This window comes from Culex pipiens, chromosome 3, assembly GCF_016801865.2.
Source record: "Culex pipiens pallens isolate TS chromosome 3, TS_CPP_V2, whole genome shotgun sequence".
In the NCBI taxonomy this organism is placed as follows: Eukaryota; Metazoa; Arthropoda; class Insecta; order Diptera; family Culicidae; genus Culex; species Culex pipiens.
In genome coordinates, this window is record NC_068939.1 from 98724512 (window position 1) to 98795320 (window position 70809).

At 39.2% G+C, this 70809-nt stretch overlaps 1 protein-coding gene across 2 annotated transcripts; it reads left to right on the forward strand.

The window, feature by feature from the left end:
* Positions 1-2520: 2520 nt before the first annotated feature.
* Positions 2521-50558, forward strand: LOC120421410 (heparan sulfate glucosamine 3-O-sulfotransferase 5). 2 transcript variants are annotated; one of them, XR_005605977.2, is made up of 9 exons: positions 2521-3210; positions 20675-21312; positions 29511-29688; positions 29823-29954; positions 30108-30323; positions 37338-37501; positions 40008-40201; positions 43969-44426; positions 44514-50558. XR_005605977.2 is itself a non-coding variant. In XM_039584617.2 (8 exons), exons 2-8 carry the CDS (start codon positions 20999-21001, stop codon positions 44190-44192), a joined length of 1422 nt encoding a protein of 473 aa, XP_039440551.1. In that variant the 5' UTR covers positions 2521-3210; positions 20675-20998; the 3' UTR covers positions 44193-50557. The 2 variants fall into 2 exon arrangements, 1 of the variants encoding a protein (XP_039440551.1); XM_039584617.2 differs by having other exon boundaries at positions 43969-50557.
* The last annotated feature ends 20251 nt before the right edge of the window (positions 50559-70809 follow it).

Below are 70809 nucleotides of genomic sequence, written 5' to 3' on the forward strand. Positions count from 1 at the left end.
ATACGATGCGATGGGGACACGCAACTGTGTTTCTTTTTTTGCGTGTAATAGAGTGCTTGGGGGAAATGACGATACAGCGTGGGTTACCCTACGCGCTGAAGGTTCAGAGCAGTTCGGATCCCTTTGGGCAACACAATCTGATGAATCTGGGTTCGAGTTTTATTGTCATTGCGAGATCTAGGGATCTTGGGTAAATATTTCCCCCTATTTGTTTTTCGCCTTCCTCACTTAAAATGCAATAAAAACAAATCTCAAGGGTATGGATTGGCCTATAATAAGATTACTTTGGCGCCAGCGAGAAATAAACTAACTTCGTTGAAAGAGCATTTTATATTGTTTAAGACTTGTTCTCCGAACAACTGCTCAGTTCCCAGGAATCGTGCTGCTTCAAGGTGCACGAAACCGTGCCTCCGGTCCTGTTGCTTCCGACATTTCGATGGGCTGTATTGTATAGTTACTTGTACTGCTTTTGGGGCATATCGGAGTCCACTGTTGATTGTAGTACTATAAGCGTCCACTGTTGATTGTAGTACTATAAGGGTATCTACAGGACACGGAAAAGTTGGGGAGTGCAGATTGGCTGAGAGTGAGAGAAATGCTGTAGAATTATGGGAAAAATGGGAGAAACCTCTTTGCAGGGTTCAGTTCGATGAGGTCATGTTTTGGTTTATGCAGCGTGTAGGCTGGTTCGTAATCATGTGCCAACTCGTTTGTAAATTTACGGTCAAGCATTGTGCCTTGCTTCTTGCATAGATGCAGGCGTCCGGAGAGAGAGGACGAGAATTCAAACATTTATGTTTTTGTATGATGTTCTTCAAAGAAAATGCGCAGACGCATTGGAAAGTTCATTTCGTGTAGTATTCAGTAATTTCACTTCACAACATGATCATACCGAATGATATGCTCATAGAGAGCATTGTCAACTGGAACTGGGTAGATGTTTTTGCGATCGTAAATGTTTTGAAGTATTATACCAGGGAAGGGATCACACAGATTCTTGAGTTAACAAGAAACACATCTTCAAAAAAACAATTAGACCGAATGGTTTTGTTGTATGGAGAAATAGTGCGGTTCACTTCTCCTATAAATTTCACACAATTTTGGAATTGTATGCAATTGTGTTCCTGAGGACCACAAAGTTCATGCTTCCCTTCGAATTTAGCATGAGCCCCCCCCCATGAGTCCCAAAAAAGGCGATGTGGCGAAAATCTTCGGGCTTATCCGGATTTTGAAATATTTTTGCCTCAGGAACAATGCGATAAATTCCCCAAAATCGTTTAGAACTCGTGATTTGCAATTTACTGAAAAATTGTCTGTTTTCATAGAAAATATCATAATTTGCACCGTCAATCTCAGAAGAATAGGTATACGGAAAAAATAACCGAGTTTTTAATTAACTTTTTTTTTTCACAAAAATCTATTTCCCAAAAACTCGTATTTTTTATTTTTGAGAATTTTTGATACGTTTTAGGGGACAAAAAACCGCAACTTTTGAGCCATAAAATATATGGAGAAAAATGTTGCAGCCTGGTTAATAATTGTTTGAAGAAAAAAAAAGTTTTTTGGAAAAATAAATTTTTTAGTTGATTCGAATAGTACTTTACAGATTTTTAGATAAATTGCACCGTATTCTAGATATAGACGCTTGAAGTGTAATTTTAACTGAAAAATTCCCGTTTATTCGATTTTAAAAAAAAATCCTGATTTTTTTTCGAAAAATTCTGAAAATTTCCAAGAGAATTATAGATATTGAAGATTGGACCTCTGGTTGCTAAAATACAGCGAATAAAAGAAAACGAAACAAGAACATTTTTGTTTTTAATAGGCGTTACATACATGTAGACAATCTCAAAATATCATATTACAGGAAATTTAATAAATGATTTAACAGATGAAAATGTATATTTACATAATAATCAAAATTTTTCATTGTGTTTTTGTGGCCAGCTCAACTCCCCAAGTTGGGAAACAAGGACGTCATTTACGTCAACCCACGCCAGAATCAGTTTGGCTCATCAAACTATAAAGAACACGAACACAGCAGAGAAGAAGGAACATCGAGTGCCCCGCCAGTCAGTAGTAAAAACATTTTCATTATCAAACGCGGCAAGAGTGTGTGCGTTGTCCGTGTAGTACCTACGTATACAACTCGCCTCGCTGTGTTGTGTGACATTCGTAAAAAAAAAGTCCCGCCAAAGGAAAAGCACCCCCCAGTTGTTGTTTGTGTGTGTGCGCTCTCGGAGGGTTGAATGCGCGCCTGTGTTAGTGTGTGTGTAAAGAAAGAGAGCTTTGAAAAGCGCGTCATGGCATTGCGATGGAAACTGGAAAACGCGGGATGAACTTGAATGAACGCGTGCTTATCGAGGGTGATGTGTGTGCTGTGGAACAATGAAAAGCTGTTTGAGAGAGAGAGAGAGTGGGAGCTTCGCTCACGGAAACTTTCGACGAGAGCGCGAACGCTCCTGGAAAGTCGTATATTAGACACTTTCCTCCGTAAGCTGCCATCAGAGTCGAGTGATTATTAGTAACGCTAGCATTGAGCCAGGAAATGTATTCGCTGGTTACATAAAAAACGGGAAAAGAGAAATTTTGTCCTTCTAAAAGTTCTTTTTTTGGTGGTGGCGACGCGCTCTGAGTGTAGTTCCGAGGATACAAATCAGTAATTTCAACAAGGAGAAAAGTTCAATTTTCGGAAGGAAAATTCTTCAATACAACCCCTCAATTGGTGGGGTCGGTTCAGCTTTGTGTTTGACCCCCGCGGTGGGAAATAATAAAATGAATTTAGAAGTTTTCCTAGAAGCAGCGAGGAAAATGTATCACGCAGTTGGTGGGTTCTTTTTCCACACAACTGGAGAGAAATGGTGGTGATGTGAAAGATTTCGCCTTTCCTTGATTCGATAAAGTGGAATCCGGATGCCCTTGGATCAGGGTTGAAAAATATGAAAATCCGACGCAGCTTACAAATTGAAGTGTTGTGAAGCAAGGAAAAATCACAAAAGAATACGAAGAAAAGTGTACGCGGATGCTCGTGATCAATATACACACAAGGAAGAGAAAATAGTCCGTGTCGTATAGCTGTGTGTGGGGTGGAAAAATCTCATCCTTGGCGGGTCCTGAGTCCTTGCCAGAATCAGGAGTAGGAGCGGGAGCAGATATCAGCCTGGAGCGATGGTGGCGGGAGCGAAAAGCCCTCTTTTAGTCAAGATTTAGGTAAATAAATCAGTAAATCCTTCAACGAGCGAGCGGGATTCAACCCCGAAAATCACGCCTAGATAACAAATGACTGGCCACCACTACAGGATTCGCGACGGCCCCACTCCTGACCGCACTTCGACGACCACATCCTGCCAAACCAGTTGGTAGTCGTTGAACGGACGGAGCTCGGCATTATCCTTGATTTTGCTTCACTCTCGATTGCGTGTCAAAATTCCTTTAGCCAAGTTCCTTTGCCTCCCGTCGTCGTCGTCGTCGTTGTTGCCGCCACCGCATCTGCTGCTGCTTCTGGTGGCCATGTGTGTGTGTACGACATCGGGTCAGGTCAGGTCTCTCGGTGCAGTTGAAGCACAATGGTGTTTATGTTATTTTTCATAAATAATGTCATAGAAATCGAAATTTATAGTTGAAAGTCTTCAACATTATTTTATAATGTTTATTTTACACCTCAACCGTGCACAGAAATGGAAATTGACTTTTTCTGTGCAAGTTCAAAGTTTATTGGGCTATTGTTATTATCAAAACATGAAAGAATTCAAATTTTCATCAAAATTACCCTATTTATGTCACCAACATTCATGAATTTTGATAAAACTTTTATTTTCAAACTTCAAAATTGCTTTTTACATTTCACATACAGCATTGTTTGGAATTTTGAAGTTTGAAAATTTGGTAGGTTGCATATTACTTATTTTTGAGTAATTTTACAAAAAAAATGTGAACCTGATGAAAATTTATCAGAAACTGTTGAAAACTCACCAGTGCTTCATATAATATTACACATTTTTTGACACAAAATATGTCACCAATCCCTGATGAATATTACCATCATTTTTTTTTCTGTGCTAATAATGAATGAACTGCATGTGTCGATCAGAACGTACAGAATCTGAGTATTCTTCTATCTGTTTTTTTTAATTCGCTCGCAGCCTTGAAACGGTTTTACACAGAACTCGGTCGATTAACGATGGTGTGAGGAGTTCAGTACCAGTTTGTTGTGATAACCAGAATTCCTGCTATGTTATTGCATCATAACAACAATTAATCATTAATCTCAACATGTTTGTGCGGAGCAGTAATCTCAAACGGTTGGAACTGAATAAAATCTTCAAATTGACATCAATTCCAAGCAACTGATTTAGAATTTAAGCAAAGGTAATAAAAAATGTAAAACTTCGTGTTAAAAATAAATGAACCCACTCTTAACCATTGGATTGTTTAAGCATAATGTCTAAGCAGTAACCACTGTAAGCTGCGATATGGGGTAACTTTCAGCAGATGTTGAATTTAAAAAAAGTAGGGTGTTGAGAGTTGGTTCGTACTAAAGAGAACGAACAGTTCAGAAATGGGGAAAAAAGTTTATTTCTTAAAACACCCTAATTTTGCTAGGGGCTACAACTGCTAAACCATCTAAATTTAACAACATAATATGCAATAGAACAACGTTTGATGCGTTGACAAACCCAAAACATTAACATGGATTTCCATCATGATAATTATTTTAAAACTTACTAGCAAGTTGGAAATCCAAAAAGAGCAAGGGATCAATGTTTTTAAAAACTGATATTTCATGATAGTAATTTAATGTGTTTACGATATCTTGTAAAATGCTCATAGTTAATCTATACTGTGAGCCAAAATAAAAATAAGTTTATCTTTCAATGAAACATTAATGATAAGTTTGATAACAATGTTTTACCCTCTAATTGAATATTTAATATTGAGTAATTTGTTGCTTAATTTTGACCACTTTTCTCCACATAAAGGTTGAACCACTTTGCCTTCTTCTTAGTGATTTTTTGCAAAATGTACTAGCAGCAGCAGCAAACATCACAGGAAAAGACCTAACCAATTCAGTCAGCTAGTTGAGTGGCACCCACAATCCGAAAGCTGCATTATGTGTTCGTGTTTGCATGTATGTGGGTTGTAGAGAAGAAAGTAAAAACCGGAACCTTCAGTGCTGTCGCTTTGAAACACACACACACACATACACTCACAAACTCACACCCAGACCGCATAGCTTATGAACGGCATCAGCAAAAGTTTTCATTCATTTGTGGCCAACACCGGAATGTGCTACCGTTGTTGCTGCTGGAGGTCTTGAAGGCACTTAAGCAGTGCCAGCGAACTTTATAAATTGCACCGAGCTTGGAAATGTCCCGTGGAGAACACATACTAATGTCTGTGTTTTCATGACTTCAAAGGATTGTTTGTGAGCGCAGCGATTTTGATGAATACATTAGGAGTTTGTCTGACATGTTACTGCTCAACAGGATATTTAAGCTGATGCTTTTGGAGTTGTCTAACTTTGAACAAATTATAGTTTGTGGTGTTTGTTACACTCACTGTTTGACAAAACAAACTCCGAAGTTGTTGGGATGACTGATGGTCACCAATTGGTATCTTAAAAGCTCAACATTGTTTTTGGAATACTAAAACAACCATGCGTATCCATAAAATATTTATGCAAATTGTATTTTAGTTTTTGTCCCCTTCCCCCTTCACAAATTTCATATTTATCAGCGCTGAAAATTTAAATTTGAAAAACCTTTACAATTGATTGAAAACTATTTAAAATACATTTTTTACGTTTAATTAAATAGAGCAGCGGTTCTCAACCTGGGGTACTACGAGTGTTCTAAGGGGATACCGGAAGACCCCTCTAATGGTTGACTTTAAATGATCATTAAATATCCACAACACACCACATTTTTTTAAATTTTCATCCAAGTATTTTATTCTTGCGGTTTGGAAACTGACTTAAAATACACAAGTGCTATGAACGTTTTCGAAAATCTGTCCGTATCTTGAGATGGGATTTTCTAATCACAGATCTTTTGCAAAGTTATTGGTTATGATCAGGTTTGCTTAGAGAACAATTATTTTTTCAATTTTGTTCTACGAAAAAGTTTACTTCTCTTGTTTGATATTTTTCTTGTTTCATTTTTAGTGTTTTAATTTGCATTTATCTTGTTTAGTTTATGTTTGGTTCCGATAGTATTTGGTTTACTCTACCACTTTCTATCATTACCTTTTGTCTATCTAGTTTTTTTTAATGTATTTACAGTCAATTTTCAATTTTTCGCTTGTTTTTCACATTTTCTACTATAGAACGATGCCATTAAATTGTAAAAAAATGCTTAGAGGCATAGTCTGGTACTCTACACAAATGCATGCATGCTTATTTTCACATAATATAGAGTAAATGTTAGTAAGAAACACAGCCAAAGTTGACCCCAGAAAAAATGGTATTTTAAAAACATTGACAAAGTTACATAAAACAAGTTACACTTCCAACCTAAGATGTTTCTTAAATTTTAAGAGTTTTTCTTTCCATTGCTTTTTAAAGATCAAAAATGGAATGCTCACGAATTTTTAGATCTAAGCCCGCATAGGGGCGGGGTTGGGTTGTAGAGGGTTAATCCACAGAGTAACCGTTAATCTGTAAGTAAGTAAGAACTACATTGTCATGACAACTGCAGCTTGATTTTTTCAATAAGAGATTTTAACGCAGCTTATTATAGATAAAGTCATTACATGTTTTCAAACATTTTTATTTAAATTCTATCAATGTCACCCCGGATTACGGTAACAGAATATTGAAAAAAATTGTGCCGAAATTGTTCAGATTTCTTACAATAAGTATTTAGACATTTAAAAATACTTACTATTTATGAATACTAAGGGGTAAAAATAGCTTGAGTAAAACTAAATGGGGTACTTTGCCAAGGAAAAGTTGAGAAACGCTAAAATAGAGAAATTTGAGCTTAAGATTTTAAAATAGGTTTTCTTATTTTTTTCATAATCACTTTCACTTTCGTGGTTTATGGATGACCCTTAACCTAAATTGGAAATTCAAATTCAAAATTCAAATTATTCGCTCTACAGCATTGCCTTGGCGTTCTCGATTGCGAGATTCCTACTCGAAACTAGGTGTCCGAAGGCTTGATTGTTGAGGCAATTGCAAACCTCTTTTTACACCTAAGCATCCATCCACCCCGGGATTCGAACTGACGACCTTTGGATTGTTAGTCCAACTGCCTACCAGCGACTCCACCGAGGCAGGACCCAAGGAGACGACTCCTACACCTGGACTGAGCTAACGACCGAACCTTTTTAGGTTAGTCCGGGGCCAACATTTACTTCCCGTCCGACGGAAGGCGTGATCAGACAAATCTCGTCTCGAAAAATGCCACCGGGACCGTCTGGGATCGAACCCAGGCCGACTGGGTGAGAGGCAATCACGCTTACCCCTACACCACGGTCCCGGTAAATTGGAAATAAGCCTTTCAAATCTGTTTTTTTGTTCATTGTTCATATTAGTTGGGATTAAAAAAAAACAATATTTATTCAAAGAAATGTTTACTTTGACGTGCTCCACAAATGCTCTATAACAACCAATGTCGTTAATTAAACCTAATGGCGTGATAAGTAATAAAGGGAGTTCTCGTATGTTGGACAGGTTAAGGTACAGTCATCCCACATATTCGGAACACCTTTTTCCGTTTTAACAAAAAACTGCATTTCAAGACTATTTTATCAAGAGCAGCAAAACACTGCCTCCAAATTGCCTGTTTCATAATTGTGGGATGTTATTGTGACTCCCACAATCGTGGAACACCTGATTTTAACCAATATTTTCACAAAAAATACCAGACCATTCATAAAAAATAACTGAGCTTGAGTTTCAACAACCGTTATGTTCAATTATCGTTTTTCTATGATTTTGTGAACATTGGCCGATCTATAAACTGTTCCGAATATGTGGGATGACTGTATTTCATTCAAAGTGCTGATATGCCAATATTATATGGTCTCTAGGACGGAACGGAATCGACGTAACATCTCATAATGTGGCCCTCTTAAACCTTGCGGTTTCGTCAACGGATCCACAGGCGTGTATCGTTCTTTTTGCGACAAGACTCCGCCTCCCGGGTCTCCTAAGTGTGAAGGTATGGGCACGGGGAGAGGGCACCGAATACCTATATTCACACTTAGAAGGTCTCTAGGAACCTAATAGAAATATATGCTTTTGTCCTACTATATGTCTCTTTTCCATTGTTTTTGCATTTCTCGCCTTACTGAGGAAAGGCTTTAATATCACTCGAAAAATGAACTTCTTAATACAAGCTCCTAGACCCACCTTCACGTATACATATCGACTCAGAATCAGGTTCTGAGCAAATGTCTGTGTGGATGTGGGTGGACAAAAAAATGTCACTCGATTATCTCCGGATTGACTTTACCGTTTTGGTCTCATTCGATCCGTCTTGGGGTCCGATAAGTCTCTGTTTAAAATCAGCAATTTTAGTTTAGTACTTCAAAAGTTATGCTAAAAACGTTGCTTAATCCACTCTTAGGTGGTTGGAGCCTTCCTCACATTTAGAGGTTAAGAGGCAGTATTTGTAGATTCTGCTCGGTTTGTTCTAGAGGTCGTATCGAGGTGCACCGATTTGGATGAAACTTTCAGGGTTTGTTTTTCTATACATGAGATGAACTCATGCCAAATATGAGCCCTCTACAACAAAGGGAAGTGGGTTAAAACGGGCATTGAAGTTTGAAGTCCAAAACACATGAAAAATCTTAAAATTGCTCGCATTTCCGTAAAACTTCATCAATTCCAACTCTCTTAGATGCATTCGAATGGTCTTTTGAAGCCCTTCAAAATGTGCAATAGACATCCAGGATTGGTTTGACTTTTTCTCATAGGTTTTGCAAATTACTGTTAAAAATTGATTTTTTTAAAACCTTAATAACTTTTTGCAACAGCCTTCAACACCCACACTTCCATAGGTCAAAAGATAGGTAATTTCATGTACTATAAGCCTACCGTATTAACTTTTTTTGCCAATCGCAGTTTTTCTCATAGTTTTACTATTTTTCTAGAACAAACATTTTACAAGTATTGGAGTTGTAACTTTGATTTAAAAAATAATTAAATAAAACATTTTTGAAAAAAGAAATAGATCTTATTTACCCTATGATCAATACGTCAAATGCTGTATCAAGTAGGCGAAAACTAGTTTTACCCCTAATCCGACAAAATGCTAAATAATATTTCAATTAATTCTGAATGGCATTTTTTCCAATCAAATTCAAAAATCCAACACCTCAATCTAATGTAAAATTTTCTGAGGATTCCGAATATGTCAAAATTGAGACCAAAAAGTGCCGCTATGGAGGCCTACAGGGCAAAAACTGACGTTGTAAAATTTTTGTTCTAGAAAAATCGTAAAACTATGAGAAAAACTGCGATTGGCCAAAAAGTCAATACCGTAGGCTTATAGTTCATGAAATTCCCTAACTTTTGACCTATGGAAGTGTGGGTGTTGAAGGCTGTTGCAAAAAGTTATTAAGGTTTTAAAAAAATCAATTTTTAACAGTAATTTGCAAAAGCTATGAGAAAAAGTCAAACCAATCCTGGATGTCTATTGCACATTTTGAAGGGCTTCAAAAGACCATTCGAATGCATCTAGGAGAGTTGGAATTGATAAAGTTTTACGAAAATGCGAGCAATTTTAATTTTTTTCGTGTTTTTGGACCTCAAACTTCAATGCCCGTTTTACCCCACTTCCTGTTGTCGTAGAGGGCTCATATTTGGCATGAGTTCATCTCATGTATAGACAAACAAACCCTGAAAGTTTCATCCAAATCGGAGCACCTCGATACGACCTGTTTCACATCGGTGAAAAACTCGCTCTTAATGCGATCTAAAATAGACACAAAAGGGCGGATTTTCTATGTTCTATCAATTTGACTCATTATGCATGCCATCAGATTGGATAGTCAGATCTTCATAATCCAGTGCACTTATGTGCTTACAACTCATGATAGGGTTGTCAGATTTCCAATCTTTTGAACTCGTTGGAAAGGTCTTTTGATTACCTATCCAACGACAGGTCGCATGATAGACCCGGACAACATTTTCATCAAAATATTCGAGATCCGGCCTAAAAAAGAGCATAAATAACACTTATGTGCTTATAACTTTTGATACGGTGGTCAGATCTTAGATCTTTTGAGCTTGTTAAAAAGGTCTTTTGAATACCTTTCTAAAAATGTATAGCAAGATTGTAAAAAGGGTGGTTTTTGTAAGAAAACCCGTCATGTTATACATTTTCAGAAAGGTATTTAAAAGAAATTTCCAACGCGTACAAAACATTGAAGATCTGACAACCCTGTCAAATGTTTTTAGTACTTAAGTGTTATTTATACACTTTTTGAAGGCCGGATCTCAGATATTTCAATGAAAATGATGTCCATCATGCGACCCGTCGTTAGTTAGATAATTTAAAGCCCTTTCAAATGAACCTAAAACATTTAGAATCTGAAAACCCTATCAAAAGTTATTAGCACTTAAGAGCGAGTTTTTCACCGATGTGAAACAGGTCGTATCGAGGTGCTCCGATTTGGATGAAACTTTCAAAATTCCAACACTTCAATCTAATGTAAAATTTTCTGAGGATTCCAAATATGTCAAAATTGAGACCAAAAAGTGCCGCTATGGCGGCCTACAGGGCAAAAACTAACGTTGTAAAATGTTTGTTATAGAAAAATCGTAAAACTATGAGAAAAACTGCGATTGGCCAAAAAGTTAATACCGTTGGCTTATAGTCCATGTAATTCCCTAACTTTTGACCTATGGGAGTATGGGTGTTGGAGGCTGTTGCAAAAAGTTATTAAGGTTTTAAAAAAATCAATTTTTAACAGTAATTTGCAAAAGCTATGAGAAAAAGTCAAACCAATCCTGGATGTCTATGGCGCATTTTGGAGTGCATCAAAAGACCTTTCGAATGCATCTAAGAGAGTTGGAATTGATGAAGTTTTACGCAAATGGGAGCAATTTTAAGATTTATTATGTTTTTTCGACCTCAAACTTCAAAGCCCGTTTTACCCCACTTCCCTTAGTCGTAGAGGGCTCATATTTGGCATGAGTTCATCTCATGTATAGACAAACAAACCCTGAAAGTTTCATCCAAATCGGAGCACCTCAATACTACCTCTAGAACAAACCGAGCAGAATCTACAAATACTGCCTCTTAAGTTTTATTTATACACTTTTTGGAGGCTGGATCTCAGATATTGTGATAGAGATATTGTCCGAATCTTCCATGTGAACTATCGTTGGATAGGTTTTTTATCAGACCTTGCCGATGAGCCAGAAAGATTGAAGGTCTGAAAACCCTATAAAAAAATGAGTAATAAAGTTGGGGAATGTTGCTATTTTGGCTGAATGTACTGACTTTATGAATGTGAGGAAGGCACCAACCACCTAAAGGTGGATTAATTAACGTTTTTTTTTTTCATTTGAATGAGACTGCATCCTTCCTTACCTTATGTCCAAAAAGGCTTTTTTGCATCACTCGATCGTCCATATAAGTCTCCATGAAAATTTTGAGGCTATCAATACAAAAGTGCTATGAATTTGTAATTGCTATTTGATGTCTTCAGTTCTATTTAAGAATTATTCTGCACACTAAACAAAATCACCAATTTTTTTTTGCAAGCAAAATCAATCTTGATAGATTTTTTTTTTAAGTTTTAGATGCAATGCGGATGATTTGTTTTGAAGTTAAAGTTTTTTTTTTTAACCTTATTCAGATCTCCATCTACTAGTACTAAAGTTGTTTAAAGGACAAATGAGATATAGGGAAAGGAAAATATCTGAACAATCTTCGAACGGAGATCCAGCTCTTTTGTCCTTTTAAGATTTTTTTGGTTGTTTGACCACTCGACCCTTTTGTCACTAGACTTTTATCGGTTGTCCAGTTTTTCTTGCCCCTCTCTAGCCTTTCGTCATACAAGCAATCGTGCAATTGCGCCCACTCGAATTCACCGCACGCCTGGGTGGTTGTTTGTAGTATTCTGATGCTACGATTATCCCGACAAAGCTTTGAACTAAAAGGATCACACTTGTGTGTCATCCTTCTCCCCTTTCCCCTCCCTTTTGCTGATAGTGGGCGTTGGGTGGGTATCATCATCGTACTATACACATGATGCCGATGGATCTGCCAGTGCGATGGATCTGCCAGTGCGATGGATCTGCTAGCGCGATGGATCTGCCCTTGGCCGGGTGCAATGTGGTTTTGCGCCCGCATATCGCCTTTTGCGGTGGCGTCGCGACGTCGGATAAGGACACGGCATTCGGCAGAGGTCGTCGCCGTGTTCGCGTGTGGTGGTGTGACGTGAAAGTCACACGTTTTGGTTGAATGTGTGGTGGTGGGCGGAAGTGTGTGTTTGTGTGAATCGAAACGTCACTGCTGGTGGTTTGGTCTGACTTTATCGTGCTTCGCTTTGGAAGCTTTCTCCGTTCCGTTGTGCTCTCTTTTCACGTGCTCTCTCTCTCTCTCTCTCTCTCGTTTCTACGGAAGTCGACAACACACGGCGGTCGTTGGTGGCTTGGCCAAACCGGATGTACACAAGTGTGTGAATCATGTTGGAAAACACACTCAACGGTCTTGGTGGTGGTGGCGTCGGCGTTGTTGTGGACGATTCGTGGAAAGGAAATTTGTAGACTGCGACTATACAAAAACCAGTGGCACTCGACGAGGACGCTTTGTCGTCACCGGATGGGGGTCGGCAGGAAGAAGGAAGGAGGAAGCCAATTTTATGCGCTTTTAAAGTTTCATTTGTTGATCTTGACACTTTGGGTAGTGTGTTGGAGTTGGGAGGAGTAGGAGCAGCAGTAGAATGACAGTCGGTTTTTGATGATCCACTTTCAATGTTGATTGTGAGCTTATCAACGTAATGGATGTTCGAGAGGACACCTGCGTGCGAGTGGTATGGTATGGAAATGGGTTATCGATCAACCGGGACACAAATGTGTGTTTAATAGCGAACGTCAGTTTGTTGACAAGACAATAATGTATCATCGTTGATAGAACTGACCCGAGAATTTAACGATGATTTACATGGTATGAGAGCTTGATGTATATTAGGGTGCCCAGAAAAAATGAGCTCCTGCTCCACAAGCGGAAAATGGTTTATAAGGTTATTTTAAGCATCTGTGCAAATTTTGAGCTAAATTGGTTGAGATTAACCCATTGATACCCGAGTCTAAAGTAGGGGAAACAATGTTTTTCATACAAAAATGAATTTTTTAAATCGATAATAACTTTTCAGGATTAAGTTTTACAGCTTTGGTATGTTTTACAAAGTTGTTAGCATTGAATTTTCAATGAAAATCTCACTTTTGAGAATATTTAGATGGAAGTAGCGCACCGTGTAGACCAAACCGTAAGAAAATTGGGTTTTCCATACATTTTTTCGATTTTTTCCATACAAACTTCACCTTTGAGTATTAATGGGTAAATGTTGACCAATTTTGCTCATATTTGGCCCAGAGTCCTAAAATAGCTCAAGGAACAATATTCAGCTTGTGGAGCGAGGTTTTTCGAAAAAGTTTACGTTTGGCATTTTTCTTGTCGTTTATAAACATGAACATGTGGTTAGGTGTTACCCATTTCGAGTAGCTATTCAAAGCAGCATACTAAAAAGTGTTGCTAGCCGGGCTCCATGGGTTGGACATCACGTTTTTTTACGATTGACCAGAACAATATATTTCGGAGTAACAGCACCACATTCGCTCGTTTTGTAAAACTAACTTTAAGTTGGAAAAGTTTATTTTTTACCAAAACATCTCCCCGTGGTCTAACTCGATATCATGCGACCATACTTCATTGATCGTTGACGGTAGTTTGCAACGACCAATCCATTAAAGAACTGTCTGTGTCAACTGAATTATTTGAAATAAAAAAAAAACAATTCTGATCAATTTTTCCGCAATTCAATTGTTGTATAACTTTTTTATTTTTATTTTTAACAAAGTTTTAAAATAATGCTTAACATTAAAAAATATTTGTCCACCCCTCTCTTTCCTGATCAAAACTTTATTAATCGAAGACATTACAAATATTTTTTTGTTATAATCGTGAAATCGATTGTATATCTTTGAGAAACGTTTACCAGCATTTTTATTTATTAAATTTAAGTTCTTATAATTTTCTACATTACAATATGAATGAAATATTTAACATTATTTTATTTACATTGCTAAAGAAATTTATATATCATCACCATTTTTTTTACTAACATTTCGGAAAAATACTAATCCAAAAACTATTTTAACGAGTACGATTTTCAACACATTATAAGTTACTACTCCAGGAGCTGAGCGGACTGAAAAAGAGATATCAATTCAGGTTAATTTCTGTAACCTTGAAGAAAGTACTATCACAGAGTAACACAGAGCGAGCAGTCCGAAGAAATGTTATTTTATTTTTTGGCTCCATAAGGTTTGCTGGTAGCAGGCGTGCGATGCACCTCCGATGTACCACAAAGTGGAACCAAAAATCAAATGGCTGTAGTGACTCTATCTTACTCTGTGGTACTATCATAAAATTATCAAAACAGAGATATTTCCCTGTCAGAAGGTTCTTCAGCAACATTGGCTCAACATTGTTAATACAATGTTGTTAAATATTTCAAATATATGGTTATTAAGAAAATTATAAGAACATTGATTAAATATAAAAAAATCTGGTAAACCTTTCTCAAAGATATACAATCGATTTCACAACTATTATAAATAAAAATAATTTGTAATGTCTTCGATTTATAAAGTTTTGATCAGCTAAAAAATAAAAAAGAATATAAAAAAAGTTTATTATTTTTTCTTACATAACCGATGGTGAAAATGTGACATCTGCTTTAAAAAATTATCGCATTTTATATTGATATTTTGTAAATCAATTCAAACTAAACATTCAAAATATGTAGAAAAAAGAAATTAAAAACTATTACGACTTTTTTCTTTCTCGAAGCAAAAATCGACAATCTCTTTCGTGGAAGGACTTTCGATTTAATTAGAATTTGATTTTATTGATTCTACTCGGTACATTACTACCGTCCGAGGTTTTTACATCACGCTATCCATTCCTTCTGATGATGTTGCTCGGTTGGTAAAAAGGCAGAGTACAGTAATTCGTGCTATCCACATATACCACCACTAGGCATTGACAGGAATCATCAGAATGCTGTCCGTTTGCTTGAAGGCATAATCGAAATTGAAGGCAAATGCCGAACCATTTTTTGATTCCTGCACACAGATAGCTTAAAGCCGTTCGAATGGAATGGTTTTTTTTCAGCTGACTTTGTCGAAGGTACTTTACTTCGAGCATTGCATGTCTGAGCAGAAAACAAAAATTGACAGCTCTGAAATCAATAATTTCACGATTCGAGTAGCTTTTGTAGAAAAAAAAATCAAACTGCTTGTTGCATTCAGCAGGCAAATGCGATTAAGAACTTAGTAAATTGACTTATAAATAAAAAAAGCTGAAAAAAGGTGTAGGAAATTTACTTCAGTACAATAATTTTACAAAATGTTGTCACATCTGCTGAGACAAAAAACAGTTATCTCGGGATGGCACACGAATGACGATTTGCGAAACTGTTATGACAGGTGCTTAGCTTGAAATTTTAAATCGTGTTTGGGTTGAGCATCATGAACACATTTGTTGCTCCCGGGCATTTTCAAACGATTTCGTGAGAATATCTGTGAAGATATAAAATTGAAACCCATCGCACCCTGAAGGTATGTTAAAGTTCATTGATTTTTTTTATGATGTTTTGGGCAATTACTATGTTTTATCAGATAGTTATGGTGATACGAGCGGATGGCTTCAAAACATTCTGTTAATATTACAGCAAACATAAAATTGATGAAACATGCAAGAGAACCACATCTGTGTATCGGTAACAGCCTCGGAAATAAGTATAGTAAAATTGCATATAACTTTGTATAATATTCGTACACTGCGGATAGCTTTGAATTAAAAAATCGTTTTGTTTCATTCCAGCCCACCGTGTGTATTGATTTACATTTTATGCACGTACGTGGTCAAAGTTTCAAAATTGTTGCGAATAGCAATCGAGCGTAACGCCGAATGGCCAAAAATGCTTGGGCACAAGCGAAAAAGTTTTGATTGCTTCGGGGAAATAATTTATCGCCCGAGATCAGTTGCACTGATGGGGGATAAATTATTGACCCAATTAAAGCGTTCACGGCCTGTATTGTTTGGGTAGTTCTGCAAAGCTTCAGTCGGAAGTGCAATATTTTCGAGAACCGGGTTGCAGTTTGTTTCTTCGAAAAATATTATTTAATTCCAATACAATTTATTGCGATATGAGGGCTGACCACATTATCAGAAGTTTGACATACATAATCTTCAAAAAGAATCAATAACATTTTATGAGCCTTAAGGGTGCACAGCAACGAAGGAAGTTGTTGTCTTCTTATTCCAAAATTGTCAAACTTACGGACCCAATCCTGCAACATCGAGATTGTAAAATTGGCCAAACTTTGTTGTAAATTACTTTGTGGACAGTACTTTAGGGGATGAATAAAAAAATATGTCGATAGTGACCGTAGTTTTGAAGATACTAAAATGTCTGTAAGAAAAATCTGGGTGCAAAAACTCTGGTTGATGTGCACCGTTAAGGAGTTCAATCTATCTGATTTAAATGGCACTTTTTCCATGACATTAGGCCGGATCTTCAAGATTTTACAGTACCTTTCAAAAGTATATCTATATGGTTTTGGAGAATTTCTAAAACCTCACTCAAATTTAAACTAGCTAGCATGCGCTCAGGATTCAATATAATCTCAGAACATTGTCAGCTGTCAGATGCTTAGTAAAAATGAAGGTGTATTTGAAAACTACAGCCCTTCACACACGGCAAAAAAATGAAAATACACTCAACCCCTGGTGGTTGGTTACTTTTGCGTTTGACACTTTTCAGTTTGTACCCCGTTGGTTTAACAAAGTCAAACTAAAAAGTGACAAACTGTTACTTTTTACACGGCGCTTAAACTTTTTACACGGCGTGTCAAACTAAAAAGTGAACCCGTTTGTTCGACAACAGTTGGTGTCAAACCATTAAGAAGCCTAAGTTTTTGAATAAACAAGCGAAATAATCTTTTTTGCAGTATTGTATTTTATTAATTAAATTTTAATCGGACTTTTTCGGTGAAAACTGACACAAATTTTAGAAGAAAAATGATTGAATTTCAGGTGGATAGGTCGACTAAGAGTCATAGAAGAAGATAGAAAGGACGGAAAACTAAGTCAGCGAATCGCCATTTGAGGAAGTATGTGTGTTTGATCAAGTCTTTTAGCCTTCTAATTTGCCTCTGTACAAGTACTGAGCGGAACACACAGTAAATGTACAGAGACAACTTATTCCTGCAGCGTCATCCATATGACTCTCAGAAATTAAATTAACATCATTTCTCGGTGACCAAAACAATATGGGAATAGTATTGCATACGTATTCAAAAACTGATTGCTTTTCTCTCTATACATTATGTTTTTTTTTTCTCACAATAAATTTGAGATTCACAAGGAAGGTCTATGATTTCAAGAAGTAGCCTAGCCCAAGCCAAAAATGCTGAACAACCTTTTTGCGTATTCGAGGAGCACGAGACTCAGGTTAATGTGCACAGTTAGAAGCGGGATCAGATGTAGAGGGTAAGAAATATGATTAATTCTGTAAAACATCTGTTTGTTTTGCTGGTGATCCTAAACAAGATTGTAAAGGTCCTGAACAAAATTACTTATCGCATACGGTGCTACAAGTTTGTGTGAAGAATATTGAATAAGGGGTTCGGTTCGGCTTCATGGATACATATTTTACAACTTGAAACAAAGACTAATTAATTAAATTGAGCACACATTTCCGGATGAATGGAGTCCCCTGGTATTCAATGGAAGACTTTTTCAAATTAAGCCAATTTCTGAGAAGGGTTCCAATTTTGTTGAACAGTGCCCGCTCAAGGTATTCATGCTGAAGATATTGTGCGTCCGGTAAATGGAAAGACCTTTCGTTCACATTTCACGAACCCACATCAATAGCCTCCCGTCATCCAGATCACTGATGTCTTTCAAGCATTCGTCCGCTCGGGGAAGATAATCACGATTGGGGCAGATACATCGAGTGATACCAGGAGGAAGAGTTTACTATTTACGAACAAGGTTGATATGAGGGGTTTTACATAATCCAATAATCCGGTTACACGTTGTTTTCTCCCCCCTAAAAGGACGCCGGTCATGCATTGTAGTGATTAGGGAAAATTACTGGCAATTATGAATTCCATTTTGCCATTACAACCATCACCGTCATCCTCCTCGAACGAACCTTGGGGGTGTCAGAAATTGCTACTCCGGGCCGAGAACCCCAGTGCCAAGTGCTACAATCCAAAACATTCCCCGAAAACACACCACCGCTGACTTTGCTGTCAAGGTACATCACATCACAGAAGATGAAGTGTTGTCGATAAAACGTGAGTGTGTGAATGTGGAACCATTCAACAATACGGTCGAAATGTTTCGTGAACCATGAAAAGGAAAGGGTTTTGCTGGAAATATCCATCAGATAAATTAAAATTGGCCCTTTCGGATTGGTCTTTTTGATGTTCAGTATGTCGGATTCTATAATTACATTAGGTTGGGTCTCAACTTGGTGTTGCAAAATACGTATCATTTTCATTAATGATGATGATTACATCTTAACTAGGTTCATCTTACGTAAAATATGGGCTGGCTTTTACTCACGGTCCACACCCAGAAGTTTTCTTTTTGTGTATAGACGTATGTCATCAAGGGGGGAGGAGGAGTTTTGCATTTCCAAACAGTGTCCACGTGGTTTGTGAATGGCCCTTGGATTTCAATAACTAATTATAATGGTTTAGATTGCATGGATCGGAAGCATGCATATTTTTTTCTGACACTCAGATATAATTATACTTTTCTTTTGTAGGGGTCCATTCATTACCGTCGAAACTTAAGCTGATAAAAGTTGGTTGACGGCAGAGAGTATACTTGTGACAGCACTACCAATAATCCAAGACCCCGGTCCACCCGCCACTTAATTGCAATCAAATTAGGCTAGACCAGTTATTTGTATTAGCATAATTGTACTGGGTAAAAGTTTCACCATGCACTACTGTGGCAGTAACGTAACGAAGGAAATCCTGCCATTTACTATGGCTTGCTACCCAACCTAGTTGCTTTGCTCTACCACATTCTACCGCATATCAGTCCCATTTGCAGGATCCTGGAACAGGAGGAACAGCTCGCGTTAAAAAAAATGAAAATTTCACAAATGTGTAATCTCTGTTGAATGTGAAAATAATGAGAAAATAACCTGCATTATAATTAACTAAGAAAAAAAAAATCAAATGAGACAGATAAGCGGTCAAGGGTGGTGTAGTGGCACTAGTAAAAGTTGTGGAAGCCATAAAGGAAGGGGGAAAGTAATTTCGAAAGGCAGGGAGGTAATGTTGGTTCAGTCAAAAGCAAGAAAAAGGTGTGACCATCCGACCAAGCAGCAGTGCCACTGCTGCAGTGTTGGAAGTTCATTCATTTTTCCCGACCACACACAACCGAATTGTCCTTGGAGTTTTACCACACGGACTGTGGTGAGCTGGTGATGTTGAAGGGAACGAAAAAAGTACCAAATTTGGTGGCTGCCCTCTTGATATATAATGCAAATAATTGTTTTCTAGCACGGAAAGCTTGAAGTTGGGTTTGGTAACAATTTTTTTTTTCAGTCGGAATTTTGTACGTATTATTTGAACGCAAAATTCAAATTTCATGAAGTACCGTCATCAGGGGTGACATTGGGTCTGGGGGGTGAGATTGGGTCATACAAACTTCCTCATTTTTGTATGACCCAATCTCACCCTTCGAACCCAATGTCACCCCTGATGACGGTATTTGGAATGTTGCGAATCGCTTTCGCTCACGATAGATGTGAGCTGACGATTAAAGCGATTTGGTCAGCACTGAGCAATAAATTTTGGTTCTTTCAACCGAGCATCATGAACCTTGTTTTTCAATTCAATTCAATGCAATGCGGTCTTGTTGGTGAATAATCATGTTACAATAAGTTCACAGGACAATACAATACATAACAGAGTTTTAAAGTTCTTTCAGTTGTGTATTACACTATAATCCATTTTGGAACAATTATTGCTGTTTATGAAGAGTAGAAAAAATGTGAAAAATCATACTAAAATTGCAAGGATAGGCGACAAAATGAAAAAAAAGTGTTTTTTAAAGTATAATCACAATTAATGTGCTTTCTAAATATTTATTTCTAATATTTATTCAGTTACTTAATATTTCCCAATTTATACCAATCTCGAGTGCTGAAACATTTTAGATGATTATATTAATGACTCATATAAATTGACTAAATTATTGAATTCATTTTCAATTGCAATATCAAAACAAAGTTAAAATTACAAAAACAACTTCCTATTGCTTTGGCTTGGTTTTCGGACGGAGCTTCAAAAGTAATTAAAAAGCGCTTGATGATTTCTTTCGATCGTAAATAGTACTCAATCAACGATCAATCAATCTCAAAACTAATCCATTTTCGCACTTCTATCTCTTTCCAGGTTAACGGAGGAAACTCTGCCTCGGCAGTGTACGAATACATATCATATCGAATGCCTCGTCGTTTCTATACAAACGTAGTGTAAGAATTTAGCGTAAGTGTGGGAGAGAGATATATAGTAGGAGGGCAAGTAATTTTAAAATCGATGAACTAGTATCAACACAGTTCATCTATCCAATACATATCAGATAAAGTGGCTTTGGAATCGAGAGCGTGCGAGTAAGTAGTGTACAGTAAAAGTCTGCCGAAGGAAGAGGAGAATCGTGTTCCAACAGCAAGAAGCGAGTGTGCTGGGCAGGAAAAGTGGAAAGTGTTCTGTAAATTGATGTATATGTGTGAATGTGAGCTGGAAGTTGGAAGTGGGTTTGCAGTGAAGAAAACAGAAGAATCAGAAGAAGTGAAAAAATCAATCGTCAAATTGCATCCCGCCACCTGCTGCTCCACCTTCGCCAACGCTCCCGGCTCCTCCGCCGCCGGGGCTGCAGTTCAGTGCTGCCATCTGCAACCCAATGCCCGATGCAGCCTCGTGGTGCCAGCAGATGGACCTAGGAGATCGTTTCTGCTGCTCACACCGATGCCCACAAAACGACGCGGTGATCAATTGAGGGATTGTTCCGTTTCGTTGCCACTGGACATTCTGTAAGTTTGATGATGTTGGCTGTAGAGCTGGAATGAGATAAGATGGGAACAGACAATCAATTTTAATTGAATTATTTTTGCTTAGCTATTCGGACGAAATTTGGAATTTGAGATACACAAGTGTCATTTTCACTCCTTTTAGGCATTTTTGCCTTCCTCACCTCAATGAGGAAAGGCTATAAAATCACTCGAAAAATGAACTTCTTAATTCGTCCTCCTAGACCCACCTTTACGTATACCTATCGACTCAGAATCAAATTCTGAACAAATGTCTGTGCGTGTGTGTGTGTGTGTGTGTGTCCGTGCACCGAAAAATATGTACACGATTATCTCCGGACTGGCTGAACCAATTTGGACCGTTTTAGCCTCATTCGATCCGTCTTGGGGTCCCACAAGACCCTAGTTAATATTATGAAGTTTAGAAAAGTACTTCAAATGTTATGCTAAAAAAACGATTTGGCTAGAGTTTGAAATATTGTAAAAAAGGGTGGTTTTTGTAAGAAAACCCATCATGCTATATATTGTTAGAAAGGTATTTGACCTTTCCAACGCGTTCAAAAGATTGAAGATCTGACAACCCCACTTTACGTCGAGCCTTCCAAGCTACGATGCTATGGGAAGCTATTTTTCAACACAATAATACTCCCCCCTTAAAGTGACCATGTGTATTATGGATAGCCTCAATAAAAAAATTTAGAAAAATCTCGCGGCCCTGTCTAATCATCTGAAAAAATATGCACGTAAAATATTCTTGGATAAGTAATCATAAGATTTTGTTTAACATTTTACTAAACGGGTGCGACCAAGTTTTCCCTTCAAACGCGACGACAATTTTCACTTCTACTGATAGCGTGCAACATATGGGCTGACGATTTTTTATTGCACTTTTTTGTTCCTGCTTGCCACGTGGTTAGTCAGCGGCTATTTGTGGTGCCACCACCAGCAACCGACAGCGGTCGACAGCTTGTTAATGCTCCAGGGAAACTGCCTTCCTTTCTCATTCCAAAAACGAAGTTAGCACCACGTGGAAAGCTTCCAAAATACAATGTCGATATAGAGGAGAGACCGTTTTCAATTCATTTTCCGGAAGCCCATTCGATTGGGTTTTTCCTCCCGATGCACATTTATCAACCACCTCGGTTTGGCACTGCGGAAAGGCGGGCTCTGGTGATGGCTTCCTTGCCGGTGCCAGTCGGTGCCAGTGGTGTGGGCATGCAGTCCGGCAGTCCGGTTCGAAGAAGTCAGGTGAAAATATATCAAGTTTCAGAGGCATATCGACATGCTGGGGGGTCGTGCCATGGCTTGAAATCGATATCGGTGCTCGATGATTGCATAGTGCATGAACATTTTGAGGCTCAAGATCTCGACGCAGGAAATTAAAATCACGAATTGATAATGAAGTTAGGAAGTCGAGTGATTATACCAGATTGCAATCGTACCGTAGATCAATTCTGTGGAAAGTATTGGGAAAATTTATACTCACAAAAGGGCTCGTTCACAATTCTGATTAAATGCCAAGTTTTTTTTTTGGTTTCCGTACTGATTGGGTACGTTGTGTTCCTTGCACCAGCGCGACTCACAATACATGGCGGAAATTGAGTGTCAACATGTTGGTTTCGTTGACATCAACTTAATTTGTATGGGAAAATGGGAAGGAAAAGCAATGCTGCCTTTACAATTTCACGTCAAATCAGCAGGATCAAAATAAAAAGTGCTCCTAGTTGGTATAAGGGGTATTTGGCCCAATTAGCACCAGGCCTAGGCAAAAGTTGGGTGAGATTATTTCATTACCGTTTTGACTTAACTAATTTCACTCATTGCTCGAAACCACTGCAGAGTTGGCATAAAATTAAGTGAAATCACCTTTTTTTTTGGAAAAATCTCGTGTTCGAGTACATCTAATGAACGTGAAGCACCATGCGTTTCCATAAAACAAAGTACCTTCTAATCATTTTGCTGGAGATGCGTGGTGCCATTGGTACGTTTTGCCATCCTCACTGAGGTAAGGCTATAATCCTGCTCTAAAACTGAACTTAGATGAACTCAGAGACCCACCAGCATGTATACTAATCGACTGTGGATCTAAAACTGGACAAATATCTGTGTATGTGTGTGTATGCAACGAATGTTTTAGTCGGATCTCACATATCGGTATGAGAACTATGCCTGGATCCATCATCCGACTCATAGTTAGTTACACCCAAAGACCGAGCGGGTAGTCCTCCTGAAAAGTAACGTGAGGAAAGTACTATTTTGCGAGAGAGGTCTATAGAGTTATCTACGTGCGCATGTATTGCGTGTACGTACACAAAAAAGTGAGGTTAAAATTTGTACCAGCCAGCAAAACAAATGGTGTGCTAGTGTGTGTGAGATCGGGCTTAGATAGCTCTATACTCTCGCGTGTTCATAGGGGGATGGCGTCGCTATTTTTAAACCCCGTTTTCCACTTTTTCTCCATCGAAACCGACTACTTTATCGACTTCATTTTGCTGGGCGAGATAGGACGCCGTCTATTTTTAGACGATGACTCAGCACTTTTCCACTCTTGCACTTAAAAAAAACCAGATGGCAGCACGATGTAACGCCACGTCCCTATTAGGGTGCCCAGAATATCTGGAGCAACATTTGAAAGGGGCGGTACGACATTGCTCTTACGGCCTTTCGTCCCATTTAAACGCGTGAAATGAAAGGCCGTTTCAGCAATGTCGTACCGCCCTTTCAAATGTTGCTCCAGATAACGTCATGATTCGAATTCCCGGACGCTTCGAAACCCGGACACTTGCTGAAAGTGTCCGGGTTTCGAAGCGTCCGAGAATTCATGACGTTATCTGGAGCAACATTTGAAAGGGCGGTACGACATTGCTGAAACGGCCTTTCTTGTTTTATCAATTATGTGGATATAAGTTCCCATAATTATTGTCTAAGACACATTCCGCCGTGACGTTGCAACGCTTTGATTTTTCTTTTTTCAGTATTTAGGCTGTAACTCAAAAAATACATTGAAAATTCCTATAAGAAACATTGTTGAAACATTATTTTAAGCGAATATTCTATTATTGAGAGGGGAATATGTAGCGTGACGTTGCAACGCGTGACTTTTTCTCAGTCCTGACCCAATTGATGTTTCGCCAATAACTCTGCTCTGTCAAACGACAAATTTGGAGTTCTTCTTCCATTTTTAGTGTAAAATTGGCCAAAAAATTGAATGCAATCATTAGTTTTTCGAAAAATTCAAACCTCGATTTTTAAAGACCACTTACATTTCGTGACGTTGCAACGCTCTGTTTTTGAAAACAGGGTTTTTCGTTGCGTTGCAACGTCACGAAATTTTAGTTTCAAAATAAATCATAGTTTTTGTTAGTTTGAACAACTGTAGGTTAAGATTTTATTATAAGGCATTAATAGACAGTACAAGGACTTGTGAATTGATTGGTCCGCCCATGTTAGACCCCCCCTCCTCCCCCTATACCGCTTTCACAGTAGCAGTACAATTTACGAAGTTTTCCAAAGCGTTTTCAATGTAAAAATAAATATTTGTATTATTCCATTATCACTAAGGACACCTCCCTCCCCACTTTCCCCTCCTCTATCCATGTAATGGGACGTCCATGCATTACGTAACGGCGTAATATCAAGGAGGGGGGAGGGGGCGTTTGCGGATTTATACAAAAAAATGTATAGGAAATGTATTACCAGGGGGTGGAGGGGGTCTAAAAATAAAAATGTTTTGTTACGTAATGCAAGAACGCTCCCTTAATATTGTAATGGTTTTGAGCAATTTATAAAACACGTGGAAGTTTTAAAAGGGAGAAGGAGCTTCAAGTTTTCAGGAGGGCTGAAATTTACAAGAAAGTGCCCATATCGATTGTTGATGGCCCCTAAGGGGTGATCTGCAAACAACGTAACTTATTTTGTTGACTTTTGTGCTTTTTAAATTAAATTTGAGGAAACAATAAAACTGTTAACCTACGCAACATAACATTTTGAATTGCGAACAACTAAACGTTGCATACATCTTATTTAGGTAAGGGTTCGTCCAACAACAAAGTAACAAAAGTTTGTAAAAATAAAAAACAATCAAATCACGTGATTTTTATTGTTTAGTTAATGTCACTGTAATTTGGCCTACATAAGGGTGTGGGATAAAAAAATCAATGCGTTGTATTAGAATGAACCCTCACGTAAATCAGTTTATCATAAAGGGGCCATCCAGTAACCACGTGATTACTTTTTAGAAAATTTTAGAATTTTCCCCCCTTGTGAACATCGGTCAATTTTGATTTGTTCAACAAGTTTCATAAAATACCTGCTTTTATCGAGTTGCATACAAACTTAAGTAACGAGATTTGTGAATGACCCATATACAATTCTTCTGTAAATATGCTCGGAAACATTATATAAAAAATATACAATATTTAGTATCCTTTTATCTTCAAAAACCAACTACGCATACACCTTTTTTGCCATGTGACCAATATGATTTAAAATTTCGTGACGTTGCAACGCAAACTTAAACCTGTTGTAACTTTGGATCTAGACAACCAATTTAGTCGCTCTAGGTTGCATTTGAAAGCTCTTTCCAAGTACAAAGAGCATCCAATATATCAAAATGATTGAATGTTTAGTTATCTGTTGTCATAAACAACTGTCCCTTTTTCGTGACGTTGCAACGCAATAAAATGGTAAACTTACACTAGTTTGAAAAAATACTTAACTTAAGATAAACTGCAAATCCATGACATTTCCGTTTAGTACATTTAAAAACCTACAAAATGCAATGAATAGAATAATTTTTGGATTTTATTTCGCTGAAAACCAGGAGTTTTAAGAAAAATGTTTTAAAACGATGATTTTATCACGAATTGATGCATCACTTAATGAACTTGTACAAAATGATATTCAAATGATCAATTAATGAAAACCATGATTTTTGAAGCTTCAAGTAGTCTAGAATCGAGGAAAAATATCCAAATAGCTCATACACGCTTTTCAAAATTTCATCCTAAGGTGTACATTGCCGGAGAATGTGTCCTAAACTGTGTTGTTTGATGAATTCTAACATCAACTTTCATTTCAAAAATGTTTGGACGCTGTGGCCAATGCTAAAAAAATTAAAATAAATTAAATCATGTGATTACCAAAACTGTGAAACATTTCTGCTGAAAAATTTCATAGGCGTCCGAAGCACCGGGAAGGCAAAGCAGAAATTTTTGGTTCTGGTTTTCTTAAATTCTAGCAACTTTTTATACCAAATATCAATTATTTGATGTTAACATCTTATTTGAGACCTAAAGAATAACATTCACTAAAATTTCGGCCCAAATTTGTGCGATTCATAAGTAAAATCGAGTGTCCGGATTTCGAATCAACATTCATCAGTGTCCGGGATTCGAAGCACAACAAGTCATTTTGATTTGGAAATTCTGAGGAAAAATGGTTAGAAAAGACATATTTTGCATGCATTCTCTTTATATTAACTGTTTTTACTACCTCCTGATGATATTTCTACATTTCTAACTTATTACATGATTATTTGCCAGCTATAACAAAAATGATATGCTACTAAGTGTCCGGATTTCGAATCATGACGTTATTGTTCCTTGAGCTATTTTAGGACTCTGAGCCAAACATGAGCAAAATCGGTCAACATTTACCCACTGATACTCGAACTTTTTTAAGGTTTGGTCTGCACGGAGCGCTACTTCATCAAATATTCCCAAAAGTGTGATTCTTATAGAAAATTTAATTCTCTACAACTTTGAACAACATACAAAAGCTGTAAAACTCGATCCTGAAAAGTTATTAGCGATTCGATCAAGTCATTTTCGTATGAAAAGCTTTTTTTTCATCAACTTAAGGCTCGGATATCAATGGGTTAATATTGACCAATTTTTTCTCAAAATTGGCACATATGCTTAAAATAAACCAAAAAACAGTTTTCCATTTGTGGAGCTGGGGGTCATTTTTCTGGGCACATAATTGAAACAGTTCATCCCATTGACTTATATGGGCAAATGACCGCCACTAAGTCACCGAACCATGGTGGCCGATACGGTAAAGGCGCGGTTCAATATGCCGACGGTCTTGGTATCGACACTTTTTTTGAACGGTGATCATTTTGGGAAATGAACCCATGGGTACACCCAGTTCTGGAGATCCATTTGGCGTACCAGTGCGAAATAATAATCAAAATAAGATTCCTCAACAACACTGGCAACCTTTTCTCAGAACTTACTGCAGCAGCTGCTCTGCAAACTGTCATCGAAAAAGTAATTCTACGAATACAAATAATTGCAGATATGGCAGCCCTGTTTCAATGTTTCAAGTTATATACTTTTCTGAGGTAATAAAACAATCTTCCAAACGTGTCTATGACCACTTAGGTGATACAGTTATACTTCATGTGCACTTATCTCAGAAATTACAAAAAATCGTTGAGGTGCTCGATAAATGCAAATACCTAAACGCACTGATTTTACAGGTTTAATTCCTTTTTAATGATGCACATTACCCAGAATTTTTTGCATCTAGAATTCTATTACACACATTTTAGTATCATGGTGATATTTAGGATCAAGCTCCGCACACCTAGGGAATCAAGTCTTGTAATACTATGCAGAAACGAATGATTTTGTTAAAACCTAATGTGCCGGCACTTTTCCCCTTTTTTCACGTACAGTGCAACAAATTGATGTCGGGTTCTGAACAACGCTGGCGAAGTTTGTGTTGGGTAGTTGGATTTGCATGTGAATGCAAGTAGTACACGTGAGTCATGTAGTTCCAGTCAGTGGGCCTTGCCGATACGTGTGGTCGTACATAGTAGGAATTCAATTATTGTATGCACGGACCAAGACGAAGCACGCAGCTGATTCGTCCAAAAATGCAATGTGCTTGTATTGTGAGGCTTGGTTTGGGAGCAACAGCCGTGGTTCGTGATGCAATTATGCACATATTACCTTCCGTTACACTTGTATATGGTAATAATTCCAAGGTGCGCACTTAACAGTCGGTATCCAAATAGTAAGGTGAACTCTAGTTGTACTCATTATTCTGAAGTTTTCTATACTTCGTCAAGTGTTCATATTCCTAACTGAGTCTGGTGATAACAAGTCCTGTTGAAAAGTGTATCCAACACGGTATGGGCAACGCAACCACTATGTGTAGCATTAGCCTGCATTAAATTGTTGCACATCCACCAAACGACTTGCTCCATCAACAAGAGCATAGCATTCAAATGACCTGGGCCTGGCTTAGCTTTTTCAGGAGCAACACGTTGCTCATGTTTGTGATATGGATACATACATGCATGTGTGCTTGGTTCGTCATCGCCGTCCTCGTTCCGTTTCAAGTTTCGAATTTTGCTGCACGTGGCCCGAAGGTATTGAGCAGTTGGTAGAAAGAAGACGAAGAGTGCGGTTGGTTATTGTTGTGTTTGCTACACAGTCTGTTGCACCTTCACCCCAACCTAAATGTGCTGAAATTGGCAAACATGGTTGATTTTCTGTGTGGCGTTGTGCAACTTCCACTTGATTGACATGACAGTGGTTGTTATTAGATATGACAAATTTAATTTGATTTTTTTTGGATCAATTGTAATAGCACAGATAAAAAGACGTGAGTTATTTTTCTTCAACTCAAAAATGTAAAAATGACCAACATGTCATTGACTCATTGTCCGTAAAAGGTTAAACTAAACTTTTATGTTACGCATTAGAAAAAATATTTATTATTGTTTTTAAAGCGCAGCATACCCCGGATGGCGTAATGAAAAAGGGCTTTAAGCAACCACAAACTCTGTTCCCAATTAATGTGCTGTTGAAAGGTAGTCCACATCTCAGCTTAAGATAGTAATTTTACACAAGTAATGCTTAAACAACGAAATGGATTAAACAAAATGAAATTCAGTCTGTTAACACCCTGCAAGTGCGAGTTTTGTAAATATTATGAAATAAAGAAAATGAGACATGAGCAGAAACATTTTTCGAAAATTATCCCAAGCTACCTGCTCTGAAAATCTGTATCTATCTATTCTATTCCCTCAACTGACAACTGTGTGATAAATGTAAATAAAATTGATTGCAAAACTGTTTCTGACACTGGCAAAAGCCCTTCCTGGAACTGTATCAATCAAAATGTCGTTCTGGGCTAATTCTGCAACTAAAAAACTATGTTTCCTTTCATTTCTGTTCCCATTTCAGATGGTTACCCAAAACGGCTATGAGGCCCATCGGGCCACCAGAATCTTCCCACTCAGAGTGCGTCCTCGTCGTAGGCGTATCCCGTCCTAAGCTAGCGGCTTTATTCTTATCGGTTATGTTGTTATCTTTGTTTCTTACGTTTCACATTCTGTACGACAGCGCAGTCTACAGCATTCAGGTGAGTTGTATAAAGTTTTTATTTGTGTTTTAAAAAATAGAAAAAAATCTTATTGAACAGAAAAAATATTCTTCTTAAAATCTTTTTTAACTCAACAGTTACATCAACTTAACTTTATTTCCGTTCCATTTCAGGCTGCAACGGCCATATCCGAAAACAAGATCGCCATATTAACAAATCACATTCCGAATCCACCGGTGATTAATCATCCTGTGGTGTTCCCCAACAGGATCCATTTTCCCAAGACGAGTAGAAGGCTTCCGCAGGTAATTTATTGGCAGTTGAATTTATTGTTGGAAATTGCACTCATATCGTAAAATGTGCTTCCTTTCTCTGTTTCCATTTCAACTGCTCGAATTTCCCCTGGCTCTCTACTTCCAACAAAACAAAAAAAAAACACATAATTGGGCACCCACCAGTGTTTGATAATCGGGGTGAGGAAATGTGGAACACGTGCCCTGCTGGAGATGCTGTACTTGCACCCAAGGATTCAGAAGGCGGCGGGCGAGATCCATTTCTTCGACCGCGACGAAAACTATCTCAAGGGACTGGAGTGGTACCGGAAGAAGATGCCCCACTCGTTCCGTGGACAGATTACCATCGAGAAAAGTCCCAGCTACTTCGTGACACCCGAGGTGAGTGTACAGTTGGGGTTCGTGCCGTTTTTCAGGGTTCTATTTTTGTGGTTTTCTGCGCTTTGTCCTTTCAGACATTCACGTGGAATCGATTTAAAATTCAACGTAACTGTCGCGCCTCGGGCACTGATAAGCATTTTAAATCCCACTTGTCTTCTGAACGGAGCCGGGGCCGGTGAAGGTTAATTTATGTGCTCCGGCATTCTTCTTTGCTGTTGGAGAAGTATTCCATTGTACTTTGCTGACGAAATCCAATTTAAAGCTATGGTCAACTGAATGTGCTCGTAAACTTTATGACCTTGGGATATTTTTATCTCTGTCTATAATCCCTATGCTCACATCTGTCTCAATTTGATGTAAATTTAACAAATCTCGGCAAGTTTGTAACGAGACCTTAGTGCCATTCGCAAACAACTTGTTTTAGCTTCATCTTTCGAGCATAGCCTGTACTCCTGCTCAACGTTTTGCAAAATAGTATCACTCAATTTTCGGAAATTAACAACTGCATATTTATTTCTTTTATATAAACAAATCCCTAATCATTGGATTTTTTAAAAAGATTGTACATTATTTAAATATTTAATATTTAATAATCCCAAGTAGCAATTGAAATGCTTTATATTCTTATATGGTTTTAAAAAAGTTTTAATAAATGCAACAATGTTTTATAAAAACTTTTATCAAAGCAAACAGGTTTTCATCTCGCATAACCTTCAACATATTTTCAAGGTTTCTTCAAGACTTGATTAGGAATTCTACTTTGAAGTTTTAATTCAGTTTTTAAGTTACACTTCGAGATTTCCTGAAGAATATATGGCGCAGCTTGAATATCTTGACGAAGTCTGCAATAAATCTTTTGCGTCTTAATAAGGAATTTGACCAATCTTGTTGGTTTTGAACTGTCACCTCAACTTATTCAGTTGTAGAACGAGAAACACAGTGCAAGGAGATAAATTACTTTGATCCAGCTTTTAAGTGCAGCTACAAGTGATTCCATAATACAAAGTTTTCAAAAGTTTGTAAAGAATAATAAAAAGAATAAATTGGTGGTTTTGGTTGTGTTTTTTTTTGCGAAAAGATTTTTTGATTACCGTTTTTTCCAGAATGTATTATTGGGTACTATTTGTGCATTTCAGAAATGGCGCCTGTGCAGTTGTTGCTTAATATTATTTTTATGTTATGTTATGTTATTTTTCGCAATTTATAACAACTGAACAAGGCGTTTCACACATTTTGTTTTGTGTGGCGTTTCTCGCAGACTTTTTATTGAAAACTTTTAAGGCTTGATCAGAACCTTATAAAGTGCTTATGGTTTACAAATAGAAATTGATATAACTTTGAATTCTACAAGTTTTCTTGTATAAAGCCATCAAGCTTTTATTCTGTGTATTGCTACGCGCTGTCATTTGCAATTTGTTGGTGCTGTTTAAGTGAGTTAAGCAAACGGGAGTGATAATTGCGCTGTTGAGTCGGATGAAGAAATCCGGTAACCGATCAGTATGGACAGTTTCACGCAGATGGGGCGGGTCAAGTTTACGCCGGTAGATCCAGTGAATGAAGGTCAGGGTGTTTTCTCCAAGGACGTCGCTTGTCTTCAGGAGACGAAGCAGGAGATGATGGAATTTGTCGAATTGAAGGCACCGGATCGGCTGGGGCAAAGGCTCTTAAAGGTGCTCTACCTCTGGGTTCACCTGAGTGTGTTGGCGAAATCGGTGGCCATTCAGGCGCAGGTTCCTTCCTCAGCATGAGCTGATCGGAATGTATTGAAATGATTGGCGGCCTAGGAGCGGCTCGTGTCTGAGATCTGTTCAAAGAGACCCGCATGCGGATTCCGTGCATAACCTACATTGACGAGGTGGACGCCACTGGACGGCAACGCGACGGTGGATGTAGCTTCGGCGGATGTGTTATTCGAACAAATAAATACCTTTGAAATGCAAGCGTATGTTTTTTTATTCGGTTATTTCCAAATTCAAGTTGTCCACCACCGATGGCGATCTTTTTGCAGCTGAGAAAACACGCATGCGCTGCGTCCTCGCCTTGTGCGATTTGATCTTGATGAAAGCCATGATAAAACATTTTGGATCTGATTATAGCCGTTACAAAACTTCTATAAATCTCGTAAGTCTTGGCAAGTTTTGAGCCACTCTTGTTCAAGAAGGAATGGATTTGAAATAGATTTGAACAAGAACATTTATATTTCATGAACTTCGCCATGTTGCTGAAAGGTGCGAGCAGCCGAAATGCACAGCCATATTGAATTTGGGAGCAACAATATGCTAAAACATTGATTTTTTGAAAAAAATCTAAGCTTTTTTTAGTGAATCGAAAGTGCGCATAATAGTTTTTCGAGCTATCTTCGAAAATTGGTCGATGAAATTATGTTGGCATAACTATCATAGTTTATTATGTATTGAAACTCAACACATTTATATTAGTAACAATAATAATTTGACATCAAATAATTATTATCTGCAGGGTTGATGAATAGACACACACGAATTTTCTAAGTGTACTTTGATTTGGCTCTGCACATGACAAATTGCTGAGCAGTGCGCGTGCTTATGTTAAGCACGCAGTGCTTATGATTTCGCGTGCCTATATTTAAATTACAGTTTTAAACACAGACACATCGTTTTTAATCAACGAACTCGATGAGAGTTGGTCCAAGCTCAAACTGGTGTGATAAATTGGCCTTATCAGTAAACGGTTCCCAAAATCCGAGTACTTCAAAAACATAAAACATGTTTACGGTTAAATTTTTAGAGCGCAGATTATCAAAATAGCTATCGCCTTGCCATCGTTGGAACCAAGAGGCCAGTCACAGAGCATCCACCTTGCCACGGATTTGTCGGACTAGGTTGCATGAATCAGTAAAAGGACTACAATCCGTAGTCTAGTGGTCGACTACCCTCAAGCTGCTGACCTTACCTTCAAAGTAGGGTCACTCGCATAAGCAAGTGCTGGGGCCGCCACAGAGCGATGGCGAATAGCCAAGACGCCTACCTGTTGGATCTAGCAAAGCCCGCTGGTCATCCATAAACCCGGAACCGGCATGAAGTCCATAAACGAAGCCATCCGCGGAAATCAGCGATGGAAACTGCATCCGGCAACTTAAGACAGGATTATCGCAGCCAACATCAGGCCTCTGAATCGACAAATAACACTCCCGGCTAGACTGAAATGTCGATTTGATTTGCCGTCGAATTTTCCATTATTTTATGCGTTTCATTCTCAATCTAAAACATAAAAGAGCTTTTTAATGTTATCCCACAATTAAAAATTATTATTTTACAAACCTCTTATTGAAATTTAAAAAAAGTCCGCTTGAAAATAAGCACACGTGCAGTTATGTGCTTGTCAAGTGACGTGCTTACCAGAAAAGTAAGCACGAGAAAAGAAAATTGTGACGTGCATCACCATAGACACTGAAAAACATGCGTGCTTGGTGACGACTTGATACCCGTCTCCTATGATTTAAGCACGACACCGTGCATATCAATCAACCCTGCACAGACTACAAGAAAACCTTTTTCGAAGCCAATCAGTTTTATTCATGCTTTCAAGAGATCTATAGAGTTTTTATAAAACACACAATAAAACATTTATGTCTCACGATGCTCCTCAATAATACTCTGGACAACCTCCTAAAATGGTCCATTTTGGTTTTAATGTTGATTTAACTCGTTTTTAACTCAGCATGTAGGACTAAATGGCATTTCGTTGAAATTTACTTGAGAACTCTTCAGAATCTCTTTGAAACTATATCAAAACTAAAATTGTTACTTGGGAATGTTAAATTTTACATGCACCTTAAACAGGACAACAATCGTCTATGAGAATCATGGCCACGAGCCGGGAGGATAATGGTAACGTTTACGGATAAAGAGAATCAAGCTTGAGATGGCCGGGAAAGTTATGATCTTGAGCACTAGCGTGTCCAGCTTTTTGAGAAAGGTGGGACAATAATATGGACTTTTCGAAAATTTCAACATTTGTGGACACCCCCTGCCCAGATTTAGAACAAATTTCTGAGGATGGTGGGGCAGTTGCCCCACCCTGTGCATGCTAGTGATCTTGAGTTCACTTCCAAAAAAATATCACCCGTCTGAAACAAAATCGCAAAAATTGTTGACTATGGGAATCGCTCAAGATACCTCTAACAGACTAACCCAATGACTTAACTGCCCCGGCCACGAAAGCTTGGTGTGATAAGAAGTCACTTAGCTGAGATTTATTGTTTCAATTAACGAATGAACAGATGAACACATTTGTATTGGGGTGAGTTGGTGGCATAATTCACCGGTGTGTGTGTGTGTGTGTGTGTGTGTGTGTGTGTGTGTGTGTGTATTTGTGTGTGGTCCAATACAATACCCGCTGACCGGTAGCGATATTATGGGAAAGTATAGTTTCTCTCAGACTTTGTATATTCTGAATGCTGATACAACTTATCTCAGTCCCGGGTATTAGGTGGTGATAGCCCTCGCGCTGCTTCCAACGACCCGTTTTAGAATGACAGAGCTCCTTGCGGTCCAATTCCGAGGTAGACTTCCAATCCCGTCGGGCAAATCAGGGATCAGCGCGTATTTAATATGAGAAGATAACATGTTTTAACGCTACGGATCATTTCACTGCTAAAGTGTAAACCAAAGGCGTGAGTTTGAATCCCACCTGATTCATTTTCGTTTTTGTTCATATTCAAAGTTCAAATTTCTGATTCCAAATTGCAAAGGTACCGACCGGGATTTGATTCATGAACCTTCTGCTTGTGAGGCAGAAGCCGTAACCATTAAGCCACGAAGTCGGTTAGTTGGTGGCATAATTCACCGGAGTTAATTAAGGCTCTGGAAGGCATCATTCCCGGTCGGTCATTTGGCTGCCATGATTGTTTTAGAAAAACATTCAAATCTTGATTCAGAATGTATCAACCAAAAAATGGTTTTCTTTGTATTGTTTATGGAAGCCTTTTACGTATCGTGATTATTTTTTTCATTTCAATTTACTATTTCTGGATTCTGAATTCAAAACCATCATTGATAGTCATTGCCCCAAAAATGAAGGACACCTTCTACCGCCTTAAAGGCTTTCAATATGATTTGAGAGAACTCTTGACCTTGTACTTTGGGTGTTTTGTCTCAAGTTTCAAAGCCTTACAACATTAAACATACTAATGTTTACACTTCAACGTGGTGCGATGCTCCTGCGATGTATCGTGAAGTGGAAACAAACATTAAATACCAGTGTTCACTCTGTGCTTTAACCCTATTACTCGACGATTTCCAGGTTTGTTGTTTCGTCATTTGATTTATGTGTTTATCCAGATAGTAATTTCAGATTCGAATGCAGTTTCGTTCGAATTAACGAATCCATTATGTATGCTGTTTGAAATGATTTATTAACTAAAACAATAAAACAAACATCACATTTTAATTTGCAATAATATAACAAATGTTTTCTTAAGAAGACTTTGTGTTGAAAAAAACGAAAGGGCTGTGGCTTTCTCAACGCTGACCTTTGCATAAGTTAATTTTCTCCAAACACGAACAGAATGAGTGCCATATTCCTGTGTGACCACACGCACACACACAGCATGCACGTTACACGCATCCACCAATCGGTGAAGAATAGAAATTCCGTTACCGATTTTTTGGAGCAACCACTTTGGACGTGAGTGAGGCTTCGATTTTCCTCCTTTTATGCTTTCTTTACTGAAAAAAAAAACTGAACTCCGTGACTTGGCCACGCTCGAACTGCGTGGGACAGGTTGTACCATTTTTGCTTTCTCCTTCCATTGTGTGTATGTACACCGGTTCGTGTTGTTTATAATTTTCCGGCAGTGACTGGCCAGAAAGAGCGACTGTCGGTTCCTGATGGGAGGTGGGAACCGGCCGGTGATAATGATGGGGGAATTGAAGCCACTTGGGCAGCTGGTGAAATTGGGCGCGCTTTTGCAACTCATTGAGGGTTGATTATTTGTTTTGCTTGCGTACTGAACTGCGTGAAATTTGACACATTGTTGTTGGTCTTTTGAACATAAATTAAATACGGTATTCGACAAAAACGAACAACGAAGCGTCTCCATTGAAATCGTCAGCTGATGTTGATTACTCAACTATTTTGTTTACAAAAAATAAAACGATCTGCTTTATGACATAATTATACTAATTATTATACCATTTGCGACCTTATGTAATCATTTAGAAAGCAAACCCAAACGAATGCCCAACTGTCCAAGCATGGGCTCTCATCCCAAGGGGTTGGAAACTCTTAGAGCTATATGTAATTATTATGTTAACCAGTATATCAAAATATTTGTTAGTATACTTATTATTTTCTTTACATATCGTAAGTATACTAACCAATATACTGAGAGTATCTTAATATACTAAAAGATTATTTCTTTTCGGTTAGTATACTAACAAGTATACTGGAATATCGTTAGTATACTCAATATTCTTAAGTAATATTAGAGTTTCCAGCCCCTTGTCTCATCCCTTATTTTAGGAATTCGATCCAACGACGTCAGAACAATGCTCTGCAAATAAAGCGTTATATTTGCGAGTATGCAACGCGAACTGTTCGTTCTTCTGTCTTTGGAAAGCACGAATTGCATTATTTAGGTTGTGTCAGTTGTTGAATTATCAACAGTTGCGATTGCACTCCAACCGAAAACAATCGAAAGTCAGCCAGACTGTGCTGTTGCTTTGGGCTACACAATGGCTTATTATTCATATCAGTTGCGGTTCAAAGTGCCATTACCAGCCATTGTTAGAGCAATATCCAGACGAAGGGTATCAAAAAGACAAAATTCAGTTTTATCCATCGGTATTGCTATAAATTTATTCACTGATGAGTTGAATCAGCCTCGAGAGACAATTGCATAACGTCTAAAACTGTTTAGAATAGCAATTCGATATATATTTATTATTTATATAAAAAGAACGAACAAGTTTTCTGAATTTAATGCAAATCGAATCAGACGTTAACCCTTAATGATTGTTATTTATTTTGCAGGTCCCCGAACGCGTCCGGGCGATGAATGCCACCATTAAGCTGTTGCTAATCGTGCGAGAACCGGTGACACGGGCGATATCGGACTACACTCAGCTCCGGAGCCACGCGGCGACGGCGACGTTACCGCAGCAACAAAGTCTCTCTTCCACGTCGCCACTGTCGAGGTAGGTTTGAGAGGAACTAAATCACATATGTTCAAATATTGAGTTCAGCGTGCCTTCACACAAACACAAACATTCATAAAATTCTGTACCAAAAATCATAAATTATATCATTGAAATTTTTATGAAATATCATTTTGGATGCGACCGCATTGGGAGGGAAGATTTTGAAACATTTAGAATTTTTGGAGATTGTTGTATCGAAAGATGGATTTTTCAAGAGGTTATTTTTGGCCACAAACTAATCTCAAGTTTAGACAGCTGCCAAAATCACAGGATATGTTCTAGGAACGAGATTTGTTCAGCAAAGTTTTCTAAAAATGGTCCCTACACAACCCAAACACCTTCAACAGAATTCATTTTATGTGAAAAAATCTTGAGCAATTGCTCAATGCGTCAAAAAATCACTTTTAACCAAAGCCACAAGTAAATAATTATCACTTAAATGGGCCTTACTTAACAATATTTTTTCTGTGTACTCTTTTTCCTGAAAAATTAGATAAGTTGAAACACCTAAACAGCCGGAACCGTGGTGTATGAGTAAGCGTTGTTGCCTTTCACCCAGTCGGCCTGGGTTCGATCCCAGAAGCTCCCAGTGACATTTTTCGAGACTAGATTTGTCCGTCGGACGGGGAAGTAAATGTTGGCCCGGTCTAACCTAAATGTTAGGTCGTTAGCTCAATCCAGGTGTAAGAGTCGTCTCCCTGGGTCCTGTCTCGGTGGAGTCGTTGGTAGACAGTTGGACTCACAATACAAAGGTCGTTAGTTCGAATCCCGGAGTGGATGGAAGCTTAACTGTAAGAAGAGGTTTGCAATTGCCTCAACAATCAAGCCTTTCGACACCTAGTTTCGAGTAGGAATCTCGCAATCGAGAACGGCAAGGCCAATGCACAGCAAAAAAAAAGTTGAATTTGGGAATGTTGAAAATTTGATAGGTTACCTCTTTTTAAAGTAATATTACAATGTGTAAAAATGTGAACCTGATGAATATTCACCAGAAACTGATGAAAATTCATCTTTTTCTTATGTAATATTACACATTTTTTGACACAAAGTCTATCACCATTTCCTTATGACAATTTGATTTGATTTTTTAAACACCTCAAATCACCTTAACACCAAGTTGTTTTTTTGCATACCAGTTTAAGAAATCATGAAAACTTAATTGACGATTTGTTAAATTCAGGAAATTAGCAATTTTCTATTTTTCAATTAATGAATCCTTATAGAAACAAATTTTATTATTTTTTTAACAGTGTGGGTAAATAAATCTACTTTTGCAATTCTCAGGTCCGAATTTTCTCAATTTTATTGCTTATTCGTGTTTCTTTTCGTAACGTGTTGACAACATGTACCCCATTGATGTATTGTTTGCGCTCGATTAGGCATTGATCCAGTCGTTTGGCCGATATTAACGAAAGCGCATTAATTTTATGGCGCATTCCAAATGTCAGCGAGCAGCAACGTACAATAAATAAAAATAAAATCATCAACGTTATGTAATATTCAATTGAACGACTGCCGAACGACTGATGACCTCCTGGCGGCGGCGTCGTCGTTGCCGGTCGATACCACCCGGTTCCAAGGTTAGGCCAAACCGCAGTTTGTTTTGGACGACGACCACTGCTCCGGACCAGTAATAAAATGATTGTTCGAGACGGAAGCTATAAAACTGAGAACGAACGCACACAGGAAAATGCTCACAAACCGCCATCATCGCCGGCTTTTGGTTCGGTAATGGGACGACCGGATTATGCACTAAATAAAGCTTATTAAGGGCACTTTTGTGGCGTGAGTGATGGAAAACAGAAGCTTACCTGGTGCTGAGCTGTATCCGCGGTGAAACGTGATTGGATGTGTGTCGACTGTGTGTAGGAGCATTTTCCGAGAATTTTCAATTTTTGTATACCATGCAACCTTCCAGTTCTGGGAAAATTGAATTATCAAGTACACGAGTATTGCGTGAAAAGCTGACAATTTCCTAAAAACATTTGATTGAGCTATCCACCTTGAGTTGTGACAGTTACATTGCTAGTTGGTCCCTAATTACATTCTATTCCATGTTACGGAACACGGTTGATGACACTCCATGTATCGGCCATAAGTCTATTTCCGTTCGTTGCCCATGTACAACGCCCCCAAAAAAAAATACACAAACCCACACCCACGTCCAAACCGACCCCAGAAGTAACCGTGGCCGACCGAGTTCCAGCGAAATGTGACTTTAGCCAGCGCGCTCGGCAAGTGGAGTTCCAAAGAAAAGCATTAGCTCATACATTATTCACGGTAATTCAACAGATTATATTTAGAAGAAAAGTGTCGGCTCACGCGGACTTCAATATTTCAAAGCATGGCCTAATGGTCGTACCCGGGGGCATAATTTGTACGTTATTTAATTTCAATTTACAGGAAAATCATATTCCGCCTGCAACATCTTACTCTCCGATACTGAAATACTTTTTTTATTCTTTTCTTTCTTCCTTTTCTTGTGCCACGCGCGCCCACGCAGGTCGTTTGAAGATTTGGCAATTCTGCCGAATGGAACCGTTAACGAAGCGTATCGACCGCTGGCGATATCACAGTATCACGTCCACGTGCACAGGTGGTTGGAGGTCTTCTCGCGGGAGCAATTACTCGTTGTCAACGGTGACCAGTTGATAGAGGACCCGGTGTCACAGCTGCGACGGATCGAGGATTTTTTAGGTGAGTGAATATTGAGTCGAGGCGAGACGATGATGATGCGTAATTTTTGGTTTAGTTTTCAGCGAACTTTTCTGGCCATCGTTTTTTGTGATGAACGGACATAAATTAGTAAATTAAATCAGCTGAAAAGGACGCGATGTATTAAGTGCTTTTACTTTGGGATTAATCTGTAACTTTATGTTTGCTTACCATATTCAAATTTCCTAAACATATTTTTATAATTACTGTTATTGCCGAATTCCTCTTAACTGATTACCTGGCAGCCTAAACCATTCGAATAACATTCGTAAAAATACTTTCTTTTTCGGAGAATTGGTCACGAGTGGGTCCACTTCCAGCATTCTGTTTTCTGCGAAATTCCAATCAAGGGGTGATAAATTTGCAATGCCCAATAATTACAAAAGTTTCTCTCTTTGCCAGCCTGTTCATGCGACCGCCCGACCTGATCTTGATGGGACAAAACTTGAAGTGGTCACCTCCGGGGGTCTTCGAGTGTCAACTTGAACCAAGTTTTCCCCACTTGAACTGTGTGTCTGCTTGGGAGAGAGCGAGAGAGACAAGGAAAGAAAAAACAATTGGAGGAGCACAAGTTTGGGTGTGAGTGGTCGTTATGGAATCAAGGTTCTTCTTGGGGGCGAACGTGGGAAAAAGAGTGGAATTGTTGGACAACTCCTCTCGAAATAATTGATATTTGATGATTATTTGTGCTTTCGTAAACGTACGTATCTACAGGAATGGGATTGGGTCGCAATAGGCCAAGCGATTATGGAAAAAGTTATGCAAGCAATGACGGCGATAGGCGTTACTTGATGGTAGTACGATTGTTTCACAAGTTTTTCTGTGCCATAAGTTAGAATTGAATTGATGTTTCAATCTCTCTAATTTAAAATCGACACTCTTTGGACTGTTTAGAGTCTAATCAATACGATGACTTAAAAATAGCTGGTATGTGTATGTATCTACCTTGCGTGATTTATTTAATTAGCAATTTAATCGATATCGTAGTAATTATCACTATAAATATCAGGGGATGAAAAGCCAAAAGAAATGAAATCCTTGTCAGCGGAAGTTATATCCTCAAGTTTTGTCTGTTCTGTTGTCTGTTTTGGTATCCAAAGAATTACCATAACTAGAGTAGCGCAGCACCCATCCGTGAGAAAAAAGAACACGGGCTACAGTGGGGAGACTGTATCTCTTCAACCGAAGGGAAAAAAAATATCCTATGTTTTAGAAAGTTGTGCGGAATTGACTCAAACTTTTTATAGAAAACAACAATAAAAAAATTGAAAATATTTATGCAAACAAATTTTTTTATTGTTTGTAATTTTAAAACATATATGCACTTAATGTTCGCTTTATTTTTTTCTTTTACAAATCCGTAAAAATCTAATATGAAATTGTTGTTACTAATAAGAGAATCAATAATTTTGTTGATTAAAAACATATTGCACAATATTTCTTCTCATAACATTTTGAAAATTCTAGTTTAAAATGTTTTTCAAAACAATGACTCAAAGAACTGTTCGAGTCAAAAATCCATACCGTCAACTGGTCAGTCTGTGGTCTGCGTCCCTCACACACCAAAAAAAGTGCTAAAAAGTACAAAAACTAACTTAATCCACCTATGTGGTTGGAGCCTTCCTCACAACAATGGCTGTACACAAGTTTCATCTATTTTTTAGATCCGGCTTCCAAAAAGTACATCGCTATCACTTAAGTGGCCATATCTCGATACAGGGTTGCCAGATCTTCAATCTTTTGGACTTATTGGAAAGGTATTTTGATAAGTTAACCAACAAAAGGTCGGATGATGGATCCGGACAAAGTTTACATACATTTAAGTGAGATCCGGCTTCAAAAAAGTACATCAATATCACTTAAGTGGCCATATCTCGAGACAGGGTTGCCAGATCTTCAATGTTTTGCACTCGTTGGAAAGGTCTTTTGATAACCTAACCAACAATGGGTCAGATGGTGGATCCGTACATAGTTTACATACATTTAAGTGAGATCCGGCTTCAAAAAAGTACATCAATATCACTTAAGTGGCCATATCTCGAGACAGGGTTGCCAGATCTTCAATGTTTTGGACTCATTGGAAAGGTATTTTGATAAGTTAACCAACAATAGGTAGGATGGTGGATCCGGACATAGTTTACATACATTTAAGTGAGATCCGGCTTCAAAAAAGTACATTAATATCACTTAAGGGGCCATATCTCGAGACAGGGTTGCCAGATCTTCAATAATTTAGACTCGTTGGAAAGGTTTTTTGATAACCTAACCAACGATGGGTCGGATGATGGACCCGGACATAGTTTACATACATTTAAGTGAGATCCGGCTTCAAAAAAGTACATCAATATCACTTAAGTGGCCATATCTCGAGACAGGGTTGCCAGATCATCAATGTTTTGGACTCGTTGGAAAGGTCTTCTGATAATCTAATCAACGATGGGTCGGATGATGGACCTGGACATAGTTTACATACAGTTAAGCAAGATCCAAATATATGTGAAAACACATTTTTATACATAACTTTTGAACTACTTATCGAAACTTCAATCTGTATAAAACTCGATCTATGGGACCCTAAACTAAGTCGAATGCAACAAGTTCGGGTCAAATCGGTTCAGCCAGTGCCGAGAAACATGAGCTAGTTTGTTGGTCACATACATACATACACACATACATACACACACACATACACACAGACATTTGTTCAGTTTTCGATTCTGAGTCGATATGTATACATGAAGGTGGGTCTACGATGTTTTTATACGAAGTTCATTTTTAGAGCAGGATTAAAAAAAAAAAAAAATTAGGCCCCCAGACGATAAAACGATTAATTTCTGTAAGATTTTAGACAGTTTTTGCTCTTGGGTTATTTTTATGTTTCTATGTTTAATGTTTTTGTAGAATCCCTGAAGAAGATGTCAAATACATCGAAACGTCGGAAGTAGAACAAAAACGGATCGTTTTTGATTGATTATTTACGACTGCTAAGCCGAAAACAGCCATATTAAAAGCTTTTCTGGATCAAGTTTTATAGCTTTGGTCTGTTCTACAAAGTTGTAGAGCATTCAATAATTGAAAATTATTTTCAATAAGATTCTCACTTTTGGGAATATTGGATGGAAGAAGCGCACCGTGCAAATCAAATCGTAAGAAAGCTGAGTTTTCCATACAATTTTTCAGTGTTTCCCATACAAACTTCATTTTCGAGTATCAATGGGAAAATGTAGACCGATTTTGCTCATATTTCAAGCAAAACAATTTAAATGGGCCAATGCCGAAGTGTAAACAAAGAGTCTATCCTGCTCACGCCAGTTGATGTTTACATTAGGAACGAGCAGGATAGACTCTTTGTTTATATTTCGGCATTGGCGCATTTACATTGTTTTGCTAGATTTGGCCCAGAGTCCTAAAATAGCTCAACAATCAGTTTGTGGAGCGAGGTTTTGAGAAAAAGTCCCATATTCTTGGCACTCTATTGGGCAATCGTAACACACCAACCACACAATTACAATTATGCACTTAACGGCAGTAAAGAAAATGTAAATTTCATTTCTTATAGTATCTTATGTTTCTTCAGATATATTTTTTTTACTCATATTGCATAAGGAGAAATGAATTTCTTCTAAAAGAGATAAGAGGGTGATCAATTTACAACAAATAAGGTTCACGAGAACAAATGCACTTGTACACCGTAATGACTCAACAGCTAAAAATACATTTGTTTTCTTTTCTTCTTCATGTCCCTGCAGGAATCGAGCCCCGAATCGGTAGCAATAACTTCTACTTCAACGAGACGAAGGGTTTCTACTGTCTGCGCAACGAAACCGGCGACAAGTGCCTGCGGGAGACGAAGGGCCGCAAGCATCCCCGGGTCGATCCGGTGGTGGTGTCGAAACTGCGCAAGTTTTTCGTCGAACACAATCAAAAATTTTACGAACTGGTCGGCGAGGACCTCGGCTGGCCGGAGGAGTAGAAGAGCATTGTCACTGTCACGCCACCGGCTCCAACGGATTCCAGAGGGCATCGCACAAAAGCTGAAATGAGTAAACGGGTAGACGGGATAGTTCAAGGATCGAAAACACGAGAGGTAGGTGTAAAGCTGAACTGAATTAGTAGAGAAAGCTATCCCAGGATGACGAACGGGTTCAGCATCCGACGCGTAGCGTAAAACAGCGAAGAAACCATGCAACCAAATCCAAGCAGGAAAGTAAGAAAGCTTTCAGTAGTAGCGCACGTTTTTGAAACGTTTTAGATAGGGATTAATTAATACAAAATCAATATTTTTGAATCGCAGGGGGTGCTTTTTTGGTAAATACTACGCGGGCACCGGACGGCACACGGCAGGTCGACGGACACGGGGGCCACGTGGAATTGTCTACAGGAAGTTGGTTTAGCGGATTTCGCGGAAAAAGGTGTTTTTGTCTGGCACCATATCTAGACGGTGTCATTAGACTGGGGTGGAAAATGGCTTTCACATTCAACAGCAGCAATGACAAAAGTAACCACCGAATGAGAGAGAACGCGCGATGAAAATGGCAAATAAAGGCAAGATTTATCCGTTATTCGAAGTTTGCTGGAATCGTCGTTAGAATAATACCGTCGAGAGCGTAACGAGGCGCTTTCGAAGAGCCAAGAGGGGAGGATAGGAACGTTTTGTGAAACTTGGATGAAATTATATTTAACGGAAACCTGAACAAAGATTAGACTCTGTGGTGTGGCAAGGCGCACGCGAGCAGTTGGAAATGGAAACAACGGCTCATTAAATTTAAATAAGGGCCGCTATAACGGGGCATGTTGAAGATTTGAATTTAATTGGTATAACAAGATTTTGCTGTAACAGCGTGCCTTGTGTGACAGTTACGAGAAGCGATTAACTGCTGGTTTTGCATTTCTGTTTTTTTTATTTTAGATTTGATTGTTTTCATCGAAATTGCGTTTAAAATTACACCTTAGTTTTTGATCGAATGACTTTCAGTAACAATGACAATCTGTGATCTAGCAAATTTTATCTATTTTTTTAATATGGAACAAATGGTTTTGTAAATAACCTGATTTGGCGTGTTTCTTGTTATCAAAACAAAGATCAGTAAAATCGAACGGTGAACAGCAATTTGTAGGTTTTTTGGTGACTTGGGATAAAAATGTTAATGTACAATTTGAATACGATGGGGAATGATGAAACTTACTTTCAAATCATTTTGTTTGTTCGAAAACGTCGAAAATTAGTTTAAGATAGGAGTCTATTCAACGTGAAACAATTAGAAATTCATTTTTCTGCGTTTATAATCATATTGTGCATTTTGGGCTCGTTTAAAAATATTTTATTTTTTGTGTAATTCCAATGTACAGTACCGCAAAAACATTTTGTCCTTGTTTGGTCAGAGTCGAGGGACATAAACATTAAAAAATAGTTGCAACGTTCCAATTATGGAGACGCATGGTGTTCCATAAATAAAGGTTTTGTGTAACCATAGAGTTATTATAACATGTAAATATATATCATGTATTATTGCAAGCTACAAAAAAGTCTCTGAAATTTTGATAAGCAAAAATATACATTAGGAGATGTTGGTGGATATCCACACTCCATAAAGAAAAGATTATTTTATATGGACAATTGTCCATTTTGATCATACAGAAAGTACTGAATAAATTGCAGCCTAATTCAAAAAAATAATAATAAAAATTAGAATAATTTGCCCAAACTTTGGTTTTTGGTTTTCTTTAACGGGAATTAAAAGTTGCAGGTTTACCAATATAACAGTGCTGAAGTGTACAATATGCAACTTGTTTGAATGTTGTAAAAACCAACAGTATGTATGATCTGTCCCGAAATTGTCATAATTTTGCAATTTGTTGCATAAATTTCTACCTCGAACGGATTTCACAGTTGTCAACAATAGTTACTAAGATACACATAAAAAACAATTGTGTTAACCTTATCACCCCTTGTATGGAGTGCCAAAAGTCCTGACAAAAAGGAAGCACCAAAGCAAGGATGCTTAACTCAATTTTCGGGAACCTTGCTCCTCGCTGCGCTTATTAGGTAACGTTTTTTTTTTCTTAAACCCCCCTCCCGAACCAAAAGTGTTCACAAGGCTGCCTTGGTGGGTAGCGTGGAGCTTCAGACCGCAAGCTGAAGGCTGCAGTCAGCCAGCCAAAACCAACCAACCAACCAGGCCCCAGTTGCTTGTGGTGGTGGTCTTTCACTCACAGACACAAGCTGGGCTGGTATAATGCATATTTCTACACAATCTTATCGGACATGTTCTCAACCACATCACGCAAGCTTGTTATTCACTCTGTAAAGAAATTCATCTGTCTTGACGCTTTGCCCTTCTGTGTTCTTGGGCTGAGGTAGTACGACGGGGTGAGTTGGGGTTTGGGTGGGCACCATGTTACATAAATTTATTCCTTGAAAGCGTCCTCGCCTCCTAAACTGACAAACACATGGCTGGCTGGCAACCTACCCCAAGGATAGAGTGTAAGGATAAAGAGCGGGAATTTGCACTCGCAAGTAAAATCCAAGTCAGGAGGGGATGCGAAAAAGCTTACCAGTCACGAAGTCAGTCAACAGTCATCTGCCCTATACCCGCTCCGCTTCTCGAATGACTGAACCGCTAAAGTATCTGGAACTGATTTTGGATGCGGTGATGGTTGAGGAGGGGTCTCACAGATCCATCAGGCTAAAGGCACGTTTGTGCGGCACGCTTCGGCAGTGTCCCTGATTCTAATGGATTTTTGATTCAAAAGGACCTGTGACCTACTCCTCTTTAGACCGGAGAACACGTTTGCCGGGATGAATAGCAGAGAGACCACATCGTCGCCGTCACCCCAACTATGGCAAACGGTTTCAATAAGTTTAATTATTTCCAGTACGTGGCATCAGGCCGGAAATGAAAAGAGGAGAAGACGATGAGCGACGACATTTGCCAACTCTGTCGAGGCGCTTGAGACACAACTTCTTCACACTCTGTGTGACCTCGTCCCATACGATATTCAACGCGCGACGCCGTCGTGAATGCATTTCTGGGAGATGCACCATGGCAAAAGCAGCCATGATTACGGTATAGTGCGGTGATAAAGTCACGTAGTTCACAGCTTCCAAGCGGATGTAGCACCCCACGACCCACCCAACTTACCCCTTTCGGGCGAAGCACCCACACACATACGCCATCTCGTTAGTACGCCGAGGCGGTTTTGGAACTGAAGCATCATTTGGTAACCGAAATGAAATCAGCAGCGTTGGAGCTTTTCAGAAATTTATTCCGAGATTCGGTGGCATAAACAAAAAGTTTTCCCGAAATCGGGCTGACTGGTTCAAAGAGTATAGGGAAAATAGAGTGCCAATGCTGCATGGAAAACGAACCTACTGCGAACGTAAATATTTAGCTCTGCTTTGATAATGTAAACGCAAGCATTTTAACAACTAATTGATATTGAACTCTTGTAATGACAAACAGAAGTTGCATGAGCGGTCTTGATAACTCGGCACAATCAATTCAAATTTGATTTTTTCAAATATTTTGAAACCAGTACAAATAAGCGGTATCTAAAATTTTTCTCGAAGGATACACCTTTTTATGTATTCAAGATTCAACATATATTACATGGGCTATTACGTCCCTATAATACCCGGGCTACAGAATACGTATTTGACGTATTTGATTCGTCGGGATTCAAATCGTCGACCTTTGGATTGTTAGTCCAGTTTGCGGTTTGATTGATCCACCCAGGCGGACCAAAAAATCTTAAATTAGCTTGATTCTTGATTTCTTTAAACCATAACTTAACAAAATTTGCAGATCCGCAAAAAACAAGATCATTGATCATGAACAAACGATCAACAAATCATCGATGTCGTGCCATCTTGTCGCACGGGCCTAATTGAGTTAAAAACGCCATGTTGTGCAGCTTACAATGCCTCACCTTTTGACCATCAAAGATTCGAAAATTCGAACCTGAGATGTTAAAAAAACGAAAAAAATCCGAGCATTGATGTCACTTTTTATATGGAGGAACTTTCAAACAAAACACAAACAAAAAATAATGTAATGTATGACTGTTCAGTACAGCAACTTCATACCGTAATTTATTACCGATTTTATTGAAATTCCTTCAAGCATCAAAAATTTTAACACAAGTGCAAAGTGTCACAGCTCAGATTGCAACACGGTAAAAAATCATAGTGATATTACATCTGGGAATGGGTACATCTTTTAGGTCTGATTTTTTTATTTAGCCTCTAAATTGTGTAAATTCACCATTTTTTCAATGTCTTGCCACATTTTCATTATGAAAAGAAATAATATTACACCTTCCAAATTTACACATTTTTTTACTGTGAAGTTAACTTGTACCGGTCAGTGAGATGATCAACCTTTGCGTTTCAGCCAACAAAACACTCGACTTAAGAATAAATTTTCGCTCTTTCTTGTTCCTCTTTTCGGCAGTGTTGTCCCTTTGTGTGAGTTTACCCAAGTCGAAATCATCCCAAAAATAATCCCCACTTTTTTTTAGTGGGTTGATGCTCACTCGAAGGGTGCTCAAGTAATTTTTCACGAAACTTTTTCCTTCCATCTCCGACAGCAGCACCAGCAGAGAGGGTGGATTGTGTCCCTTTACACTTTCATCCTTCAAGCAGGTCGAAAAAAGCTCGCGCTTCCTCTCCTCATCAATCGTCACACGAGGGTGCTTGGTTTTCTTTCGTCCTTTTTTTCTGGCTGGCTTTTGGGGGCTGCTGAGTGGGTGCACGTGTCATCTGTCTCGTTGTCTTCCACCGCGCGCCGGTCGTCAAAGTTGCCGTCAGTGCCACACGCAGCATACGCCTTGCTTTGTGCCCTGCAGAACCGGTTTGTGGAAACTTTTCCACCTTTCAATTTATCTCATCACTGGGCGGGGGACTTGCGGTATAATTCACGGTGGGAGGAAGGGGAAAAATGCTGGCGATTGGGTTTTTTTTGAGTTTTCAGATTTCAATCTTCTTAAACAATAAAGTTGAAAATATTGATTCCTGCACAGTAGAAAAACATGGTAATATAACATCTACATCTTTTATGTCAGAAAAATGTGTAATTTTACCTCTAAAAAAGTGTAGTTTTACCATTTTTTTAGTGTAGTGTCACTTTTTCAGTCTAAAATGAGGTAAACTTACATGAATATAGAGGTAATATTAAACCTTCCAAATTTACACAATTTTTACTGTGTGTGAACATATCATATGTTGGAATAAAATATGTTCAAACATGTTTAACCAGCATGAAGTTTGTCTTTATTCACAGTATCTTATTTTACAAATCCAAGCCTGAATTTGATGAATTTGTGATACCATTGTATCATGAAAGAATGTTGTAGTGCTACGGTACAATTATATATGTTCCGCAACGTTCTTCAGTTTTTTAAATAAATTCTATAGAAATTTTATATATTCTGCAAACTTCTTCAGAGTGGAAGAATCGATTCGATGTTACCGGCAAAGTTGGTCAATGAAACACAAAGCTCCTGGGAATTTCCGTATACGTTCACAGACTCAAAAATTGCAAAACCCAAATGAGCACTGATTCTACGGGTTTATTAAAACTCTTCTGAACTTTAAATTAGAGCGTCAAATTTCCCCTCCCGGAAAAAACCCTAGGAATTCCCGGGATTTCTCGAAAAAACAAAATTCCCGAATTCCCGAAATTCTAGCGGAAGTAAACATTTTCTTGACTTTTTGATACATGTTTTTATAATTTAAAAAAAAAGAATGAACTTAATATTATTTTATAAAATTCAATTGACTGCTCTTATCAGATCTTATCAGTTCTTTTCAGTTTTTTTTTAATTTCATTTCAAGGTTTATTTCACATGATTTTAATTTCTGGAACATTCATAACTTAGAATAGAAATTTTTCAAACATTACGATATTATGGAATGGCAATAAAATAAATTAATTATAATTATATCGCCAAGATCAAAGTTGATTTTTTTACGTTTTTGTTTATCATGACCATGTTAGATGAAAATTAAATTGATATCATTATACCACGGTGTATTTTTTTTTTGAGACCTCAAATACAATCTAATCTAATCAGACCCTAGCGCAGCCAATCTTTCAAAGGGATCCTGGAGAGTGCCTTAGGTTAGATGACGCCTAGCACTCTTCTTGTCATTTATTAACATTTGTAGTGCGCCATTGCATTAGAATGCAATGAAACATCACAAGCGTTAAAGCGGCCAGGCCTACTGCGTAAAGCCGTATCGCAGAGATGATTCGTAATTGGGTTGAATTTGAGCACTGAGTGTTCGAACAACAACATAATTCTGAATCGACAGGGGAGGAAGAAGCGTGGGGACACACCACCATACCACTATGGGGTTTCAGGCGGCCATAAATCGAAAAACCGACATACTCTAATTATTTTTTTGGTATTTTTTTTTCGAAAATAAACATTCTAACTAAGAAAAATCCGGAGTTTGAAAGTTGTAGGTTCAAAATTCACTGAATTGCAGACCTTCAAAGGCAAAAATGGTAAGAAAAAACATGTTTTTTGACAAAAAAATGATTATTTTTCATAGTTGTACTGTGTAGCTGTTTATGTATTTTTTTCTGCATCATTATATATATTCAGAAAGGTAATTGATTCAACTTTTCAATAACATTTTAAAAAACACACTTTTACAGGCTAAAAAAAAATATAAAAATCAAAAAAGATGGATTTTTATTCAAAATTTAGTTTTTTTCAACTTTGTTAATGGAGTACTTTTTTTGTGTGCATTTGTGCGATCTGAAAATTTTGCAGCTTAAAATTTGAACCATGTCCTAACTTGTCTCCAAATTTCAAAGTGCACTTATGTGCACTTTTTGAGTTATGCCATTTTGAACATTTTGATTCATGCAAGAAAATTAATGATTTCGCGTATACGCTTGGTTAAAATCACATTATTTACCTGCGGAGGCAGAAATGACGTACCTGCTATGTATGTTTTGAAATTGATTTGATATTCATGACTTTGTTGGTACCCTAAGTACGTTTAATAAAATTAGAAATTCCTATTCTAAGTATTTTACAGAAACGATTCGTCGAATATTCGTATCAGTTCGTTGTTGTGTTCTTTTGAAAGTATGGATAATAATACCGTAGTGTCCCTGTACGATATAACGAAGCAGAAGCACTATTCTGAAAACGTGAGAACTGCTTTCGAGTATATTTGTAAGAATTACAACATTGCAGAACCATCACATGATCAACTCAGGGAAAAACCACAGAGGAAAAACTACGCATGTTGTTCTGTAGCTTCAAAACGAGGTATACAAAATCCCATAGAAGAAGTTCATATTTTAAGTAATCTAACGACAATCGGTTACATAGTGATTTTGATTTAGAAGAATTTATCGTGGAAAACGTGAATTTTGCAAGTGGATCAACAAAAAACGTGGACGAGAATCCATACAATGTTCCATAAAATAAACCGTCTAAAATTCTAAAACACCGCAAAAATCAAATTTTAATTGGAGTGGGAGGGGGGGGGGGGGGGTGGGTCTTCAAAGAGAGGTGGATTTTAACTCAAGAAGAAGGGGAGGGAGATTGAACGGAAATCAGAAACTTTAACATAGCATAAACCGCCATTCCGGGCATCAAATAGACAGAGCAAGAATATTAAAATTCACCACTTTAATGCATGTGGCCTCAAATATATGAAAAAATCGGAAATTAAACTTTTTTTTTTGAAAAATATCAAAATTCATTTGTTTTCATTATACTAAGTTAACACAAAAAAGTTACAAAAAAAGCAAAAAAATATTTTTGGCCGCTCGCTTATATGGAAATACCCCATAGTGCATACGCTCCGAGATTTTTGGTTGTATTCGTTGGGAGCACCATGCTAAGAAGGTTTGGTACTCCGGAACCCTCTGGGATGGGACATTGTATTTCCACGAATGCCCTGGACACTATTTGCCGTAGTTATAGCGCCACAACTCGCTCTCTGTAACAGTTTTCCTAATTCCAGTCCAAGCTCATAACCAAGTCGTCATGGCCTAATAGTTAGCATTTTTGCTTACCAATCCAAAGGACAGGGGATCGAAACCCCGCCTCGAGCGACTTTGATTTTTCGTTTTTTTTTATTTTCTATTTCTATTCGATTTTTCTATTTTTTTGAGACCTCAAAGATAAAAAAAAATCGGTGTGTCTGATATTTGGCACCGTGATTTTTTGATGATTATTTTTCAATTTTATGTAATATTTGTTTAAAAAGATCACTGAAAATCGGTGCATTCATATTGATATCACTCAAGTTTCTTATGAATATGCCTTGGAGAGTCTTACCAACTTTATTTGACCCATATTTGACCTCCAATAAAAAAATCTAACCAAATTTACCAGATTTCTAGCTTTCTCCGAAATTACCCCAAAATCCAATTACATTTTAAAACATTTTAGAATCAATCACATTGTAGGGAACAGTTTTCTGAACAAGTTCCATAAAAAAAGTATTAGTTTTGGTTCAATGTAAGCAGAGATATGCTCAATTTCCTGAAATAAATAGTGCCTTTCTCCAATTTTTTTAAATCTAATAACCTGCACTGCCTGCTGAGTTTTGTTATGAATTCTATAGAATAATTTTCATGAATTTCGTCAAAACTTGTTATAATTTTAATGTTTCAATAAAACATTATCATCATAAAAAATATCTAAGTTGGCAGTGCCCATCATGTGAAAGGTAATTTGATTAAGAAATTTTGCAGAAAGGCACTATTTATTTCAGCATGGATTCATTTAACTCACTGTCCAAACACTGTTATTAAAAATAACACCTAATTCTTATCAAAAAATCATTTTTTTGATGATTTGAACAAATTAAATGATGCTTAATTTGAAAAAAAAATTGTTTGTTTTTTAACAAGCGGTCAAAGCATTCATTGATCCTAAAACTTATTTTTACTATTCAAGATTGCAATTCTATTAAATATTGTTGCAAAATATTTATCAGAACCAGCATCAGAACAATTTCCAAGGAATATTATAACCCCGGGAAATTGGACGCTCAGTTTTAAACCAAGATCACCTGCTCTTGTCGCATTTCATATTTGGAATTGACTCAGTTTGTTACATCCTAATGTAATATACCTTCAATTGAGGCAAATCGAGACCCTTGAGGTGAAATTTTGATCATTTGTTTAAGCCAGACTAGCACAAATAATAGTAAAAAAGATGGTTTTGCTAAGAGGAAGATAAAATGTGTTTGACAATTCTTCAAATTTTATCATTCAAGCACTCCAAAAAGTAATGTCCCTATTTTGACTGTAGAATTTTTGTGAAACAGACTTCTTTAAATACATTATTTTGAGGATTCCAATGGAGACGCATGGTCATCGATAAATATCACTCAGATAGGTGAGCTTTTCCCAAATATAAACGCAATCAAAGCCAATACAAAGTACCAAGCGTTTTCATCATGCGATTCTCGCAAAAGGTAGAAGGCATTCCCTCGGGACCCGAAACGGGATTTGGCCAACAGATTGTACTAACCTATCATCGCGTGTCGACCTCCCACGAAATACATTCTGGAAGATAAAGCATCACAACTTCTTATTTTAGGATGTTGGCTTTTGTAGTGTGTTCATTTTTTCTCCCAAAGTACGTTTCTCGGTATGGAAAATCAAAAGGAAGAAAAAGAAGGGAAACCCCAACGTGAGGACAGATGAAAAAAGGTACCAACTCAAGATGTTAATGTATTCACGTGTGTCAACCTTAATAACTTGTCCGTACCCTCGAAAAACCTTCTCGGAACAAAATATGGTGCATGACTCAGAGACAGCTTCCATTTTTTCTTCTTCTGCCAGGGCAGCAGTGCGTAGCAACGGTGGCTGGAAACAAAAAGAATCTCCTTCGGATGCCAGAAATGGTGCCATCTCTCGTTATCGGTCACTGGCTGGCAACACTGAGCGTGAGCGTTTCGGACGGGGGTTGTGGGTTTTGTGTTCTTTGTGTTCTGTGTGGGTTGAGGCGTGTATGGTTGTAGGTGGATTAAATACGATTAAATGCGATTATGTAGAGCATCGAGCAAGCACGGCACATCGGTATGCGTGGGAGGGCTGGCGCTTATATTTGTAGTATTTTCTTGTTATGCGAAAAGTTTATGCCAGCTCGTGCCAACCGGTTTCATTTTGTTTTTTTTTGCTTTCGCGAGTTCAACGTGTTTGATAATGGAAATGAATTTGAAATTAAAATTAAATTTAGGATATAATTGATAACATATCACAAAATACTTACCTACCATACTCTTTAATCTTCTTTGTTCAAGTTCTTTCTAATTAAACGTTTCAAACAAAAAATCTAATCTAATCTAATCTAATCTAATCAGACCCTAGCGCAGCCAATCTTTCGAAAGGATCCTGGAGAGTGCCTTAGGTTAGATGACGCCTAGCACTCTTCTTGTCATTTATTAACATTTGTAGTGCGCCATTGCATTAGAATGCATTGAAACATCACAAGCGTTAAAGCGGCCAGGCCTACTGCGTAAAGCCGTATCGCAGAGATGACTCGTAATTGGGTTGAGTTTGAGCACTGAGTGTTCGAACAACAACACAATTCTGAATCGACAGGGGAGGAAGAAGCGTGGGGACACACCACCATACGCTCCGAGATTTGGTTGTATTCGTTGGGAGCACCATGCTAAGAAGGTTTGGTACTCCGGGACCCTCTGGGATGGGACATTGTATTTCCACGAATGCCCTTGACACTATTTGCCGTGGTTATAGCGCCACAACTCGCTCTCTGTAACAGTATTCCTAATTCCAGTCCACGCTTACCAAGTCGTCATGGCCTAGTGGTTAGCATTTTGCTTACCAATCCAAACGAGCGACTTTGATTTTTCGTTCATATTTATCATTTCAAATTCATGTGTTCTTAACTTTCTCGTTGGGAGCAGATGGGCATCGAACCCAGAACCATTCGCTTACAAAGCGAACACCGTAACCAGTCAGCCACGGCCGCTCCTAATTAAACGTTTCAAACAAAAAATACACATTAACTTTGTTTAACTTTCCCAAAAGGTTCTTAAAAGGTCGCAGCCCTAAGTTTCACGGACGCACTTTCTTCCCACTACGTTCCAAAATTTTCACGAACGTAAACTTCATAAATTTTATATTATTTTCATCATACGGTGCCGGCAAAATATTGTGCATGGGTGTTGTTTTTTGTGTGCGAGCTGTCCAATTTGCATTTCTTTTCCGATTATTTTGTTTTTCTCTGCTGTTAATATCTTTTAGGGTAGCAGGAGCTGCTATGGAGAAGTAGGGGAGTGTGGGGTAATTTGGACACCCTAAGGAAATTGCTCTGTTACGGGCTGTATGGATATTTTAAAGGAATGTGGATGACAACAGAGGATAATAGAGACCATATTTGATGGAAAAATGTCATTCATTTCGATAAATTTTGATGAAAAACCCATTTTTATCGCAAAAGTTAAAAGGTGTCCAAATTACCCCCACATTTTTGTGTGGGGGTAATATGAACACCCGAAACGAAACTATTGGCACTACGCCCCCCGGGGCATGGCCTTCCTCTAACGTGGGATTTCTGCTCCAGCGCCTCTGACGAGACAGGAGAAACCGGGACCGACGTTTTACTTCACCATCCGATAGAAGCTCAGTGGATAAGGCGGGAATCGAACCCGCGTCTCATAGCATCGGCAGCCGAAGCCGCTACCCCTGCGCCACGAGACCCAACACCCCTATGGGGTAATTTGGACATGCCTTGTGGGGTAATTTGGACATGCCTTGTGGGGTAATATGGACATACCTTGTGGGGTAATATGAACACCTTTTGTGGGGTAATTTGGACACATGTTGAAGAATAAGTTCAACATTTGATTTTTTGAGCATGTTTTTTATCCTTCAACCTGGTTTTGTAATTGCTTTATGTTTTGAAGTGTTGCTCACAATATTTCAGCAATGGTTTAAATAATGATTTTGTGATAGAACTATAATTCAATAGGAAGATAACAAAAAGTTCAGTGTAGTATACATAATTTAATCATTAATACTGAAATGATTTAAACATTGATGCTGGATCAGGCACACTATACTTGTTTTTAGTGATTAAGGTATCATTTATGTTTATATAAATCAATCTTTATATAGAATTTATTAGCCTGAAAATATCATTTTTTTTAATTTTTAAATTCTGTAGCCCTTCAAATTTAAATATTATTGTAAACCAGCATAGAAATTAGAAATGTCAAACAAGTCAATTAAAAGCAATCAACATTAGAATCTTGTTGAACGCCAAATGTACAGTAATCAGATTTTCATCAATTCGAATATTGGAATAAATTTATCTAAATTAAAAAATAGGGGTTTTGTGAAAGTTCTCATTGCTCACATTCATTTTTGATTGTTTTGACATATTAAATCCCACTAAATTTATCTAAATCTCTTTAAAAACTCATCCAACCATGAAAGTTACTTTTTGTTGCCTGACAGGTAGACTTTCAGGTATGTCCAAATTACCCCACAAGCCATGTCCAAATTACCCCCATAGCATATTCTATCATAAATTGCGATTTTTGATGATAAAAATGGATAAAATGCACAATTTTTATGCGTACATATCTCAGGCATCGTCCAAGCAACCCCCTTAAACAAAAAATGTCCACTTTTTTTGCTATATAACCCCTGCAAAACCTTATTTCCTAACCTTCAAATATTAGAATTTAAGGCAGTGCCAACCGGCCTTTGGAAACTTTTACACATTATACCAACTCTACTTAACCTATTCCAACTTTTTTGGTTTGTCCATACTCCTAGGCCATTACTAGTACTAGCCTTATCACTTAAATTGCCGTTTTCACTTTATATCCGAAGAAAACGTGATTTTTAAAGGGGTGTCCAAATTACCCCCACTGTCCATATTACCCCAAACTCCCCTACCTAGTGAATTTTTAAAAACTATTTCAAATGCTGTGTTTTTGAATAAAATTATGTTATGTTATTTTATTTTATTCGTAGAGCGACGAAAAAGCTTATGGATAATACGCCCTCCTCTGGGTTAAAGTGCCAATGTGTAATGTTGGACCTCGGGCTGGTTCCGGCCTTTGATTGGATTTACTGATCATTACTGGATTGCGGCACAATTACTGGCAGAATTCATATCCTGTTGTTTGAGCATGGGGCCGGCATGGGACCCGTATTGGGATTCGATTTGAGTGGCCAAATGTAGGGTTTGGGGTGGTTCGTTCCATGAGATAACAGACAATAAATAAAATGAGTTTTTTTTTGTATACTAAAGGTTTGACAGAACTTGGTGCTGGGTTGAGTTTGAGGTACCACAGACAATCAGAAGTATTTTTTAAAGAATATGAATTTTGTTTATTAAATTCAAGTTTGACGATTGTTGAACATTACAAATACCCTGCAATGAGAAAATTTCTGCATGATGTGGAATGCTCAATTTTATTGATAAAAGCAGTAAATTGCTCAGCGAAACCCAAAGGGAGCTAAAACAATCGAAACTCCAACCGGGAAAACTTTTTGCCTGCTACACATGTAAATTTGTTCACAACTTGGGAATTGGCAAGTGCTTTCGTGGACAAAGTGAGAGATAGAATAAATAAAACAAAAAAAAAACACAGTTTTCGATGAGTTTGTACAACCCCCAACAGTGTACCACCCACACAGCTTCGCTGTCATGGAAATAATAGGAAAATCGAAGCAGTTTTACGGTTTGGAGGGAATTCATAAATTACTTCACGCGGTTATCGTTTGATTGAGGTTTGCTGAAATCGCGGATTTTCAGAATCGCCCATCTCGTGTGACGACAGGAGCTTTCATCCAGTTCGGCATTGTTTGGTGGTAGGATCCCCAAGTTTACATGAAACGAAGTACAAAACAACAGCACCAGCAGCAGCATGTCAGCGGCTAACAGGTTGTGGATGTACAACATCATTACAGCAGCATTATCTGGCACCCATCCTGTGTTATTCGGACAGCTTATTTCGGTCACAGCGGCGGTCTTTTATCAACGGTTGTGGTTTTTTATGATCAAAGCTCCCTAGGCTTTACGTTAGCTTTGCTGGGGGAAAAATCGCTAATCCCTCTGAAAGGTTGAACTCCAATTTCTTTAATATTTTATTTAGAGTTTATTTCAAATACATTTTCAAAGTATTAGAGATCATAACTGATTTGATTTGGTTTTACCCTCTGAAGCCCAATTTCAAAAGGTTTATTTAGGAAAATATTCATTGGTTTGTTTGATAATCAAAATTTCAATTTCACAATTTTTCTTGAATGATTGGCTATGAGGAACAATACTTAGTTTGTGGAGCGAGCTTTAAAACATGTTTTCATATTCTTAACACAGCATTAGAGGTTCAAAACACTGAACCTATTTTAAACTAGCCAAATGTATTCAGTATTGTATCGATGATTCGGCAATCAATAAAATAAATGTGATAGGTTTATTTTTGTAAGGTTTAAGAAGTAATGATCAAGGTCAGTGTAGTGATTTTTCCTTGTGCGTTGTCCATCCATTTTCACCGTTCTATCGAATACAGAACTTGTCTGTTTTCAACCTCCGGAAAACAGTGGAGATTAGGTAATCTGCCCATAATTGAAAATTAGGCTATTATGCCAAATCAAGTATTCCGAGAAAAACGCGTTTTAGAGTTTGTCACAAAATCTCCGTCAAGGCAATTTCCCATAAGAGTGGTTTATTAGCCGTTTGGTTTTTCGCATCGGCAGCCAAGTCTAAACACTATTTCAGTGAAATTCAAGTCCCAGGAGATGCGTTGGAACATCCTCTAACACCTGGTGCTAATATCTCGTTTTTGCCAAAAGTGGATATTAGCCAAGATATTAGCCGTTTTTTCAATGGGGGCAGTAATGCAGTTTTTAGCAAAATAAAATTGTACATACTCTGTCAACTGAGTGTAGCCCAGCACCAAGGAAGTTTCACAATTTCAGCGCATCAGGTGCTTCCCGCTTTGTAAGCTTTCATTCACCGTGTGCCTAGTGGCCTAGTAGCGGTTGGTGTGTATTGTTTCCAGTTTACACCGGGATTAACCTTTAAATCAGTACCAGATAAAAATTCACCTTCGCACAGCCAATGGCAACGGCCAACCCAGGCGCCTGACCATGGCCTGTTGGTCGTTATTGCTGGCGGTTGCTTCTGCTGAACCTTTTCACCTTTTGTCCGGTCCGGCTGATGGTTCGGCGGAGCGAGAAAAATAGAAAAAAGGACTCAGGTGGAACGGACTCCGGAACGGAAGCAGCACCGAAGTAATTATCGAGATAATGTTGGGTACAAAAGCGCAAAAAAAAACTAACTAACTTTATCTCATCTCCGTCAATGGTCCGGGGGGGTAGGGGGTGAGGGGGTTGGAAAATGGCGGAAAATTCCACCCTCCAGCGCGCGCGGGACTAGGTCCGACGATCCTCCGTCGTTTTGTCGTGTAGCCTCGCCGTAAGTGAGTGAGGTCGAAGGGCAGAGAGCCAGAAAAGGAGTGACCTGGTTACGAGGTTATAAATTTTCCGTTGCCTTTTCATGGGATAATGTTGTCATCAGCATTATGTTTACATATTATTTATTGCTGTGTGCATGTGTGTGTGTGTATCTGAACGACGAACAAACTGTGGAAAGCTTCTCCCCTGATGTGAGTGCGATGGAATCTGCTTTTTTCCGGCCACTCTGAATTTTTTTCCGTTGTTGTTGTTCTGGGAACTGATGATGGAATTGCTTTTATCTAATAATGACGATGCTTTGTTTCAGTACGACCTTGGGCATGTGGGATCTTTCATGATGGTTTAGGCCCATGAGATTATGGTGATTAATTGTGCATGAAACCGCTTAAGGGGTAGCACTTTTACAAAAAAGGCAAATTTGAGGAATTTATCGTTTGAACCTAGTCCTTCCCTAGTAACACTTTAAAACTTACAGGTTTTATCATTGTTCTGAAAAGATTAATACGACCTGACTAGGCTTTTATGGCCTGCTTAAAATCTTAAATGTTACTAGGGTTATTATGGTGCATCTGTTTTACATTTGGCAGAAGTGAGCGTTTATTTGTTGACCACAAGCTGAGATAAAAAATCAATTTGCTGATTATCACTATTTAAACAATTTGTGTTGATAGCAATCTGCTTGCTAACTTCTTATTAGGCTGTTTATCATTCAATTGAGGTAGTTGGTCAAAGAGCATTTGTCTTTAAAACTCCATACAATTTTTGTAACCAATTCATAAAAAGCTGTAGTTTTGCCTTCTTCACCTTACTGAGGAAACTTGAAAAATGAACTTTTCAATTCAACCTCGTAGACCAACCTCCACGTATACCTATCGAATCAGAATCTAATTCTGAACAAATGTCTGCGCGTGTGTCTGGATGTGAGTTTGTGCACCGAAAAATATGCACACGATTATCTCTGGACTGGTTGAACCGTTTTAGCCTGATTCGATCCGTCTTGGGTTCTCGTTAGGACGCGCCCCAACCCTTTCGGCTATTGTCTGGATCAACACCGATGTAGGTGTATGTTCCCCATACACCGTATTACAGTAAATGCAGTATACGACGAGAAACGTACGAGAAACCTTTAGGGGGATGGCGTTGCTATTTTTAGACCACGTTTTCCATAGGGACGTGGCGTTACATCGTGCTGCCATCTGGTTTTTTTTAAGTGTAAGAGTGCACAGCAAAAAATCCGATGGTAAAATCGCATGCAAAACCATGCACATCACCTTCGTCAAAAAAGACACTTAATATTACACGCTGCATGTACAATTTTTGTAAAAACAAAAAAAAAGTTGCAACCTACAGGCACAGACAAACAGACGTGACTCTCCATACAAATTATTATTGAAATTCATCGTCCTTCATCAAACCACCAAATCACGGTGACGCCAGCGCTGCCTAGTGAGCTGATGCCGAAGCGTAGTGCGTAGTCATCGTTTAAAAATAGAAGCCTCCTATCTCGCCCAGCAAAATGAAGTCGATAAAGTAGTCGGTTTCGATGAGAAAAAGTGGCAAACGTGGTCTAAAAATAGTGACGCCATTCCCCTATTTTTTCTATACGAAACCGACTACTTTATCGACTTTGTTTTGCTGGGCGAGATAGGACGCCGTCTATTTTTAGACGATGACTCAGCACTTTTCCACTCTTGCACTTAAAAAAACCAGATGGTAGCACGATGTAACGCCACGTCCCCATTGGTACATTGGTGTTGAACCAAGCTTAAATATGAATGAGAGATAGCCGAGATGGTTGGGGCGCGGACTTGGTAATCTGAATATGACTCTCGCCAGATTAATGTTTTTTTTTTTTGAGGTAAGCAAACCTGAGTTTTTTTCTTCGGTACATGCTTTTTGTGTACACGTGTTCTCATACAATATTACATGCTTTTTCTCACAAAGGTGATGTGCACGCTTTTGCAGGCCAGATTTCATATATTTCGATGGAAACGATGCCCGGAACAATCATGCGACGTAATAAAAAAACTTATCCAACGAGTCTAAAAGATTAGACATCTGAGTTATGAGTATATGAAGTTCAATTAAACAACATTTGTACACAGCTAAAAAAGTAGTAATCCAGCTGCGTGTAAAAGGCCTGGGTGTAAAATAAATATTGCATTAGTTTATGCAATTTCATGTTATTTTACACCCTGAAATATGTAGCCCATCAGTATGGGAAATCTACTTGACCGAAATGTCAAGCTCATATATGCGTTTATCCTTTCATCTTTTTATCGGTCTGATGGCCGAGTGGGCTAAGGCGCCAGTCCTTACTGTTGGTGCTGGGTTTGAATCCCGTCGGCTGCAACTTTTTTTTGTGTTTGCAAAAATTGACATGCAGTGTGTAATATTAAGTGTTTATTTTGACGAAGGTGATGTGCATGCTTTTGCATGCGATTTTACCATCGGATTTTTTGCTGTGTGTCAGGAAGGTATCAACCACCTATGGTGAATTAAGTAACGTTTTTATAAGCAGAGAAGCCAAATAAGTCAAACAAACACACATGCGACAAGGTCTCCTTCAAGTCCTACAGTTAAGGGCAAAGTTTGTATGGCGAAACTTTAGCTATTCGCAAATATGAACATTCATTTTACAATGCAAATGGTTTATTGAAAGCTCAAAAATGTGTCACTCCTTTTGTCGCGAGTGCGCAAAGCAAAGATGTAGGCCAGCGATATCATATTTCATCCTTTACCATTAAAGGGAACATTTTCATTCACCAATTTGCTTGCAAATCAAAATCATTGCAAAAGATATCAAAAGAATGCTCGAGCAGACACCGCACCGACTCGGAGGGAAGCGCTCCGTGATTCGTTTCATTACTGAAAGCCTCATTCTGGATTGCAAATGAGTAACGAAATGGCCTTTCTCCGCGATGCTATCGTAAACTGTTTGCGCCCGGATATTTGCATAAACGCAAATATTTTATTGAACCAATAAAAAAAAGGGCGGAAACAAAACGAATTGGAGGGGGGGGGGGACAAAGAAGCGAATCTTCCCCTACAGGCTGATGCTATTTCCCTTTGCTAAACGATGATAGCAATTTGGAAAAACACACACAATTTCCTCCGGGTCCCCACCCCTCCTCATTCCTCTACAATTCTCCGGGGGCATTCTTCTGGTCCTGCGGCTGATGTCACTTTTTGTTGCTTCCCGAAACCGCCATCACGTTTGAACTGTGTACGATTTTGGTTTCGTGGGAATACTTTGGTTTGGAACATTTCATTCAAATAACTATAAATTGTTCGAGCAAGCAACGCAAAGGATATAAACTACGGTGTCATCCATAAAGTGCGTCACGCTCTAGGAGGAAATGAGGAGGGGGGGGGGGGGGGTGTGTTCACAAGCGTGACAAAGAATATTGAAAATTCAACCACACTTTACTTTACTTTTACTGCTCGTACAACCTCCGGGTCATGAGCTGTCTCCAGATGCGTTGCCATCTAACTCGGTCCTGGGCTGCTTCTCTCCAATTCCGCTGCGGAACTCCCACACTTTCCAGATCTTCCTCCACTTGGTTCAACCACCTTGCTCGTTGCGCCCCCCTCCGCCGCGTTCCAACCGGCTCCGAATTGAACACCAACTTCACCGGATTGATAGACTGGTTCGGTTGGCGCGCATCCAGCGCGTCCGGCATTCTCGCGACGTGTCCGGCCCACCTGATCCGGCCAGCCTTGGCGACCTTCCGAATACTTGGCTTGCCGTAGAGTTGCGCCAGCTCGTGGTTCATCCTTCTCCTCCATACAGTGTTCTCACGCACGCCGCCAAAGATCGTCCTAAGCACTCGCCGTTCGAAAACTTCAAGCGCTTGCAAGTCCTCCTCGAGCATCGTCCACGTCTCGTGCCCGTAGAGAACGACCGGTCTTATCAGCGTTTCGTACATGGTGCACTTTGTACGCCGGGAAAGATGACCAGACCGTAGGGTCTTGTGGAGTCCGTAGTAGGCACGACTACCGGTGATGATGCGCCTCCGAATTTCTCTGCTGCAGTTGTTGTCCGACGTTACCAATGATCCGAGGTACACAAACTCCTCCACGACCTCGAACTCGTCGCCGTCGATCGTCACGCTCGGTCCTATGCGAGCCCTAAGGGACTCGGTTCCTCCTGCCAGCAGATACTTCGTCTTCGCAACATTCACCTTCAATCCAACCTTATCCGCTTCCCGCTTCAATTCGGTGTACCGCTTAGCCACCTCCTCGAACGTCCTGCCGACAATGTCCATGTCGTCGGCATAGCAGATGAACTGGCTGGACCGGTTGATAATCGTGCCCCGCATGTTGAAGCCCGCTCGCCTCATGACACCTTCAAGCCCAATGTTGAAACAGAGGCCGGAGATACCGTCGCCTTGTCGCAGTCCCTTGCGCGATTCGATCGGGTCGGACATCGCTCCCGAAATCTTCACGCTGCACCGTGCACCATCCATCGTTGATTTCACCAGTCTGATCAGCTTCCCGGGAAAGCCGTTCTCGTACATGATCTTCCATAGCTCATCGCGATCGACCGAGTCGTACGCGGCTTTGAAATCGATGAATAGGTGGTGCGTCGGGATCTGGTACTCGCGACACTTTTGGAGGATTTGGCGTAGCAAAAAGATTTGGTCCGTCGTCGATTTCCCCTCCACAAAACCGGCTTGGTACGTCCCAACGAAATCCTTTGCTCGCTCCGACAGACGACAGAAGATGATCTGCGACAGCACTTTGTAGGCCGCGTTGAGAATAGTGATGGCTCGATAGTTCTCACATTCCAACTTGTCCCCCTTCTTGTAGATCGGGCATATTACTCCCTCTTTCCACTCCTCCGGTAGCTGTTCTGTGTCCCAGACCTTGACTATCAGCCGGTGTAGGCAGGCCGCCAGCTTGTCCGGGCCCATCTTGATGAGTTCAGCACCGATACCATCCTTACCCGCTGCTTTGTTGTTCTTCAGCTTCTTGATGGCATCCTTAACTTCCCTCATCGTGGGTGCTGGCTCGTCCCCGCCGTCCACCATACCGCTGACGTCGTTTCCCTCGTCGCCCTGGTACTCCGCCTCTGGGCCGTTCAGGTGCTCGTCGAAGTGCTGCTTCCACCTTTCGATCACCTCGCGCTCGTCCGTCAAGATGCCTCCGTCCTTATCCCGGCACATTTCGGCCCGCGGCATGAAGCCTTTCCGGGATTGACTAAGTTTCTTGTAGAACTTACGCGTTTCGTTGGAGCGATACAGCTGTTCCATGTCCTGGCACTCCAACTCTTCCAGGCGGCGCTTCTTGTCCCGAAAGAGATGGGTTTGCTGTCTTCGCAACTGTTTGTACGACTCCTTGTTCCCACGGGTGTTGTGCAGCAGCCACTTGTCCCGCGCTGCTTTCTTCTCGTCCCAAATCGCCTGACATTCCTCGTCGAACCAGCCGTTCCGTCGAACTCGGTCCACGTACCCGATGGCGCTCGATGCCGCTGCGTTGATGGCTGCTTCCATATGGCTCCAGCAGGCCTCCAGAGGGGCTTCGGCAAGCTCACCCTCGTCAGGCAACGCAGCTTCGAGTTCCCGCGCGTACTGGGTAGCGACCTCATGGTCCTTGAGCCGCTCCAGATTATACCGCTGCGGGCGACGGTACCGGATCTTGTTGACCTCAGACAGGCGTTGGCGCAGCTTAGCCACCACCAGGTAGTGGTCCGAGTCGATGTCCGCGCCACGGTAGGTTCTGACGTCGATTATGTCCGAGAAGTGCCGACCATCGATGAGAACATGGTCGATTTGCGTCTCCGTGTCGTTTGGTGATCTCCAGGTGTACTTGTATAGGGAGGTGTGCTGGAAGAAGGTACTACGTATGGCCATGTTTCGGGAGGTAGCGAAATCGATGAGTCGTAGGCCGTTCTCGTTCGTCTGCTGGTGGGCGCTGAACCTCCCAATAACCGGTCTAAACTCCTCCTCCTGGCCGACTTGAGCGTTTAAGTCGCCGATGACAATCTTGACGTCGTGTTTTGGACACTTCCTGTACTCGCGGTCAAGAAGCTCGTAGAAAGCGTCCTTGTCATCGGCGTCGCTTCCCATGTGCGGGCTGTGCACGTTGATGATGCTCAGGTTGAAGAATCGGCCCTTGATTCTCAACCGGCACATTCTGTCGTTGACTGGCCACCAACCAATCACGCGCTTCGACATTTCGCCCAACACTATAAAAGCTGTCCCCAGCTCGTGTGTATTGCCGCCGCTCCAATACATAGTGTAGTCACCGTACACCCGGTGGTCCTTCCCCGTCCAGCACACCTCCTGCAGCGCCACGACTTCGAGACCGCGGACCCGCAATTCGTTGGAAAGAATGCGGTCGCTCCCATCGAAGTTGAGAGACCTGCAGTTCCACGTCCCGAGTTTCCAATCCCTGGATCCCCGAAAATCGGGTCGGCGATTGGATCTGCTCGCATCTGGAGCTCTCTGCACTACTGTTTTACGGCGGGTGCGTGTAGCCATCACCAACCCCCTGTCTCGCCGGAGGACCGTCGTACCAGGACTGTTTAAAGTCCCACCCTGGCACTGGGACTGTTAGTCAGCCGCCCCTAACCTGGGGAACAGACGCTGTTCCGAGCCGCCCCTAACCTGGGGAACAGACGCTCGGGGGGGGGGGGGGGTCCTAACTCTATCTGCTGTAAGCCGCCCCTAACCTGGAGAACAGACGCTTACCTCGACGATGGAGCAGGACACCGGTTTCCTTGAGCCGCCCCTAACCTGGGGAACAGACGCTCGAAGGGGGGGGGGGGGGGTTCACTCGCCTCTATAGGAGCCGCCCCTAACCTGGGAACAGCCGCTCACGGGTAGAAGGCGTCGAAACCCCTATTGTTTTGGGCCGCCCCTAACCTGGGGTACAGCCGCCCAAAAACGGATGGCGGAGGGGGGGGGGGGCACGTACGATCTGGTTGATTTAATTCACTCCACTTTAGCACAAAAAAATTTCTTTTAAATTTTTTAAAACTTTTTGTTGATTTTTTTCTGCCGCACACTTTTTTCACTCCGACCCACTGTGCGTGTCGAAATTTCTTCCACACTTCCAAGCAGCACTACACCCAGCTCGTTCACGACGACGACGATACCAGCACACAACACAATCGCGGTGCGAAAGAACGAAGGCGACGACGACGACGGTATTGTACTTGCCACGCGGGAAGCACTTTATTGTTCTTGTTGTGGCTCGATTTGATCCGCAAATCGTCACAAAAACCCGCGAGAATTATGACGGATTCGCGATCGTCGAGCACTGCTTTTAATGCCCACCGGTTCACTGCAGGTTCCGGAGAGTCTCAACGGATTTTCACGCCGCGATGTACCGGCTGACAACGATTTTCGCGATAAAATCGACGGACCGGCCGGAGCGCGACACTACACCAGCTCGCACACTGGAACACCACAAATTATTATTGTTTTGATGATTCATAATTTAACCTACTGTAATGGTTTGACACCCATTGTTGCTCACACTTACCAACATACACGTTTGGTTTGATTGTAAGTGTGAGTCCCGTGTAAGAAGTCACAGGTCATCACTTTTTAGTTTGACTTAGCCAAACCAACGGAGTACAAAACAAGTACCGTAAACCGGGGTGACTTTGATAGGATTTCAATTTGTTTTTAGAATATTTTCCAACAGGTAAGATTTTCCTCTAGATTATTATTTTTAAAACATGTACTGGGGTAGGCCACACAATGTCCATGCACTATTTTGGAAAAAAAAATTTAAATGGTGTTTAGAAAAATAGTTACGTTAAAAATTCTTAGTTTTAATTCCGGGGTGACTTTGATAGTTATAGTTTTTCTTGTTAAAATCATATTTAAGATGTTCAAACGTTATTTGTAGGTTAAATGTACCATCACTAAAGTAGCTGATATAGATTTTAAGAAAAAAGTCAATGTTTATATTTAGGTAACTAAGTTTATAAGCTTTTTAACAAAATACATATAAATTTTAGGTTAAATTGTTAAAAAGTCGGAATTTTGCCTGATTTTTTTTAAACTAGTTTTGTTCATAAAATTATCGATTTATATTGCATTTTATACTGAATTCGAAGCACGAATCACAAGTTTTCACATTTTACATGAAATTTGTTCAACTGAAATTGCCTATAAATTCGGAGATATATTTTTTAATCGTGTTTCAAAAACACATATAATTTATTATTTACAAACTTATTGAACCTTCTCCTTTGGAAAATTGTCCAAAGAATCTGAAAATGCATTCCGTTTTCCGATTTATAATCATGTTCATTGAGAAAATCATGACACTCTGAGAAGTTGAAAATAATGACTTTCATCAACATTTTCTTAACTATAGTTAACTAACTTTTTAAACTTTTCAAAATTTTATGAAAAGTTCTTCTTGAGGTACTTTGGACACTTCTCTACCACGGTCAGTATGTTTCTAAACCATTCCTTACGTATTTTAATTGTACTCTTCATTTTGCGGAAAAATCGCAAACCTATCAAAGTCACCCCGGCTATCAAAGTCACCCCGTTTTACGGTACAAAACAAAAAAGTGTCAGAGGAAAAACGACCAACCGTAGGGGGTTGAGTGTAAGTAAACATGATACAAGGCTTAAAGAAGCAGAGTTTTTAATACAAAATTTGGTATGTTTAAATCATCAGATTTGCAAAAAAAACTATTGATTGTGATTTGTATTACTACAATATTCAACAAAGTAAAAAATTAAACACAACTTTTAAAAATTATAAACTCCGAACTTGAAAAATAATCGTTTTTATAAAATCATGCAAAATTGCATTTAAAAAATCAAGATTAAGGGGGAGGTGTCCGAAAAAAACGTGACGTACTTTTCGAGGGGGAGGTCAGAGCCAGTGTGACAAAGAGGGTTAATTTTGGCCGATTTTAGCGTGACATACTTTATGGATAACGCCTATGCTGTTTATAAAAAAAATGCCTGTTATTATCAGGATTATGTAAAGCTACAATCGCAATTGAAGGCGAAAGGCAAGCACTGGGATTAGGATTTTCGATTCAGAATTCGGAATAACAATAAATAAATCGTTATTATGATGTGATCCAAGATTTGGAATAACAATAAATGAATCGTTATGGGAGATTATTGAGCATGAGCATGAGCATGAGAGACCACCCATGGTTGCCCCTCCGTTGCTGAACAGAACCGTAATATCCTTTCAACACTACTGATCATATGATTCGACGATCTAGTGGTGTTTCCCTTATCAACAGCATGTATTAATGCGCTGAAAAGATAAAACTCTTTGATTGCTAAAACTAGATCAGTTGCGAATAGGTAACAGTCATTGGCCACCAGCGGCGCCCGCCATGTCAGTTTGTAGATCTCGGTTTTAAGGGACGGAAATGTTAGTTAGCGCAGGTTACTACTAGGGCAGCTGATTTACTCTGTGCTTACACCCCACAAGTGCCAGGAACCTGAAAATGTGTAAGTAGGATAGGGCGTTTGGTCAGGATTCATCATAGAAGATGATGATGCGACCCAAAATCATAGTGTTTGTTGAACGGTATTATGTATTATTCTCAAGGCAAGCAATCGGATGCTGCGGATGAGACATTTCCCGTTTATCGGTTGTTAAATTTTAAATTAAATGGTTTAATCTTAGACAGCTGGCTGTGGAAAGATAGAACCAAAATCATTTGTAATTAAGTGATGAAGGATTTAACATTGTAACTTTTCAATTGAGATGTTTTTACGAGTTTTACACGATTGATGTTTAGTGGGGTACTGATTAACGAAGCGAACGACGAATTACGATGTTTCTCGAGCTGAAATGGTATGATAAGGTTTTGTTAAGTGCACGTTTTCCTGGGGACCCCAGACCCGGACCCCAGATTATCTGTTAACAGACGATCTTCAAAATTAAAAAAAATGGTTGAATAAAATTTATAAAATAAAACTCTTCAAGAAACATTTTGAATTGGTATAGCTGCAGATGTGTGGAATTTATTTCTGGTCAGTATGTAACATGATCCTCCTATTCTGTAACAGGATCCCCCATAAATGGGTGTCATCCATACCTACTGCTGACCGACACGGAGAGACCAAAACCAAGCACAACTCATCAATCAGTGCGGTAAATTACTCTTGGCAAATCGGGAACGTATTGTTTTGCAAGGGCAGAATGATGGGAAACTGTCGCGTCAGTATAACCGACGACCTCAATTTGTAGCCATCATCCATAACACATGGTCTGACATAAACATTATTATGGGTTTCTGCCTTTGACGATTTTCAATGAATAAATTTCTATTGATCAATTTAAAGCGGGAATGACGCATAATTACAGCTGAAACGCTGACCACACAGAATAAAATAAAGTAACTCAAGCCTAAAATTTCTGCATAACATAAAGATTGGGTTGTTTCAACACCAAGAATCGCCGGACCATTATTTCTACAAAATGAGGATACCACCAGGAAACATCTGCAATCTGGCTTGGCTGGTGAAAGATGCAGCAAAATGCATCTCGGGCGGGGAGCAAAAGCCATATTTAGTGCAGGATTAAACTGTGCCATTGCTGCTGTTGCACGAGGAAATAAAAAGAAAAACTTCCAGCCCAGAAGCATCTCATCTGCTTTTGGGGTGAAAACACGTCGACAAATTCCACGTGTCCTCGTGTGAGTTTGTGTGCCAAATCCAGGGGAGAATCTATTTTTGAGCACCCCAAATACACACACACACACAAACCGTTACGTTTTTCCCGACCCAATGTGTTTACATTAAATAAACATTAGGCGCCTCGACGTTTTATTTATTCCTTCTGCGCGAGCTGAGCTGTTTAGTGCTCATGCTCTCTGTATGTGTGTGCGCGCGAGTGTTCACGTGTGTGTGTGTGTTTGTTTGTAAGGAAGGGCGAAGCTGGAACACGTGGAACAAGAGAACAGATGCACGTGCACTAGCGCCTCGGGATTGGAAATCGGTTAAATCGAACGGTATTGAAGATGAAAATTGACTGCAAACAAACATAAACACACAATTCACGAACAAATTTTCAGTGGAGGAAAACAAGCAAACAAATGAAAATCAAACGAAGGTAAAACATCAACCAACTTAAAAGCAATAAAGATGAATTATATTAAACATGCGTGCGACAGAAGAGTGCAAATCATTATTAATTCAA

Bases quoted from the DNA above. Each gene is read 5' to 3' on its own strand.
- LOC120421410 (XM_039584617.2), top strand. From the start codon at position 20,999: ATGTATATGTGTGAATGTGAGCTGGAAGTTGGAAGTGGGTTTGCAGTG. The intron at 30,324-37,337 runs GTGAGTGTACAG...TTTATTTTGCAG, and splicing joins GCTACTTCGTGACACCCGAG to GTCCCCGAACGCGTCCGGGC. The intron at 40,202-43,968 runs GTGAGTGAATAT...ATGTCCCTGCAG, and splicing joins ACGGATCGAGGATTTTTTAG to GAATCGAGCCCCGAATCGGT.